This window comes from Macrotis lagotis, chromosome 3, assembly GCF_037893015.1.
Source record: "Macrotis lagotis isolate mMagLag1 chromosome 3, bilby.v1.9.chrom.fasta, whole genome shotgun sequence".
Classification (NCBI taxonomy): domain Eukaryota; kingdom Metazoa; phylum Chordata; class Mammalia; order Peramelemorphia; family Peramelidae; genus Macrotis; species Macrotis lagotis.
The window spans coordinates 303,795,514-303,867,602 of NC_133660.1; the positions used below are offsets into that span (position 1 = coordinate 303,795,514).

Consider the following 72,089-nt stretch of genomic DNA (forward strand, 5'->3'; position numbering starts at 1 on the left):
GATCTGCATCTTCCTAAGGTACAAAATAAACAATGAAGTTGTATCAATAGTAGATATTATATATATATATATATATATATATATGTATATATATATATATATAAATTATATCTTATAACTCACAATTTTGAAATTAAAGTTAAAAGAATTTTGGTGGTAAAGCATCTCAACTTTTGTCTCAGAGTTACATAAAAATAAATGACAAATAATTTTAATGAGATGAATGTAAACTTACCAGAATCACCTTTGAAACACTCCTTGCAGAAAATTTAATGGGGAGAGTAAGAAATCTACCTTTTTTTTTCAGCTCTGAATAGAATCTGCAAACAATTAGCAATATGGAACATCAGGGGTCATTCAGTGGCACAGTGGATACAGTACCAGTCCTGGAGTCAGGAGAACTTGAGTTCAAATATGACCTCAGATACTTAATAATTCCCTAGCTGTGTGAACTTGAGGATGTCACTTAACCCCATTGCCTTGCAAGAAACAAAAATAAAGAAAAACAAAGAAAGACTGTAGATGATATTAAAACCTGTCTGATGCAGAAATAAAAAGATGGATGTTATGTTCCACTAATTAAGCTGAGATTCAAGGAAATATTAGAAAATTTTTTACCCTTTTATATATATCCTCAAAACATGGACTCTAATGGAAATTTATGAAAATTTAAAAAATAAAAATGATTTCCAGATTAATAGAAAAAGAAATAATAAAATAACAAAATTCAGTAGTCTTCCTAGGGAAAAGTCTGAAAAATATTTAAGAAAAATTAATCCTAATACATATAATCTTTGAAAAAATGGGTAGAGTCTTATCAAATTACTTTTTATGAAAAATATGCTGGTGAAACATAAAAGTAAGGAAAGTTGGTTTGAATTCTGATTGGGGGGGCAATTATGGACTTAACTTAATGTCTGTGTGTTTGTGAGTTTCAATGCAAAAATATTACTGCAATCTTTTTCAAAGATGATACATTGACCAGGCAGATTTTATACAAATATAAAGAGCTGGCTAACAATTAAAAAAAAAAACTATTGGGGTGGCTAGGTGGCGTAGTGGATAAAGCACCGGCCCTGGAGTCAGGAGTATCTGGGTTCAAATCCGGTCTCAGACACTTAATAATTACCTAGCTGTGTGGCCTTGTCCAAGCCACTTAACCCCGTTTGCCTTGCAAAAACCAAAAAAAAAAAAAACTATTAGCATTATTTATCCTATCAATAGCAAACATTAAAATATAATATACTTATTTTAAAATATGCAGAAGGAAACTTTTGGCAAAGTACAATATTCATTTGTATTAAAAACACTAAAGTGCATAGGATTCATTGTAGTCATTCACAAAGAGTTAAGTGGCATCAACTTAAACGCAAGAGAAAAAACTATCTTTTAAAAGACATAAAACAGACACCTTCCCAGTAAGTTCAGAGGTGGAGGAAGGATGTCTGATATCACCAGTATAAGTCACCATTGCACCAGATAAGTGAATTCCAATAAGACAATAAAAAGTAATTCAAGAAATTAAAATAGGCAATAAAGAAACAAAACTATAACTTTTGAAAATTATATGATAGTATGCTAAGAACATCCTAGAAAATAATATAGAAAAATCAACTTTTGTGAGGATGAAAAATATAAACCAAACCCACGCAAATCATCAGTCATTCTTTATATTGTTATCACAACCAAGCAGGAAGAGATCAAAAGAAAAATTCTATTTCAAACAACTATGGACAACACTACATATTGATATCTATCTACCAAAATAAACCCAAACAGAATTTGATTACAATTACAAAATTTTTCTAAAGAAATGACAAAGAACTAGAGAAATATCAATAGGTTATAGGTAGAGTGAGTAAAAAAATAATAAAAATTACCATGTTATTTAACTTAACTTACATATTCAATGACATGTCAATTGAGTAGTAAGGAATCATTTTATACAGTTAAAAAGAAGAGCAAAATTCCACAGGAATAACATAAAGAAAAGAAAATCAATGGAATTGATAGAAAAAAGAGATGAAACATTGTCTAGCTATACTAGATTGCAAACTTTATTACTAAATGGTAATCATGAAATCAATCTGATATTTGCCCCAAAAGAAAATAGTAGATCAGATAAATATATAGGAATCTAATTTTTATAAACACAAACATCCAAATTTTGGATTAAGTACTCACTATATGGAAAAATTAAACAAATTACAAAACAATTGGAAAGAAACTAAGAATAGATTAATCTTACACTATTTATAAAAAATAAGTTCAAAATGGTTAAATAATTTAGATATAAAGAATTATATCATAACAATTCCTGTAGCAATGTACCTGTCAGATCTGTTGTTAAGGGCAAGGTTTATAATCAATGAAGAAAACTTTTTGCATGGCATAAGGTTAAATGAATAAATTTGTGTATGTGAAATCAGAAAAATTGTACAAACAAGACTAATATAGTCAGAAGAAAAACAGAAAAATTTCAAAAAGAGAGAAAAATTTTCTGTGACATCATTAAGTAAGGATTCAGGGAATTTGGCAAAATTTATTTAAAAACTCAAGTGATCAAAAGTACATAAAAGTATATAAATTTTCATACCTCACATGTGAAAGTTCATTTTCAAAAAAAGGACTCACAAATATCAATAGGAGCATGAACAAAAAGGTAGACATCACTATTGATTAGAAATATTCATAATAACACTACTCTGAGGTACTGACTTATGCTGTTCAGATAGGCTAACAAGACAAAAAAAAGAGAAAGAGCTATATTGTAAGGATAATTAACTGTGGAAGACTTAGCTACTCTGGTCATGTCAAGGCAGTTAAAAAGAACATATGAAAGTGCTGTTTGCCTACAGAGAGAGAAAAGTGAGAATCCTTTGAGTAGAGGCATATTTCCTTTTGTTGTTTTAATTTTACCGCAAGGGTAAATGGAAACATATTTTGTATGTCTTCACATGGTGGGGGGAGAGAAGAAGGGAGGAAGCATGATTTGAAATGATGGGAAAATATTTAATGTAGTTTTGTCAATCTTTTTTTTTTCTGGTATCTTAGGAAGGATAAGTAGTAAAGTAGGGGGATCTGTCCCTTGTTTCTTTCTGAAGAGGGTCCAGGTGAAAGAGCATTTTTGGGTGCAAAATATCAGAACAGAATAATAATGGCCAGCAGGTTTTTCTCTAGCAAGTTGAGATGATATATAGAATTTATAACGTGTTCAAAGAGATATTCAATCACTTATACCTTTTTGCCTCAGCAGTATCACTGTTTGATCTACTGCCAAGGATGATTTGAGAAAAAGGAAACAATTCTAAATGTTTGTAGAAACTCTCTGTGGTGACAAAGAACTGGAAATAGCAAATTCATTCTTGTGTCCCTTCATAATTTCAGTTGTCATTAAGATATGAAGACTCTTCCAAGAGATACTGTGTCAAATGATTTTGAATTACTCACAAGGATTAGTTTAGCAAATATTTTCAAGTTCAACAATTAACTAAAAGAATGTGATATTTCATTTTGTTTTGCTGATTATGATTATACACATACACATACATAAGTATCTCACATTTATATTGTGTTGTGTATATATGTATATCTGTTTATATATATATTTATAATGTTTAACATTATAAAGAAGGAGAAAAGGGAAGCTGAAGACTGAAATAATATGCTTTTTTTCTATCTACTCAACATATATCCTTGAAGAGTGATATTTATCAGCAGCAAAATCATTGGGATCAATTATCCTAATACTGGAAGATTGCTGAACTTGGATCAAGAAATCTATGTTACTATGCGATTAAAGATCCTTAATCTCTCAGTATATATGTTTCTTAATTTGTAAGATTAAAATGATGATGTCAGTGATGCTTTGCTCATGGATGTTTGGAAAAGAAAATGTAGGTACTCTGGTGCTTTGCCAAATATTTCAAGTCTGTATAGGACAATACATGGCAGACCTCTCATTTCCTTGGCAAAACATCTGGAAAACTTATTTTCACCAATGTCATCATTCAGGAAATATAGGAAGGTTGTTGTCAGGAAGCTGTGAATATAGATTTTTTCATATAAACAGTATAAGGAGATTTGCAAAGACACATACCTAGGGAATGCAGCTGACAAGACTTTCAAAGAAGAATTTTTTTAATATATGTGAAATCCATGTATAACTTGATGTTGTTGTGGGAAGGGCAGAATATGGAACATTCCTTGAAACAGCAATTTAATGTCAAAATAACTCAGAGAGTTAATTGGTTCCAAAATATTTTACTGAAATTAATTGCTCCTGGAACTGATATAGTTTTATTCATTTCATATCAGGAAGTGAGAAGGCAGATATATGGTCAAATCAGTTCTGTGCTATTAAATTGACTTTTGAAGAGACTCAGTTCCAGTTTCTAAAAATTTGGGTTAGTTGCTCTACTTGTGAAAATCATCATTATCCTCTTTATCAATAGCTATTTGTTAAATAAACCTTTAAAGTTTTCAAAAAACAATCTAGAAATATTTCAATTATTTGTATTGTTTCTGTATTTTTAAAATCTGAAATAAATAATTTCTATTGAATATGATAAATGCTGATTGAATTCAGCTGAATTGACATGCACTGGACTGAAATATATTGATAAATTAAAACAATTCATTTAAGTTTTTTGGAAATGGTTTACCTGAAACGAAGGACTAGGCAGGCCTGGCTTATTGATCAAATGCCTTGTAAATTAGAGATGACTAAAAGTTTAATTTCAATATACATGGATTTCAGGATTAATGTATAATGTGGGAAATGGAGATGCAGAACTAAGGCTAAGGTTGTGTCTGCCATTAGCGTTTCATCAATTCATAGCATTGAAATTGTGGTTTTGTCTATGAAGAAGTTTCTGTTTAGGTTTAGCTGGGACTAGACTTGAGAAATGAATACCTAGGTGCTGTCACAGTCATTCCTTAAAGCTGGAGTCATGGATGGAGTAGCCATATGAAAGGGGGGAGCAGCCAGGTTGTGCTGTAGAGAGAGTTCATTGCCTGGAATTAGGAGGAATTCAGATATGGTTTCTGAAACACACTAGCTGTGTCATCTAGGCAAATCACTTTGTACTGTTTGCCTCAGTTGCCTCTTCTGTAAAATGTACAGGGTAAAGAAATGACAAACTAGTTCAGTATCTTTACCCAGTAAACTTCAAATGAAAGTCACCAAAAATCTAACGCACCTAAAAATCAGCATATCAGTCATCAATTAGGGATAGAATATAAAACTTGAAGTGATTTAGGAGATTCATTCTCCATGTTTAAATGTTCATGCTCCATTTTGGAATTTTAAAATGCTAGGAGAACCATTTCAACTTTTGAAGTTATTTAGTCACTTGTAAGCATCACAAGGCACAGTCATTTTTCCTGGTCTAATAAACCAGGTTAACAGTAAAATACTTGACTTTTCCCCCTAGTAGTACTTTTGCATTTTATTTCTTTGATCATTCTAGGAGCATTTAGCATTTTATCATAATTCCTCAGACAATGGTTCTTGAATACATTTTAAATATAACTGTCCTAACATATAAGCTATGGGACCACTTGTTCAAAAGCTCACTCAGTCATAATACATCTTAACATAATTTTGCTATAGCACTTAACGTTCTTAATAATTCTCTGCTTATTGAGAATTTCTTCTCTCTTTTCTTCATGCCATCCATTCTCAGTCTCCTTTACTGAATCTTCATTCAGATTACATCTGGTAAAAATGGATGCCGCATGATGCTTGGTAATTGTGCTTTTCTCCTTCCATATTATTTTGCTTAGTCATCACATCAGTTCCAGTGGATCAAATCATCACCTTTATGGGAATAATTTTTCTATATTTATCCACTCATGAACTCTCTCCAGTATAATTTTGATAGACAAAATGGTTGGAATCTATCTTTTATTAAATATTTACACATCAAAAATTCATAGCATTTGAGCAAATGAATAACAGTATAAAATGTAAGACAACAGAATCAAATTTTGGGGAAATAGGATAATATATGTCAATTTTCTTGTTGTCTTTACATTTTTTTAAATTGTGATGAAGATTATTTCATTGAGATCAGTATTAGGATAGATTTATATTTACAAATATTTCTATATAATTCCAAATTACATGTTATTTAAAATTAGAGCTATCAGCTCAAAGGAAAAAAAAGTGGACTTTGGTTATTTTGACAATTGATGATAATAACAAAAATCATAAAGTTTGAGATAGGTTAAATGATTTATAATACCACAGAAGGGATTTTTCTCTAACGCTTTGATTCTATAGCTCCAAAACTCTATCTCCTATGCCAGGCTACATGTCTTTTGAAAAATAAAATTAAAAAATAACAATATGGAATTTCAATTTTGAAATTATGTTTAATATTTATATTTACAACAATTTGAATATGCTAGTTGATTTTATAAGATTAGGTAATTTTTTTAGATGTTTAATGGATATATGATGTGTAAATATATTCACATATATATTCATATACATATATACACACATGTACCTTGATAAATAGAGATAATTTTTGCTACAAAAGAAAAACTATCCCTATATGACTTCATTTTATATCACATAATTAGTCCTGTGATGCCATTTGAGGGTAATAAATATAAATATTATATGGGAGACTGGTTATTTATCTTAAGACTTACAGAAGTAATAACTTCAAGGTAATACAGAAATGGAATAGTTTTTTCCTATTCTCTAAAATAACCTTTTTCACACCAGAAAAGCAACAATTAAGTATGTATTTACACTACTAAATATAGCGGACCACTATTCTTCAAAATATCCTTGTATCCTTGTTAGAAAATTGTTCTTAGAAGTATCATTTTAAATGAATTGATAAATGCTGATACTATTTTTAAAAATTAATTTTAGATACCAATAAAATTTAAGAAATTTAGTACTCAGTACATTATGGAAATCAGGCTAAACATATTTTTCTGCATTAGACAGGTTGCAGAAAAAAGAAGCAAAGAAAATTATGAGAAAACTATGCTTCAATCTTTCATCAACATTATTATTTGTCCATCTGGCTGTGGATAGAATTTTTCATCAAATCGTGATGCTCTTTAAAAAAAATACTTCCAACAGCACCAAAATTGCGGCTTCTTATGCTATTGACAGAATGGTACTTAATTCTGCATTTCTGAGGATCCACGAACAAAGCCTCAAAGAACAAAGTTTTAGGAATTTTACAGTCTGTTATTTCTTTTGTGAAACATGATGGCTTAGTCACATCATTGCATTCAATACCTAAGCCTGGAAATTACTTTTCTATTCCAAAGCTTCCTCATGGCATTTTTCATCTCTTTGTTTCTTAGGGTGTAGATCAAAGGGTTCAACATAGGAGTGATGACAGTATAAAACACTTCTAGAGATTTATCAATGGGGAAGGTACAGACAGGTCTAACATACATGAAAATACAAGGGACAAAGAAGAAGACAACAACTATGATGTGGGAGACGCAAGTAGAAAGGGCTTTTTGTCGGCCTTCCAGACTTTGGGTCTTCAATGAGTATAAAATGACCCCATAGGACACAAGCAATAATGTAAAGACAGTTGTACGTATTGCCCCGCCTCCCATTGGCAACCACTATAATATCAATTATGTAACTATATGTACAGGAAAGTTTCAACAGAGGGAACATGTCACAAATGAAGTGATCAATTATGTTGGGTCCACAAAATGTGATCTTTACAATAAAAAAAGAGGTGAACTACTGAATGCATAAAACCTCCAATCCAGGACACCACCAGGAATAGGACACATACCCGCCATCTCATAATGACCACATAGTACAAGGGCTTACAGATGGCTACATAGCGATCATAGGCCATAAAAACGAGGAGGAAAATTTCTGCCCCACCAACTAGGTGTTCTAAAAAGAGCTGGACCATGCAACCTTGGAAAGAAATGGTCACCTTTAGACTGAGCAAATCTAAAATCATTTTAGGGACAATAACACTGGAATAGAGAGCATCTATTAAAGACAAGTAAGCCAGAAAGAAATGCATAGGAGAATTCAAACACTTATTTCTGATGATGGTTATGGTAATCAGAATATTACCCACCATTTTTACATTGTAGATAATTGAGAATATGGCAAATAGTATTTTTTGTACCTCAGGGTTCTGAGTAAGACCCAGGAGGATAAACTCAGTGACATATCCATTTTCCATCAGTGTTTCTTTTTTTCTGTTTGTTTGTGTGTGTGTGTGTGTGTGTGTGTGTGTGTGTGTGTGTGTTTGTGTGTGTGTGTGTGTGTGTGTGTGTGTTTATATTGGGGTGAGAGAGAGAGAGAGAGAGAGAGAGAGAGAGAGAGAGAGAGAGAGAATGGAAGGCAGACCAAATTACACTTGTGAGAACCTTGACTTCTGGCAGTTTAGATGGAGATACTGCTTTACTTTTATAGGCATCAATTGCTTCACCAGAATATTGGTCATAATAATGAATCCTTTTTTGCTTCACAGACTTTTGTGGAGATGAACAGATGACTGGTCTGATTTCAAATTTCAGTTTCTCATATGAAAGCTTGTAATTCTTCTAGTGATGCAGCTGTCAGAATTTTGTCTATTAAAATAATTATGGAGCAACATATTATTGATCCCCTTTTCATGTCACTTTCCTTCTCAGTACATCTCACACTACATCTGCCAGGACATGGAATATGCCTTACTCATACTTTCATTTCTTGGTACTATAGGGAAGAAGGCCCCAAATTATGTTTTGTTGAATATAGAGGTTTATAAATAATTGGTATTTTTTTAATGGAGTCCTCTATATGACTTGAATTAGCTTTTCCCATTTCCAATATCATGAGCACTTTATTTTCTTTTTTGGAAACATATCCTTTTAAACTGACCTTTGGGTGCTCTTCCAAAGTTTTTGAGGTACATCCTATTCAAGAATTAGTTTATCTCACAAAAAAGAACATAATTATTTCTGCTTCCAGTGGAAGTGAGGCTAACACACAGAAATGTAAGACTTTAAAAAAATTAATAACTTTCTTAAAAACTGAATATAATTTGCATGATCAATAAAGTATCAAATACTGCTAATATCTTTTTCATTCAATCAATAAAAATTTGTTCCATTGAAACAATGAGCATTTTAATGCTCTTGCTAAAATGAAATTCATCCATTGAAAGATATAATTTTAAATTATCATTTTTAAATTATTATTACTATTAAATCATTTAAAATTATTTCCAAAGGTAAACTTATTTAATTCTAATTTTTAAAGTGTGATAAATAAGTACATTTTAATTAGTATATAGTAAGCATGTTTTACATGGCATAAAATATTGCTGTAATCATCTTCCTCATCATCATACAACCATCTGCCAATTCCAAACATACATTTTATTGTAAAGGGAAGAAGTTAAGCAATCATGCAGTTTTTTGATGTATTCTTTGTGGAAGCCTATTCTATTTTATTAATAGCCAAAACAACCTGAGCAAAGAAATATTCTGAGTCAATAGTAAATGCCTTTCCTGAGTATTTTGTTAAACTTTATACTTTTCTTTTCTCTTTGCAAAGATGTTATTTCACAATGCATCATTTTGTAAAGTACTTAAAATAAAATAAAATAATCATAAAAACAAAAAATAATAGTAAAACAAATAAAAAGCATCTTAAAATAATGAACTGAATCACAAAATGTTCTTTGTCCTCAACTATTTCAATTTTTTAAAATGGTCATATGAGAAGTTGGCCACCAAGACTTTTTGTTGGTGGGATATTTTTCATTTTTATGACATGAATTTTTCCTATTTCTCATTTAATAAAATAATAAACATTCATTCTTGTTAGCATTTACTTTATAAACTTAAGACAAAACATAGTTGAATAAGAAATATGAATAACTTTTTAAAAATAAATATTACCTTTCTGAGGACTCAATTATTCCAGGTTCTGGGTTTTGAAACACTTTCCTTGCTGAAGAAAGATAGATGCTTAAAGTAATGAAATACTATTTAGTGTTCTTCATATTGTCAGGATCAGAGACGGGAAAGTTCATGTTAATCCATTTCAGGTTTTTTTCAAGTATTTTTAAATTGTTTTTCTTTATAATATTGTTCTTATTGTATAAATCATTCTCCTGGTTCTGCTTCCTTTACTCTTTACCATATTAATCTCCCCAGGTACTCTGAAACTGTTGTTCATTTATTCAATAAAAATTTTAAAGTATTTCCTTTGCGATTGTCATTGTGTTGCAAAAAAGAGACAAGCGATTGAGTTTAGTCTAATGGAAGAGACAGCATGCAAACAAATATGGACAAAACAAGCTATGTTACAGGATGAATAGGATTTAATTAAAATTAAATTTTATGTATGGTAATGTAGCAGTTGATGAATCCTGATACTCTGAAATGAAGAGACATTAGGAAATGCTTCCAGTGAATGCGATATTTCATATTCTATTTAAAGGAAGTCAGAAAGGTCAGTGGTCGAAGCAAAGAAAGGGAAGGGAACAGTCAGAACAAATGCCTGAATCTAAAATATGAGTGTCTAAGTTTAGGAACAGTCAAATATCCAGTGTCACTGGCTTAAAGAGTCCATCTTAGGGAGTGGTAAAAGACTTGAAACATTGATGTCTAAGCTACAAATAGCTTTAAATATCAAATAGAGAACTTTGCTTTTGGTCATGGAAGAACTAGGAAAGCAGCTGAGTTAAACCTAATATTAGAATGGTTGGGTTAAAGTGTGTACACATTTAACAATTTTTGTGTCATAATTTCAAATTACTTACCTGAATTACTTGACCAGCAGACAGTTTCGACAACAATATTAAAATACTTACAGCCCATTTTTACAGCCCAACAGCCCAAAATACAGCCCATTTTTCACTTTTGTTAACCTTTAGTATGATGAATATTAGTTGGAACTTACAAGTTATTTTAATATGAATTTCTATTATTATTAGTGATTTCAATGATTTTCTATAGCTAATAATAAATTTTTGAGACTTCTTATTTTTTAAAATACCTGTTTATATTCTTTGAACACTTAACTTTCGGGAATTCATATTTTGATTATGATTTGCCTCTTAATGTAAATGATTTTGTTAAAATTAATGGTGAAAATTTTACCAGAAGTAACCTGTGTTTCTGATTTGGGGATGTTCATGTTGAGTGAGTGAAATTGGAAGATCCATATCATTGCAGTAGTTACAATAAGTATTAACTAAAGATTAAAACCCAGGAAAACCAAACACAATAGCGAGAACCAAATAATGAGCCTAGCTGCTCACTCTTTTTTATCCAAGTTTGTGTTTATTGTTTAGCTTTATTTTAGTAAAGTTTGACTTTCTGATACCATATGGGATTTTCTCTGTAAAGACACTAGAAGTGTTTGTCCTTTGCTTCTCCAACCTTTTTTTAAAAGATGGTAAACTAAGTCAAACAACATTTAGTGACATATGCAGCATCATACAAGTTTTAAGTGTCTGAAGTTGGATTTGAACTTAAGAAGATGAGTCTTCTTGAAACCATGCCTTGAAACCATTCTATCCTCTGCACAATCCACCATTCTATGCCTTCCAGAGACCTGTTGAAAAGCATTCTTACTTAATGGATTTCTAATCCTTATCTTCTTTCACGTGTATTGTATTTTAATACAAGATGGCAAATGACAGATAATTTAATAAAGCAAGTGGTGTGTCATCTGAGGATCCACAGTAATCTATTTATCCTTAAGTTCATGTGACTTTCCTTGAAAGTCATTCACATGACATTCTCTGATTCTTCTCTTTCCACTGGACACTACATTCCTGGTGAACCAGGTCCTAAGATTCTAATGGGAAAAATTTCAATATTCTTCTTCTAGGGCAATGATTGATGTTTCCGCATTTGGAGAAGAATGTTGAGGACATATCTCCATTTTTCACAAACAAATTCACAAGATAATATATCTTTCAGGACAAATAATTTATGGACCTTCTTATAATTAATTCCTCTGAGAACTCAGTTCTGGGCATGAAACTAGGTTCCCTAACCCTGTAATGTGAAATTTAGTTCCATTTATCATGACAAGATATAAGGAGAAGTATAAACATAGATGGTCATTTAAAGTCATTTCTGCCTATTGTCATGAAGACGTTTATAGAATCAATGAGACTACCTTAATATCTCAATGTTTGGGGTGCTTTTTTATTTTTAGAGAACATAGTACTGAATAAGTTTGAATTTTCCTAGGTGCAAGTTGAGGGAGATTCAAGATGCATCTCATATCAATATCAATAACAAAAACTAACTGACTCTATGGTTTAGTCATTACCATCATCTTCCTATCCAATAAAAATATCATCATGGAAGTAAGAATTCTCTTAAATATATGAGAAACTATCCCTATCCATACATCAGACTAAGGTAAGTTTGATGACTCATCCCCTAAAATTCTAGTAGAGTTGATACTCTGATGAATGTATTTCATACTGATCCCTTACAATGATTTATTTTATGATTTTTAAATTGATTTCATCTGTGGTAAAAGATCTGATTCTTTTTTTAAAAAGGATTTTGCAAGGCAAATGGGGTTAAGTGGCTTGCCCAAGGCCACACAGCTAGGTAATTATTAAATGTCTGAGGATGCATTTGAACTCAGGTACTCCTGACTCCAGGGCTGGTGCTCTATCCACTGTACCACCTAGCCACCCCAAAGATCTGATTTTTAAAAAGAACTTGGAAATCAACTGAGAATATGTATTTTTAATTGTTTGAATTGCTGTCAGACAATTCAATTTTTATCCTGTTTCTTGCCCTTCATCTTTCTAAACCTCAGTTTCCTCCTCTATAAAATGAAAATAATTTCATTTGCAATGGCTAATATCTGGAGTTAGGTGGAAAGAAAGATCTTGGTGAAATATAAACTTTCATATAAATATAGTTTATTTACATTTAGCATACACAATAACTGAAGGTAACTGACACAAATGTAGAGATACTTATGTTAGACCTCCCTACCTTTAAGCAATTTTAAAATTGGAGTAATCCAAAATTTTATACTCCTGAAACATATTTCATATACATATACATATATATATATATGTATATGTATATGAGAAATATCATTAAAAAACTACAAACCGTTCAACAGTGGAGAATTATGTTATGACATTAATGACTTCTACATCTTCCCTCTCTTAAAAGCTACAGGGGATTCTTCAGGAATAATTTTCAATATAATCTCTCAGTTACTGCCTTTCATGTACCTCCATTATGAATGTCTTTCTGCAGCCATAGAATATACTATTAGGGTCATAACTCATGATTTCCTTTGAAAATGAGCACAGATACAATAAATACATAAATTAATTTCTCAGAAAAACAAATGAAGAATTTGGAATCAGAAAGGTTAGTGGCACAAGGATTAAAAATCATATCAGGTGGGTAAAATTCAAGTATTCTCATTTAAATATTATTATTTCAAATTTTCTTTCAATTTCATATATCTGATTTAGATGAATTCAGAAGGAAGATAGCAAAAGCAAAAAAAAAAAACCCAATCCTCTATTGATTTTTCATGGATAGTCCATAATCCTTGTGGGTTTGGGAATAAGAACAATGAGAAGGTGTGAATTATCATAATGGATATGATCCCCTAGCAACTGTTTGTATTATTAGTAGTTTGGGTAATGGTTAGGAACTATTGTAATCATCCAAATGAAATATATTAATAAGCAGTGAGAATCTTAGTGGAGAGAAGAGGAAAAAGTTTAGAGTTAATTTGTAGACAGAATTGATATAACCTGCCAAATGACAAGATGTAAGGGGTGTCAAACAGGGAAGATTCAAACGCATTTCTAAGATCACGAAGCAGTGACTACAAACAGAATGATGATTTTAAAGTATGTGTTGGAGAGAAAGGGCAGGATAAATGCATATTGAAATAATTTTATTTTAATATATATGATATTTTGTATACCTTCATATATAGAAGATGATGTGCCAAGCAGACAATTGAAGTGTAGTAGTGGCAAAGTAATAATTAGTTTGAGCATCTATTTTAGAAGTTTCTGTGTAGACATCATACTTGCAGCTATTAAACAAGAAGGATGAGATTGATGGTTCAGTAAAAGTGCCAAAGAAAAAGCAATTAGAGAGATCAGATGAGGAACAGGAAATTGTACCCTGCAAAGCAAAATGGAGAAAGAATATTTAGAAAGAAGGAAGAGTCAGAAAGATTCAAATCAATAAAAGTTACATGATTTTAAAAAGTCCAGAGAAATGAAGGAAGGTGAAGATGGGTTGAGAAGTGGCTCACTGGTGCAAAAGTGAACCATTTACTTTGATAATTTATTGATCCATCCTTATTGATTGATTTTAGTCAAATGGTCGAGTCAGATATCTTATATATCTGTTGATATGTTTAAAAAAAGTGTGGTGGCAACAATTTTCTATCTGATGTTTTTGCTAAAATGTCAAAGAATTCCAAAAGTGAAGGATTTCTTTTGATTTTTATTATATGAATTGGCCTGAATTATATTTTAGATAAAAAAAATATAAGGGGACACATTGGAGAGAGACCAATAGAGATAGAGACAGTCACCAAGAAAAAGAGAAACAGAGATAGAAAGAGGTCTTGGAGGAGAGAGGTCAGGAAAAATGAAGGGAGGGAAATCAGTATTGATTCTGTATCAGGAATTGTGATAGGTATTTTTGAAATAATAATTTAAAGTGTTAGAAAGCTCTGGAATGTTTTTGAGGGTTGCAAGAAGGACGACTTCTTCATTAAACCCTAGATTAAAAGAATGAAAGGATGAGAGAAGATAGTGGGAAAATTTGAATTTTGCAATCAGAGACATAATGATATAATCCAGGATGGCTAATTTATTTTCCCAGTAATTTTCAAAAGTAGTAAATCTCCTTGAGGTACAATTGGAAAAGTGAGTGTAAGATTCTTAGGAAAAGAAAAATAGATTTTGAAAACTAGTTTTGTGAATGATGAATGAAATAGTCATTGAAAAGTAAAAAGATTATGAAGCAAAATTAAGGGTTCTTTGAGAATAAATGACATGAAATTGTAGTAGATTCATTTATCACAGTGATGTTATATCCAGCAAAATCTAGTAATCCTGGAAATTTTTAGTGATGAAGACAGATTTTAAAAAGTAAACATTATCTGTATGTGGATGATAATGGTAAAAGTGATTCAAAGATAAAATATAGCAGAGGCTAATTGGTTAACAAAAAAGATCAAGGCTTTATTGCATGGGAAATTGTGAGCAGAACAGATATGATGGACTGGAAGGACAGAGAAAATTTTCTATATATGAAGGTATACAAAAACCATATATTTAAATAAATTTATTTAAATATGCATTTATCCTGCCCTTTCTCTCTGCCGCATATTTTAAAATCATCATTTTTAAATCAATTTTAAAATCATCATGTTCTAAGAATAGAATTAGGGAGGCTGAAAGAGTTTGAATGACTTCTAATAAGAGGAGAGAGGAAATGTAAATTCCAGTAACACTGAGGTGTCCTAGACTGGTGATGGTGAAATTTAAACGAAGACTATCTTTTAGGTTTTAGAAGAGGAACAATCTTATAGATTATAGAAGTTCTTGAGCACATTGGACAGTTTATTGCACACAGCAAGTGATTAATAAATTCTTTTTGAGTGTGTTGATAGACAAGGGAATTCAAAAGAATATAAATATGGGGTGGCTAGATTGCATAGTGGATAGAGCAATGGCTATGGAATCAGGAGGACCTGAGTTCAAATCTGCCCTCAGATACTTAATAATTACCTAGTTGTGTGACCGTGGGCAAGTCACGTAATCCCATTGCCTTGCAAAATAAAAAGAATACAAACATATAGAGGCCCCCAGCTATAAAGTGTAGCTTTGGGTTGGAGCAAAATGCTATGAAAGAAAAACTGGACTCCATCAGAAATAAAGGACTTAGTGGAGATACAAATATGGATGTGTCTGTGTGTGTGTGTGTGTGTGTGTGTGTGTGTGTGTGTGTGTGTGTGTATTAGATATAGATTATACAGGGAGAAAGAGAGAGAGAGCGAGAGCAAGAGCGAGAGAGAGAGAGAGAGAGAGAGAGAGAGTAGCAGTTTGCAGTAGAAGAAGGGAATGAGGGTGTGCTAGTATAGAAAATATGTCAACTCCCTTTACTGATCTATTGTGTTAGAAAAAAACACACGAGAAAGTGTTAACTAGTACTGTAAATGGCTGAGAAATGGTTGAGATCATTAATGAAATTTCTTCTCACAAGAGAATTGTTCTGTGAGTGAAAGACAGAGTATGGAAGAAGAGAATGAGAAAGAAAGTACATTTGCCAAAGATCAAACTGTTAAAAAAATGGAATATAGTAAAAGAGAAATTTCTAGAGAAGAAAAACACTTCTGAGCTGCTGGAAGGTATGAATAAAGGTATGAAAGGTATGAATAAAATTCAGGTTTTTCATTCATTAAAGGCAAGAATGTTGCTATAAAAACACAGTTTTCCCTTCTTTCATCCATTGACTTCATCCTTACTACTATGGCAATTTGGAAAGTAAACGGGGCACCATATTATGAAAGTAAAAGTTTTAAATTTATCTAAAATAAAATGCACAAGACTACAAAGAAATCTAATCCAAGTAAAAGAGTTATCATATTTTATGGACATCAGGTTATTATCTCCCACTCTAGACTGTCATCTTTCCTATTTGTTACGAACATGTTTAAGATTGATTTCTTATTGTTTTAAGGATGGGATCCTGAATTCTTCATTTGTGGCAAACATGTTAACAACTTGCCATTAGATGATTATCTCTAAAATTTTTACTATATGGGCAAGCTACTTCAGTCAAACAGGTCTTTTCACTTTCTAAAAAGATGTCTGAACTCTCCTACATCCTACATATCAATGAAATAATTTCTTATCAATTGTCTTTTTTTTAAACCTTCACGATTCTTTTTGACATTAGAACCTGTGCCCATGAACCACACCATGTCTCTCTACCTAACCCACTTTATAGATATTACCATAGACATTCAGAGTGTATTAACTAATTACTTCAAATTCATTCAGGAACAGGGGTGTATGGAATATAAATAGAGTCTTAAGACCAGTTACTTTCCACAAGATCTTTCTAGAGCAGAGTCCAATAGATAACAAGTCCCCTTTAATGAAAGCATTTACTTTCATTACAGATAAGCAGACTCTTTCCTGAATTAAACATAATAAATGGATTCACTTTCTTTACAGAACTATTCTGTTTCCGTTTCCGGAATTCAATATAAAAATGGATAACGGAAATAATGTGACTGAATTTATCCTATTGGGACTAACTGAGAATCCAAAGCTGCAGAAAATCATCTTTGTTGTGTTTTTCTTTATGTATTCTATAACAATGGTGGGTAACATACTCATTGTCATCACCATTATCAACAACTCCAGCCTGGATTCCCCCATGTACTTTTTTCTTGCCTATCTTTCCTTTATAGATGCCTGCTATTCTTCTGTTAATGCACCAAAACTCATTATAGACTCATTCTATGAAAAGAAAACCATTTTATTTAATGAATGCATGATGCAAATCTTTGTTGAACACTTCTTTGGAGGTGCAGAGGTCATCCTGCTCACAGTAATGGCCTATGACCGTTATGTGGCAATTTGCAAGCCCCTACACTACATGACCATCATGAATTGGCGTTTGCGTGGCATCTTGATGGTTGTGGTCTGGATAGGAGGTTTGCTTCATGCAACAATACAGATGCTCTTCATAGTCAATTTACCATTTTGTGGTCCCAATGTTATAGATCACTTTATGTGTGACTTAAACCCTTTATTGAACCTTGCTTGCACTGACACTCACATCCTTGGCCTATTTGTTGCAGCCAACAGTGGATTCATCTGTTTGTTAAACTTTCTGCTCTTAATGATCTCTTATGTTGTCATTTTGAGTTCTCTGAAGACTCACAGCGCAGAGGGGAGACGCAAAGCCCTCTCTACCTGTGTTTCCCACATCACCGTTGTTGTTTTATTCTTTGTTCCATGTATATTTATCTACATGAGGCCTGTAACAATGTTTCCCATTGATAAAGCTGTTGCAGTCTTCTACACTATGATTACCCCCATGTTAAACCCTTTAATCTACACACTGAGAAATGCTCAGATGAAAAATGCCATCAAGAAATTATGCAGCCAGAAGGAGATTTTGATTAGCCAGTAAAAGGCACCTATTTAAACCACCAGATTCAAAGTCAAGTGTGTGTGGGGGGTGGGCAGGAGAAAGGGAAAATGTCTAAAGAAAGATTCTGTTGATCCGCGAAGGGAAAATTCAAGAAAATATTAAAAAGTAAATGTTCTGTATTACTGACTGAGTATACATTGTGATCTCTTCTTATTTGATTTCCCTTTTTGTCTGCTTATTGTGGGGACAGTAGTTAATTACTATTTTCAGGTCATTTTTACAATAAATAAATAACAAGGGGAGAATACTTATAGCTCCTACCAAAAACCACAAATCACCATTTCTGTTGTCTATACAATTTAAAATAACCATCAAATTTTGGGGGGAGTTGAAATGTAAATATAGAATTTTTTATTTTAAAAATTAATTAAAATTCACAAATATTTTGTATGTGCCTACTGTATCAGGCATTGTACACAGTGCTTAGAGTATAGTTAATACTTAATAAATGCATGTTGACTGGACAAATGCTTGGTATGGGGCAATGTACTGGTAAAAATAAAATCATCTCTATGTGAAGCTTGCACTAAATTTGGGTGGGGGAAATCATTAACCATTTGAAAGGAAGCCCTACAAATTCCCATAAATATAGGAAATTAGGGCGTGTCTCATGTAAGGTTATATAAAGCTTAAAGGTTGCTAGAAATCCTGTTAAGTAGACAAAAAAGCCAAAAACTGGTCTACCAACTAAGGAGATCTGGAATTGCCACCGAGATGCAATGATGCACTTGTTAGCAAGGAGCCTTATTATGGAATGCAGAATATGGGAAAAGCAACAATATTAAAAATCAAAGGGTGACAAACTTTTGTGAGCCACATCTTTAAAGCCCTCCTACCACAATGTAAAGATTATTCTTTGCATCTGGCTCAATTGGGTTCCAAATCCATCCAACTGTGTTATAATTTAACATGCATTTGTTCATCTTGGGCATATCTTTTACAGTAATAAAACTTAAGTTTGTCAGATATACTGATTTTTTTACTGGTGAAATCATGCACTCATTATCCTAATCTATCAAGTAATATTGTAGATCTATATCCACATCTATCTAAATCTATATGTTAATTTTATTTTTATAATTTATATAATAGTAAGATTTATTTGGCATGATTTTTTTATGTAAAGAAAGACTGGTTGTTTGTGACTAATATTTTCCTGCTCGTTCATCTATTTACCAGTTTTCAAAAAGTGACCTCCAGATCCCAGGAGATTATGACAAAGACCTTTTCCAGAGGATTTTGAAGGTCAAAATTATTTCATAACAGTAATGGCATGTTTATTTCCTTAAAGAGAAAATTTCAATAGTTTTAATTCATTCAAGAAGCATCTGACAACAGGTAGTTGCAAATGTGTGTTTCCTACTGATACTCCACTTCCTAAATGAATAAATTATGTCAGTCTTTCAAAGCCCAAGTATATGGTTAAACAATTTAATGTGATTAGTAAAAGTGGGATAAAATCAAGAGGAACTAGAAACATGTATTAAAGGACGCAACACTTATGTTCCAGTCTTCCTTTCTAGCCATAGTTCATTTCTACTTCTTAACTCTCTGGAACTGAGACAATATGGAAACTGAGTTTTTTAATAATACTTCTCATGTTCCATTAAGATATGAAGGGAACAATATCAACCAGTCTATAAAGGAATTATGAAATATTGTTGTGGTTTTGATTGTTTATTTTGACTGCATCATCTTGAATGGCTAGTTCAATTTCCTATTAAAATGTTCCAGTGTATCTGTCTGACTTGTCATCTATGTATTCATGTAATTAGATTCTGAACAAAAGCATTGCTCATATGTTTAAGATTAATGACCTCGGAGTGTTGGCATAGGGATGGCATAAATTTAACATGACCAGAAAGGGTGAGCATTATTTTGTGGGAGCCATGATATTAAGGAGCCATGATATTAAGTTGTTCCTACTACTCCTCAAAGCTTGAAATAGTTAAACACAAAGTCAAGACTCTGAAGCAGAAGAAAAAAAAATCCAGAATGTGATTAATGAATTATAAGAATTTGGCTATTTAAAAATTAGAAAATAATATGTTTTATTTGAATTCTGTGACATTGTTCAGTATTTTAATAAAAAACATAAGTTCAATATAATTGGTCTCCATAATCATCTGACATAAAATAAACATTTTATGCCTTTGACAAATTATTCTGAGGATGGAAGTACACACAATTCACTGATCACCCTATGTGAACCATCAAATACATACAAAGACATACATATGTATGCATACACACGTACACAAAAACAATTAACAAATTCTAATAAAGGAAAACCTGCAAGCCCAAGACATTATTAGAAGAAAGGAGATTTTCAGAATATAAAATGATAAAATTAGAAAAGTAATGTAGCAAGTCTGGTTTCCATGTATATTGTAGATAGCATAGTAAACATATGAAATGAGAGGAGAGTTTCTTATTTGAGACATGAGATCTTTAACACAGAAACTTGATTTAAATATTTTTTCACAGTTGCCATTGCTAATTGTAGTTCCCTCCATCCCATTTCCTTTCTTTTTATTCCATTGTCTCTTTCCTTTCACCCTGTCGCTCCTCAAAATTATTTTACTTTTGAGTACTGCCTCCTCCTATCTCCTCTCCATTCTATGTGCAACTTCCCATTCCTTTATTCCCTTCCCCTCCTACTTTCTTGTAGGAAAAGGTATATTTCTGGACTCAGTTGACTGTATATATATTATTTCCTTTTTGAATCAATTCTGATGAGAATAGGGTTGAAGAATTCACAATCACTTACCTCATCTCCTCCACTGTAAAAATTCTTTTTTGCCTTTTTTAAGTTCTATTACACCTCCACCTTTCTCTTTCTCCAAGTATATTCCTCCCTTACACAATTTCTTATTTCTTTCATATTCTACTCACTTTATAAACTTTTTCTACATATATATATATATTCCTTTTAATTTCTCTAATAATGAGAATTAGAAGTTCCAAAAACAACAATGAGGTATTATCTCACACCTATTAGATTAGCCAAGATGAGAAAAAAGGGAAGATGATCAATGTTGGAGAGGTTGGGGGAGGATTGGGACATTGATACATTGCTGATGGAGTTGTGAACAGATCCAACTTTTCTGGAGAGCAATATAGAGAACTATGCCCAAAGAGCAATACAAGTTTTCATACACTTTGAAATTGTAAAAAGTGGGAAAACTCCTACATGTTTTAAAATATTCATAGCAGCTCTTTTGGTAGTGGCAAGGAACTTGAAATTGAGGGGATGCCCATCAATTGGGGAATGGCTAAACAAGTTATAGTACATGAATACCATGGAATATTATTGTTCTATAGGAAACCATAACTCTTCAGACTCTAGCGAAGCATGCAATGACTTATGGGTTCTAATGCTGAGTGAAGGGAATAGAGCCACGAGAGCAATTTACACATCAGCATTATGAGATGCAAAACCTTGACAGTCCAGAGAATGAAGACAACTGTATTTGACTGATTATCAACTATATTATCCCCAATCAGAGGAAGAAATACAAAACAAAACAAAACACAGGGAAAAAACCCTTCAGAATCTGATGAACACTTTATAAAAATTGTTTCAAGTATTCCTTTCCTGTAATCCTAATTCCTCATACCAAATATTACTAATTTATTAATATGCTTAACTATATATATTTGTGTGTATGTATGATATATATGAATGTAAAATACTATCCTGACTGTTCCCTGCTGAGGAGAGTGGGGTGGGAAGGGAGGGTGGAGGGTAATTTTGGAACTATACATGTACAAATGGATGAAAGTAAACAAATAAATTTTAAAATAAAAAAGAAGTTACAAGAACTATTCCTGCATAGGAATGTAAACAGTTTAACCATTTTAAGTCCTTATGATTTTTCTTTCCTACTTGTCTTTTCATGATTTTATTAAGTCTTGTTTTTGAAAGTCAAATTTTCTATTCAACTCTGGTCTTTTCATCAGGAATGCTTGAAAGTCCCCTGTTGCACTGATTTCTTTTTATTGCAGAAGACTAATACTCCAATAGCTTTGATCACTTTGATCCTTTAATGTTGAGGCAGCTAAATCTGTTCTAAACCTGGCAATGACTCCATGTTGGTTCAACTGCTTCTTTCAGGTTGTAATATTTTTTCATTTAAATGGGAGCATTAGAATTTATAATATTTCTGGGAGTTTTTATTTTGGAATCTCTATCAGGAGGTCACCACTGGTTTATCTCAATTTTTATTTTTACTTTCTAATTCTATAGTATCAGGACCATTTTCTTTGATAACTTATTGAAAAATGATATCTAGGTTTTTTATCTTAGTTTTCATGATAAATTCTTATAATTCTTTAATTATTAATGGGGTGGCTAGGTGGCGCAGTGGATAAAGCACCGGCCCTGGAGTCAGGAGTACCTGGGTTCAAATCCAATCTCAAACACTTAATAATTACCTAGCTGTGTGGTCTTGGGCAAGCCACTTAACCCCATTGCCTAGCAAAAACCTGAATAAAAAATAATTCTTTAATTATTTTCCAGGTCACTTATTTTTCCAATGAGATATTTCACAATGTCTTCTATTATTTTTTTCATTGTTTTCTATTATTGTTTTCATTGTTTTTTCATATTTTTCTTGATATCTCAGGGAATCATATTCTTCCACTTGTTCAATTCTAATATTTAAGAAATTATTCTCTAAAATGAACTTTTGTACTTCCCTCTCCATGGGCATGATTCTAATATTTATGAGTTCTTTTCTTTAATGATTTTGTATGTATCCTTCTGCCAATTGTCTTTTCAAGACATTTTTCCTTAATGAATTTGCATTTCTCCAAGCAATAGTGATTTAGAACATTTTTCACATGAGTATAGAAAGCTTCACTTATTTAATCTGAAAACTTACTGGTCATAAATTTTTGATCATTGATCAATTGGAAAATGACCCTTATTTTTTTAATTTTTCATAAATTTGAATTGGTAGTCTATATTTGAGAGATAGGGCCTTTATCAACTGATTCCTGATTTCTATTGTGACTGACAGCTTCCTTCTGGCCTTCCTTCACCAGTCTGAAGGTTGCCCTCCACTTCAGTGAAACAGAACTTTTCTGAAGTCCTAAGATATACTCAACTTAAAAATTGCTCCACTATGTCTTTTTGTAGGTTCTGTCACTCCAGCATCAGTTTATTAACTTGTGTTAATGTTGTTTCTGATGAAAGCTGGGGAGGCCACCAGGCTGACTTTCTCTCTTTCCCCATTGCCATTTTTGTGCTTATATTAAGTTTTATATTTGAAAGTAAATTTTTCTATTCAGATCTGGATTTTTCATCATGAACACTTGAAAAATCCCATATTTCACTGGATGTAAATTTTCTTCACTGAAGTATTATGCTCAGATTTACTGATTCTTGGTTGTAATTTTAGCACTTTTGACTTCTGGAATACCAATTTCCAAGCCCTCTGATCCATTAATTCATATATTTTTCTGACCCTAGCTCTGTGATAGCTGAAATTTTCTTTTAGATTGCTTATAATATTTTCTTATTTACCTGAGAGTTCTGGAATGGGCCTAAATTATTACTGGTAGTTTGGGATTGCTATCAGGAAGCTGTCAGTGGATTCTTTCAATTTCTATTTTAACTATTGTTTCTAGAATATCAAGGACATTTTCCTTGATAATTTCTTGATGTATGAAGCCTAGACAGTTTTTAAATTGTAGTTTTCAGTTAATCTAATAAATCTTAAATTACTTCTCCCAGATCTATTTTTCAGGTCAAATGATTATTCAATGAAATGTTTCTCATGGTTTTTTATTCATTTTCATTTGTTTCATAGAATCCCATAGATGTATTAGTTTTCATTTCTTCAATTCTCATTTTTTAGGGAATTATTATTTACATTGAGCCTTAGCACTTTCCTCTCCATTTGATCAATTCTATTTTAAATGAGCTCTTTTCTTTAATGGTCTTTTGTGCCTCTCTTTTCATTTAGTCAATTCTGTTTTTCAAGGGATTATTATCCTCATTAGATTTTTGTACCTTGTTTACCATTTGGTCTATTCTGGTTTTTAAACTGTTATTTGCTTCAGTATTATTTGTGTTTTCTTTACAAAGGAATTGAATATTTTTCCAAAATTTTCTCTTGTCAATTGCCTCTTTTCTAAAGTATTTTTGAGTTCTTCCATTGTCTTAGACCCATATTTTTCTTTGAGGCTTTGAGTGCAATAATTTTTACTTTGTTGTCTTTTGAGTGCATGTTTTGGTCTTCCTTGTTACCAAATTAACTATCTATTGTCAGATTTTTTCTGTTGTTTGCTCATTTTCCAGCCTATTTTGAATTTTTATTTTTATTTCAAGGTATAGGGGACATTGTACCAAGTTTCAGAGGTATATGTAACTTTTCAGTTTTTTGAAGTGGTATGATTTAACAATTTTGTCTTTAATATTCTCTTCATCTGTTCTCTGATCTAAGTGCCCACAAACACACTGAAGATTCCTATTCTAAACAGCCTCAAGCTCTTACTGCTCCTCCTCACCCTGAGTCTGCTGTCCAAAACTGCAACCCAGAACTGAGTATGAGTGCTGTCCCCTAGCACTAGAACTGAATTCTCTTTAATAGCTATTTGTTCAACCCCAACCATCTGCTGACTGAGAGCTCTGGAAACAACCACTACGGCTTATTGATTCAGTCACTTCCAAGGTCTGCACCGGCTTTGCTCTGTCTTGATATCTTTTTGTGCATCTGCATTGGATTGTGTTCCATTATCACCCTGAGACAACAGCTATTTCCTGCTAATTGTTAGATAATTGTTTTACTTTGTCTTTTTGTGGGCTCTGCCTCTCCATAATTATTTTAGGGTATTTTTTAAAAGTGTTCAGAAGAGTTTTGGAAAGAGATCAGGAAAGTCCTGGCCTTCTGCCATCTTGATTCTGCCCACATACAAAGTTATTTGGTATCAGAAAGATCCCTTAGCTTTGAACAATAATGATAAGACCAATTATAGTAAAGATATCTGAAATAAGTGGATTAACATGTAGAAGTATGCAAATTAAATACTCTCACAGAAACCGTTGATGGTATGCCAAGTACAGGAAATCTATATAAAGAGATTTTCCCATATTATATTCTTGCATATTATACCATTTGACTGGCATTTCTAATGAAGACTACTTCTTAATGAAAATAGCTATTTACTTGACCATTTTTCATTTTTTTTCATATTTGATAAGTCTTAAGCATTCTTTCCAATCCTACATGAGAACATTCATCAGGAAAAGCAGATGCTAGTGCTTTTCTCCAAAACTATTTTATATTTTCTTTTTGTATTATTTGCAAGATAAAGAAATAAAGCATAATGCATAGTGAGCTCACCCTAGCCATAGGTTGAAAAGTCCTGTCTTACACATTTTATCTACATCAAGTCTATTAACAAAGAAATATTTTAGATAATTTTCACAATCTGAGAAGTTGTTGGTTTAATGAAAAATTTTCTTTGCCATTTTTGCTTTTGTTTTTATTTATTTTTTAACTGAATTTATTGTGATGGGGAAAAGACAAAAATTAAGACATTCTTCCCCTCAAGGAATTAACATTGAATTGATTAAAATAGCATTCATACAGATGAGTGTATACACATGCACACATACATTCATACACACACATATACATACATAATGTAATTACATGCATATATTTAAAAACTTGAATGCAGTCTTGAACAATCTGCTGCAGTATCTACTCTCAGTGAATTAAGATTTCATTTATTTAGAAGCAAATATGGTGGGACAATTATTTCATACCAACTAGTTTAAATTTGAACACATTTTCCCAGGGACTTAATTCTTATAGGAGAGGGAATGCATTCATTTTGTTGCTATATTTTCTCAAATATCTTTTTTCTAAGAGCTAAATTGATTGTTTAAATTATAGTAAGGTATCAATAAATTATAGAATGGTATTCAGGTTGTGTTAGTGATTGATATACGAGGCAAAATATATGAAAGGGGATTAAAGATGGTAGCATTAAAAAGGCATCCCAACACCTCAACAGTTCATCTAGACACTGGCCCTGGAGTCAGGAGGACATGAGTTCAAATCCAGCTTAAGACACTTAATAATTACCTATCTGTGTGACCTTGGACAAGTCAGTTAACCCCATTGACTTGCAAGAACTTAAACAAAGTGTTAATCTAGAATTACCAATAAAGATGGTAATCTTCATAAGGGGCACAAAAATATACAATCTATTGAAAGCAGAAGAGAAAATCACAACTATGACTGAAATTAATTTCTTCATATCATCTCCAATTGACTTAATTATTAAAGCATTTAAAAAAATGAATAATTTTCCTATTCTCTGTCTCTCTCTGTCTTTGTCTCTCTCTCACTGTCTCTGTTTCTGTCTCTGGGTCTCTCACACACAAACACAATTTTTTTCATATGTCTAAAATCATCTCAAGTAAAATATTGTCTCATGTTCATACCTTTTTATAGACCAATTAAACAGCCTAGAAAAAATCATTTTAGGAAGATGTAACTATTCTCATCACTTCAGAAAAAAAAAAACAACTACCCGTATTTTTTCATTAAACATTTTATTTATTTTTCCAAATACATGCAAAGATAGTTTTCAACAATCATTTTTATCTAAGAAGTTGAGTTTTATATTTTTCTCCCTCCCTCTTTCCTTTTCCCTTCTCCCTCCCCCTGAGAGAAAGCAATCAAATATAGATTATACATGTATGTCTATGCTGAAAATAAATCCATATTAATCGTATTGTAAAAGAAGAATCAAATAAAAAGAGGGAAAATTCATTAGAGGGACAAAATATAATGCATAATTTTAAAAATTGAAGACAGTAAACTTTGGTCTGCAATTAAACTCCATAGTTCCTTCTCTGGATATGGATGGTAATTTTGCTCACAATTCTTTTAGAATATTATTGTGCTACTGAAATGAGAAAGTCCATAATAGTTGATTATCAATGTTAGTTTTACCATGTGCAATGTTCTTCTGGTTCTTCTCATTTAATTTAGCATAAATTCATGCAATTTTCTAGGCTTTTCTGAATTCTGTACTTCATGATTTCTTATACAATAATGTGCTCCATCACATTCATATATTACAACTATTTCCCTGTTGATGGCCTCCACTCATTTTCCAATTCCTCCCCTCTCCTAAAAGATCTGCTATAAATATATTTATACATATGGGATTTTTTACATATAGGTTTTTAACCCTTTTTTGTGATCTCTTTGGGAAATAGACCTATTTTTGCAGGATCGAAGAGTATATACAACTTTATTACTCATAGGATGTAATTCCAAATTACTCTTCAGAAATGTTGGGATAGTTTGTAACTCCACTAACAGTGAATTAGTGTTCGAGTTTTCTCACATTCCTTCTAACAATGATCATTTTCATTTTTAGTCATATCGACCAGTCTGATAGATATGAGGTAGTATATTAGAGTTGTTTTAATTTAAGTTTCTATATTAAAGCACTTTTATATGACTAAAGAGAGTTTTAATTTCTTCATCTGAGCATTGCCTTTTCATATCCTTTGTCCATTTAATAATTGGTGAATGGCTTGCATTCTTATGAATTTAACTCAGTCCTTTATTATAAATACTAGTTGTTTCTATGTCCAACTAACCTGCAGCATTCCTTTTAATCTTGGTTGTATAATCAAAAGTATTTACTTTCTTTTTTATAATCTTTTTTTTACCTTTTTTGATCATAAGCTTCTCCCATTTCCATAGATCTGAAAATAAACTATTCTTTATTCTCCTAATTGAGTTATGTTATAACCTTTAATGTCTAAATCCTGTCCCCGCTTTGATCTTATCTTGGCATAAGGTATGACCTAGTTGGTCTATACCTAGTTTCTGCCAAACTATCCTTCAGTTTTCCCAGCAACAACTATCAATATCATTGGGTAGACAAAGTATTGCAGTCTCCTTAATACTGAAAAAAAAAAGAAAAGAAAAAGAGGAAGAGGAAGAGGGAAATCTGCGTAGTAAATTTGTCTCTTTGTGAGTGTGTATGTGTGTGTGTGTGTGTGTATGTGTGTGTGTGTGTTTGTGTGTGTGTGTGTGTGTATGTGTAAGAGAAGATTGTCTTTGTTTAGGGAATAAGGATTAGAAGAGTCTCTAACTAAATCCTTTTTAGGTCATTATTGCATGTGTGCCATTTACTACGGAGAGGAAAAGGTCAGGGGAAATATTTGAACTTAATTTTCATCTAAATTGGTTCCTAGAAGGAAACATAGTGATACAAAATCAATTGGGTATAGAAATCTATTTTTCCCAAAAGGAAAGTTGAAGGAAAGGTCAAGAAAAAAAATAGAATAATGAGAAAAGAGAGACCAGTTAGATGAAGACAATTGTCAGAAGCTAGACAGATTTTAGGAGAATAGGAGAGAGAGAGAGAGAGAGAGAGAGAGAGAGAGAGAGCAGCATAAACAGAATTATGTAGAATAGAAGAAAATACAATTACTTTATCATAGTTGTAAATGTGAACATATGAAAATTATCCATAAACCAGCAACTGATAGAATAGATTAGAAACCAGAATCCAATTATATGTCGTTTACAAAAAAAATACTTGATGTAGAACGACATACACAGAGTTAAAATAATTAGTAGAACAAAACCTATTATGTTTGAGCTGAAGAAAGAAAAGGAGGCGGTAGCAATCATGACCTCAAATGAAAGTAAAGTGGCAGTAGATCTAATTAAAAGAGATAAGGAAATGTTTATGTCTTCCTAAAAGGCAAAATAAATAATGAAGCAGTATCAATAGTATATATATATATATATATATATATATATATATATATATATATATATATATATATGTATGCTTAAATCATATATATCATGGAATTCTTAAATTGAAAGTTAAATGAATTTTGGCGGTAAAGTATCTCAACTTTTGTCTCAGAGCTAGATAAAAATAAATGACAATTTTAATGAGATGAAAGTAATCTTATAAGAATTAGCTATGAAAAACTTCTGCAGAAAATTAAATGGGGAGAGAAAGCAATCTATATTTTTTTCTCTGCTGTGAATAGCATCTGCCATCAATTAGCAATGTAGAAGATCAGAGGCAGTTGGGTGACACAATGGCTAGAGCACCAGCCCTGGAGTCAGGATCTGAGTTCAAACTTGACTCCAAACACTTAACAATTACATAACTGTGAACTTGGGCATGTCACTTAACCCCATTGCCTTACAAGAACCAAAAACAAGCCAAAAACAAACAAAAATAGATCTTTAGACCTCTCGATCATATATAAAAAGTAGAAATATTGAATGTACTCTTTCTGTAATATCCAATTACAAAAAACAAATTCAATGTAAGATTATAGAAGCTTCATCTAAAAAGTAATTGAATATAAATTATCTAATGCTAATCAATGAGTGACTCAGAACAAATCACAGGAAAAACATCAGTTCCTTAATTTTGAAAAATAGAGAAAATGAGACTGTCTAATGCAGAAAGAAGCAGCACAGGGGAAAATATTTCTCTAAATGCATATAACAAGAAAAGGAAGGAAAAAATCTGATAAATGAAGAGGACTTATAACTAAAAAATAAATAAACCCAGGAAAAGAACTAATTAACAAAACCAGTTGAACACCAATTTGAAATCCTGGTAATCATAGGAGAGATTAAACAACTTTAAAGTTAAAAGAAAATTGAACTACTAAATAAAAAAGGAGGAACATATTTTTTTTAATTTAAAAAAATTTTTTTTTTACCATGGATAGAGTGTTAGGCCTGTTGTCAGAATGACCTGAATTCAAATCCAACCTCCAACACTTACTAGCTCTATTACCCTACACAAGTTTATTTGCCTCTGTTTTCTCAACTGTAAAATGGGGACTATGGAGAAAGAAACAACAAAGCTGAACAGTATATTTGCCAACATAAAGCATTAAAAATGGAATCACAAAAAAGTCAGACATGAAGAATAAGAATAATAATAGCTAATTTTTGACACAATATAATACCTAAACCAATGAATAATTTGATTGAAATTGAGAAAAAGAAAAACAAATAGATGTTACATTCCACTAATTCAGCTGAGATTAAAGTAACTACTAGAACTTTTTTGCCCTATTATATATCATTGGGAAATGGAATGTAGTTGAAATAGTTGGAAATTTAAAAGAATAAAAATGATTCCTAGATTAACAGAAAAAGAAACAGAAAACTAACATAGCTCTATATTATACAAAAAAGTCATCAATAAGCTTCCTTAGGGGAAAAAAATTATTTAAGGAACAATTAGCCCCAATATAATATAATATCTTTGAAAAAATTAGAGTCCTATCAAATTACTTTATATAAAAACTATGCTTTTGAAACCTAAAAGCAAGAAAAGTTGGTTTTCCTTCTGTATTAGAGCGGGGAAAAGCAATTTATAGCTTATTGTGTGTGTGCTTATGTATATGTATGCAAAAATATTACTTGCAATCTTTTACAAAGATGACAAATTGACCAGGCAGGTGTTATGCAAGGAATACAGAGTTAGTTAAATAGTAAAAAAAAGAAAAACTTATAAACATTATTGTTCCTATCAAAATGTCACAGTTATTTTTAAAAGATGCAGAAGCAAACTTTTGGCAAAATACAATATTCATTTTTATTAAAAACACTAAAATGCATAGAAATCAATGTAGTATTCACAAAATAAGTGACATCCACTTAAAAGCAAGAGAAAAAACAATCTGTCAAGAGACATAAAACAGACACCTTTCCAGTAAGTTCAGGGGTGGAGGAAGGATGTCTATTATTACTTCTTTAAGTCAATATTGCACCAGATGAGTGAACTACAATAAGACAAGAAAAAACAACTGATGAAATTAAAATAGGCAATGAAGAAACAGAACTATACCTTTTGCAAATTATATGATGGTATGCTTAGAACATACCATAACATAACATAAACATAACTTTTTCAAAGTTAAAAAATATAAATCAAACCCACATAAATCATCAGTCTTTATATTACCATAACAAACTAACAGGAAGAAGTAAAAAGAAAGTTTTTATTTAAAATATCTACGGACAACACTAGGTACGTATCTATCTACCAAGACAAACCCAAACAGAATTTGATGACAATTACAAAACACTTTTCATATAGAAATAATAATTAAATAACTGGATAAATATTAATGGGTCATAGGCAAGGTGAGTCAAAATAATAAAAATTACAATACCGTTTAAGTTAATTTACATATTCCATGACATATCAATTGACTTTTAAGGAATTATTTTATAAACTAAAATAATAGCAAAATTCAACTGGAATAACATAAAGACAAGAACAGCAAAGGAATTAATAGAAAAAATAGAAAATAGAAAATATCTAGCTATACTAGATTATAAGTTATAGTACTAATTGGTAATCATGAAAACAATCTGATGTTTCCTAATAAAGAAAATAGTAGATTGATTAAATTTATATATATATATATATATAAATATATAAATCTAAATATATATATATATATATATATATATATATATATATATATAACATATGAATCTTATATTTGATAAACCCAAAGATCTAAATTTTGGATTAAGTACTCAAAATTTGGCAAAAAAATTTAAGAAAATTAAAAAGGAATTTGAAAAAAGCCAGGAATAGATTAATCTCTTACACTTTTTACAAAAATAAGTTCAAAATGGTTAAATTATTTAGATATAAAGAATAATATCATGACACATTATAAAATCATATAACAATGTACCTGTCAGATCTATTGTTAAGGCAAGGTTTATGACTATTGAAGAAAATTATTGCATGGCATAAAGTAAAATGAACAATTTTGTTTACATGAAATAAAAAAAATTACACAAGCAAGACTAATAAAATCAAAAGTAGAAGAAAAAGAGGAAATTTTAAAAATAGAGCAATTTTTCTATGACATTACTAATGAAAGATTGAGGGAATTTGGCAAAATTTATAAAAGAAATTGAGTGATAAAAAAAATATATGGGGGCAGCTAGGTGGTACAGTGGATAGAGCACCTGCCCTGGTGTCAGGAGTACCTGAGTTCAATCAGGTCTCAGACACTTAATAATTGCCTAGTTGTATGGCCTTGGGCAAGCCACTTAACTCCATTTGCCTTGCAAAAAAATCTAAAAAAATATATGAAGTTTTCATAATTCAGATATGAAAGATAATTTTCAGAAGAATTCACACATGAAAATGAAAGAAATCACTGTTGATTAGAAATAGTCATATTAATACTACTCTGTACTGTTCAGATAGACTAACATGGCAAAGAAGAAAAATGAGAAATAATGAATATTATACAGAAAAAAATGGGAACACTAATGTACTCTTGGTGGAATTGTGAGCTGTTCTTCCATTCTAAAGAACAGTTTAGTACAACACTCAAAGTACTATCAAACTGTGCATACTCCTTGACACAGTAAAAGTATTAATTGGTATTTGTACTGAAGAGATCAAAGAAAAAGATGTAAATACTTCTCTGTTCAGAAATATTTAAAGCAGTTTTTTGTCTTAATAAAGTTTTAGAATTTGAAAGCATGTCTACCTGATTGTGATACAAGGCTATCATGTTATAAGAAATGATGAACAACATATTAGAAACACGAGAAGATATGAACTGAAGGATAATGCAAACTATTGTACAGAGTAAGAGTAAGATTGTGAGGATTGTTAACTGGAAGATTTAACTACTCTGATCATGTCAAGACAGTTAAAAAGAATGTGTGAAAAATGTTGTTTGCCAACAGAGAGAGAAAAGTGATAAACCTTTGATAGAGACTGAAATACATTTATTTATTTCCTATTTTTTGTTTTTATTTTGCCACATGGCTAATAGAGAAACATATCTTGCATGTCTTCACATGAATATTCAAAGTCAATTTGCTTACTTTCTCAATGTTTGAGGGGAGAGCAGAAGGGAGGAAGCAATATTTGAAGTCAAAATATTGAAAAATATGTCAAAAGTTTAATATACTATTGGAAAATATTTAATGAAATATATATGTATGTGTGTGAATAAATATAGCTTTGTCAATCTTTTTTTCTTGCTATCATAGGAAGAATAAGTAGTAAAGTAGGGGGGAGTAGGGGGGATGTGTGCCATGATTCTTTCTGAAGAGGGTCTGGGTGAAAGAGGTTTTTGGGTGGAAAATATCAGAGCACAACAATAATGTCAAGCAGTATTTTTTTCTAACAACTTGAAATAATAATATATAGAAATTATAACTAGTGCTCAAAGAGATATTCAATTAATTACACCTTTTGTCCAAGCAATACTACTGCTTGTTCTGTTGCCAAAGGTGATTTGAGTAAAAGGAAAAGATTCTATATTTTCTAAAATGTTTATAGAAACTCTCTTTATGGTTGCAAAGAATTGGAAATTTTAGGAATGTCCATCAATTTCATAATTGGGGCAGCTAGTTAGTGCAGTGAATAAGAGTATTTGCCCTGAAGTCATGAGGACCTGAGTTCAAATTTCATCTCAGACACTTAATAATTGCCAAGCTGTGTGTCCTTGAGCAAGTCATTTAGCCCAATTATCTCAAATTAATTAATTTTAAAAATTTCAGAATGACTAAACAAGCTGTGGTAAATGATTGTGATGGAACACTACTGTACTCTAAGAATGGATGAGCTCAATGATTTTGAGAAACATGATAAAACTTTACATGAACAATGAAGAGTGAAAGTAGAAGCAAAAGAATATTATATACAACAATAGCAATATTGCTTTAAGAACAACTTTAGGTGAATAGATTATTTTGCTATTACAAAAAACCCAAATTAAGTAAAAATGACTTTTTCTTGCAAGGCAAACAGAGTTAAGTGGCTTGCCCAAGGCCACACAGCTAGGTAATAATTAAATGTCTGAGACTGGATTTGAACCCAGGTACTCCTGACTCCAGGGCTGGTGCTTTATCCACTGCACCACCTAGCTGCCCCATAGAAAGGACTTATGAAGGAAGGTGCTACCTAAATCCAGAGAAAGACCTGATAAATAGGAATAAGTATAGAATACTTTTACATATACATATGAATGTATGTCTAATGATAGTTATCTCCAGACTCAGGGCGGGGAGGTAAGAAAAATAAAAATAAATTTTCACAATAATTTTGTTGCATATTTGAAAGGAATTACAATTGTCATATTGAAAGGAATATGAAATTTTGCAGTTTCATGTAAAATAAAAAATTATTCTATGCTATTGAAATGCTCATTTCACTATATTAACTAAAATAAAATTTAAACAAGGTGTCTATAGCTAAAATTAATTCCTAGAAAAATGTCAGATACATGGAAATTTTGGAAATGTAGTTTTTTGGATGATCATGGATAGATTATTTAACTAAACTTATCTATTGATTAATCATATTTAAATTCATTCTTGTGCCCCTTCATATTTTATCAGGTGTTATTAAAATATAAAGAATCTTCCAAGAGATTTTGTGTCAAATCATTGTGAAGCACCCAAAAGGATAACTTTAGAAAATATTTTCAAAGTATGACAGTGAACTAAAATAATGTGGGGTTTTTTTGTTTTGTTTTAATGATTAGGGTTACACACATAAACACACATTTATATTGTGTGTTGTATAAATATGTATTTATATATATATATATATATATATAATGTCTAACATATAAAGAAGGAGAAAAGGGAAGATAAAGACATAAATAATGTGCTCTTTTCTGTCTACTCTACATATTTCCTTGGAACAGTGCTATTTATCCGTAACAATATCAATGTGATCAATTATCCTAATGTAGTAAGACTGTTGACCTCGGATCAAGAAATCTATATTGTAATGTATTGCTATGTGATTAAAGATCCTTAATATATATGTTTCTTAGTTTATAAGATTGAAATGATGAAATCAGTGTTCATAGATTTTGGGGAAGTAAGATATAGATACTTTCTCAAACATTTCAAGGCTTTCTTTTAGGACATTACATGACAGACCTCTCATTTCCTTAGCAAAACCTCTAAACCAGTGTTTAAAGCAAAGAAAGGGAAAGGGAACACTCAGAGTGGATCTAAAAGATGAGTGTCTTATTTGATTAGTAGCCTGTAGGCCAGTGTCACTGGATCAAAAAAGACATTCTAGGGAAAAGAAGACTTGAAACATAGATGTCTAATTTATGAATGATTTTAAATGTCAGATAAAGAATTTTTGTTTGGACGTGGAAGGAATAAGAAACCAGTGGAATTAATAAAAGTCAAGGGGTGAATGATATGACCATCCCCATATTATAGGAAAATCAGTTTAGTAGTTGAATGGAGAATGGATTGGAATATGGAGAAATTATAGGCAGGGAGATCCACCAGCAGATTTTTGCAAAATCTGATGCAATGAGGTCTGGCAGCAGAGTGAAGAAAGTGATAGAAAAGAAAAGAGGGCACTTACGATAAATGCTGCAAAAGTGATCTCAATCAATACCAGATTGAAGATAGAAGGAGATGTGGTAGGGGATGAGAGATAGGTTGACTTATAAAGAATAAGCTTGAGGGGATGGAAGGATGGTTTTGCTCTCTAGTATTAAAGAATGTAGGAGTGGGGAGAGATTAAGGGAAGAAAGATAATAAATTATAATTTGGAAGTATTGTATTTAAATTATCTATTATATTCTAGTTTGAGATGTCTAAAAGGCACATGAAGTTGTGAGATTTTTAGAATAGCAGAGAAATTTGAGCACAAAATGATAATTATCAGCATAGAGGTTTAAGATTTATTGGACTGAAGCAGGTAGGTGGTGCAATGGATAGAGCACCAGTCCTGCAGTCAGGAGGATCTGAGTTCAAATTTGACCTCAGATGTTTAATAATTACCGAGCTAGGGCACTTGATGGAAGTCATTTAATCTCATTGCCTTGGAAAAAATATATATATTTAAAAAGGATTTATTGAATTACCTGAAAGCCATGATTTACAAAAAATGAGACTAAAACAATGTTTCAAGAAATTCTTGGTGCCTCATGCTAGGTGAAGTACCCATATCCTGTAAGATTCGTGAATAAAATCTACAATTTTATCTCTAGCAGATTTTTCTTTCATTTATAACAATTGGTGACTTGTGTCCTGGTATCCACAGAACACCCTTCAGGAAGCCCCAGATGAGATCGCAGGAAGCCCCAGAAGAGATTGCAGGAAAGAAGACTCACAACTTGATTTCAAGCCAGATCCCCATTTCTTTTCTGGGGTTCCCTCAGGTGGATCTCTGAATGTTCCTGAAACCCTGGCATTGACAGGGAAAGTGACAGAAAATTGTGGAAAACTAGAAATGTAGGGAAATTTTGGTTTTTACTTTTCAAGGATTAGAAGTCCTCATTCTAGATAATGCCAGAGAAGGAAGAGCCTAGATAGGTGGCTAAAGGTCTAAAAAGGCACCTGGGGTGGGAGGAGTGAGGAAGCAACCCCTCCCTATAAAGAAGACATTAAACATTTTTGAGAACAATGAGGTACCTTTAAACAAAGAGGAGGTGGAATATGCAGCATGCTGGATAATTGGGGATTCTAAATTATTTCTAAGTTAGAAAGAGATAGGAAAAATAGGTGGGATCCTCTGGCAATCTTGCCTCCACCCTTCACCCCACCCCCTTATTCTCAGTCTACTCCAAGGTCTTCCACTGCTCCTAGAGAGGAGGAGGCTAACAGTAGAGTCCAAGAGGAAAGGGGAAGTTAGGAGAAAGGAGAAAAAGAAATGTTTTCTAAATTGAGGAAGAATCTGGAGAAATACAAAAGGAATATAGAGAATCTCCCTTTATTAACTGATCCTTGTTTCCATTCCTAGAGGAGCCAATAGGAGGACAGGGAGGGGGAATATGTTATGTGAACCATGCCTTTAAGTACATCAGAAGTCAGGGCATTCAAAAAGGAGATGAAATCATTAGTAGAGGATCCAGTGGGACAATCTGACCAAATGGAACAATTCTTAGAGTCCAACCTCTTCACACAGGGAGAATTAATGACAATCTTAAATGTCCTTTTCACAAGGGAAAGAAAGAGAGGAGTGGACAGAATGAATGTTTTAAATGTGGTAGAGCAGGACATTTTAAAAGAGAATGCCCTGAGTTGGAGAGGAGACACAGATTGTGTCCCTCATGACCTTTGACTATGAAACTCAGGGGCTTTTGTTACTCAAGCCCAACCAAGAGCTCCTGTGAAACCTGGGGGATGGGGACTCCAGAGTAATGTGTATATTTGTTCTATGTCCTGTCTTGTATAAATGTCTGTTGAGTATTTCTGAGTCTGGGGACTTAGATTGTTTTAACCTGGGGGAGCCCAATGGCTGAGGGGTTTCAGAAGGTGGGGGAGAAGGAGGTAGGTGTGCAGTGGCCTCCACATGGAAATCAGTCCCTCCCACACTGAGCAGGTGGTAGCTATACTGGTATGTAGTTAAAGAGAAAAGGGAGGAGGATTCTTTTTTTTGTTACTAATTGTTTTTAATATCATTAATTATAATTACTTTTTATGTGTGAATGAGTGCTGCATTGGGTTTATAAGTTCTTCTACCATCAATGGCAGATCTTGGAGAAATCATTTAACCTTGCCTTAGTTAACATTTTTCAGAATTCCCTAATTCTGCTATGAGAAAAAAATGTTTTAGTTTCCCAAGAATGAACTACTTTAAAAGCCCAGTCTTTCCACATTTCCCAAGACTACTATATAGCAGGAGAAAGCTTGTAGAGGATAGTATTTACATGGTTACATGCTCTTGAATTAAATCCACGAAAGTTCACATCCTTTAGTCCAAATGAATATTTTCCTACCAAATATCTTAAAATCCCTAAATCAGAGCTAGCATTGTATTGAAGCATAACAGATCAGGGAGTAAGACAATGACCTAGTACAAACCCTAAAACAAACAAAAAAATTAATTTATGAAGTAAATGCTCCAAAGTAGGTAGAAAGCTATTTTTCCCTAGATAACATTACCTCATCTCTCAAATCTGTAAGCATCCTGAATAAGAGATTATTGCAGTTTGATCCACATATATTTTAATAAATAAAGCATATTCATAGCTTGGATTTTTGAATCACACACAACTGAGGAAAGTCTCTAAGTCCAAATAGTTAACAAGGGGTAATACTATTAATGCTGGAGTGAATGCATACTCCATATATATATATATATATATACATATATATATATATATATATGTATATATATATATATATATAATATATGTAATATACAGAAATCAATACAAAGAGGCTAATGTACCACACATACAGAGCTCACTCCAATCTAAGGCAGATCACAGAAGGAGGATTCTCTGTGAACACCATGCAACTGATATGTATTCCCCCTGCTCCTAGGATATAGGAGATAAGAACTTAAGTTACTTCTGATTAACAGTTTTAAGTCCATGCTCTGGACCCAGCTCTGGACCTTGGCCACCTATGGGCTAGGAGACACCTGGGTGTGTGAACCCACCCACATGGGTGCTGGGAACGCCCCAGTAACAGGAGTGGCTCTGCCCATGAGGGAGGAACAGGGAAGGAGCTTGGGGGAGGAGCAGAGGACTATAAAAGGGATGGGACTGGGAAAGAGGGGAGCCATTTTTCACTACTATGTAAGCAATAAAGACCTGCTTGTTAGACTGCAACCGGGTGTTCTGTCCAGTTATTGCCCTCCTTCCCCAAAGGAGGGTCCGTGCTTCCGAAGACCGGGGAAAGGTATGTATCCAGGCGAAGGCTCGGGATAGGTCCCCGATCAGCTGGCGCCCAACGTGGGGCAAAGGGAATTTCTGCCTGGCCTCCCTTAATAGGGAGAAGAGCTGGACAGCCTCACATTAATTTGAGATTAATCTGGGACGAAGTTATGGGGAAGGGAATGGATTTTCCCCTGATTAGACCTGAAAAAAGGGCAGTTCTAGCTTGTCAGTTATATAAATTAGGTAAGCGGCATCAATTTAAGCCACATATTATGCAGTGCCGCGAATTTGTAGATAAGGTGTGGGGGGTCTCCCCTTGGTTAGAACATTCAGGGATTACCAAAGAGAACTGGGAGACAGTTGGGCGACAGTTGGCTTCTTTTGATGAGTCGTGCCCTGGAATCCTAACTGACCAGGACTTCTTTTATTCTCTCATAAATACAATGCTACAGGGGGGTTCTCGTCCCTGTGGGCGAGAAACAATTGCCACACAAGTGGGAGAATCATTAGGAGAATCTTCTGAGGAGGAGGATTGTAATAATCCTCCTCCGATTTATCCGTGGGCAGAACTTAGAGAAACTTATAAGAAACATAATAAATATGGAGTTGGGGAAGAAGAAGGAGGAAGTAGCTATTTGTAGGACGGAGCAAGAGCTAGGAAGAATAGGGAAGAAGTTAGAATCAGGGTTGTGGAGCAGCAGAAATTAAGACCCAGGGCTGTGATGCAGCAAACATTGAGAAAGGAGGAAGTGTTTAGGCCACACCCACAGGCAGAGACAGATGAGGAAGAAGTCTCCACCTCTCTGTCTGCCATGACTCTGAAACACCAAGCCAGTTTCACTTTTGGCTCTTCTAGGGGCCCTGCTCCAGAAAGTCTCATAGCACGCAGTCTTAAAGCGGCTGCTGAAGAAGGGGAAATTGTAGATTGGGAAGATTGGGGTATTACTCCAACTCTTTGTCCTGTTTTTGATGATGAGCAGGGTGGCAATTGCCGTCATGAGCCAGTTCCTTTTAAAGTAGTGAAAGAACTCAAGGAAGCTGTTGCCAAGTATGGCCCCTCTTCGCCATATGTGAAACATTTATTAACTAATGCCACTGCTGCATGGCCCTGGATCCCTTATGATTGGCAAGAGGTTGCTGGTGCAGTGCTCACCCCAGGACAAGCAGTCACTTTTACTGCCCTTGTAAAGAGAGAAGCAGAACAGTATATAGAAGAGAGAGGTATCACCAACCCTGATGAGGCTTATGAGATGATTCCTGGGACAAGAAGATGGAAAAGACCTAGAGACCAAATACATTTACAGCCTATGGTATTCGCAGCTATTCAACTTTGCCATGTCAGAGCCTTTGGGAAGCTAGAAGCCCAAGGGGCAGAAAGGGAGAAACTTATTGGTCTTGAACAATGAGCCAATGAAACCCCTACAGATTTTATCAGCAGGGTACAAGAAGCAGTCGTACGTATTTTAGGACACGCAACTGGTTCCAAACTGCTTATTCCGCAGTTGGTGAAAGAGGGTCTTTGCCCTGAATATCAACAGCTCTTGGCTGGTTTGGGCGCTAATCCCTCAATAAGTGATATAATCAAGCACCTCTTAGAGGCCCCCCCCCAAAAGTAGAGAACACCAAGCCATGGTGATAGCAATAGCTCAGGGGATTAGTGAAGGCCTTAAACAACAAAAGGGTGTTTGTTTTAACTGTGGAAAAGAAGGGCATTTTAAGGTACAGTGTCGTGCAGGTCAAAAGAGAGGCAGTAAACAGCCCACCTACTATTCCTTTGGAAAAAGTCGGACATATGGCAAGATTCTGTAGATCTAAGAAAACAGTGGTTCCGGGAAACGGGAGGAGGGGCCCTCCCCATGGGGGCCCCGACACCAGAGCCTATCCGATTACAGTAGCTTTGGAGATGCCCATGGGGCCAGACCCGGAACCAAAAGGGTTGCAGGAGCAATATCAGAGGGAACTACAGAACGAAAGGATCTAGGTCAAACTATTCTAACAGTTGCCGAGCAGGGAAAGGAAGAGGATTCATTAATAATCACCCGCTGGAGTACTGCCTCTATAGAAATGGTCCCAGCCACATTTCCCCGACTAGTAGTGGGTACTACAGGATATTCTCCTGTACTTGTCCACACCAAACTACTGCCATCTGGTGACACTACTGTGTACCTTACCAACCCATACTGCTACCCAGTAACCCTTCCCCCGGCATGGCTATTGGCCGAGGAATATCTTTGCCATGGATTGAGAGTGAGAGTGTCCCACAAGTAAATTGGTGCACTGAAGTCAGATTACAACGGCCCACTATACAGATAGATATAGAAGGCAAATTAGTGTCAGGAATGATTGACACTGGAGCTGATGTGTCTGTTATTGATTCAGTACAGTGGGACCCCTCTTGGCCGCTTATGTCATCTACCAGCCCTATTTTGGGGGTGGGAGGCCATCAAGGGGCTAGAAAAGCAGAGCGTCATTTGAGATGGAGTTATGAAGGACAAAGTGGTTTTATTCATCCCTTAAAGATTACGGGACTAGGCTCTGCCCTGTGGGGTAGAGATTTGTTACATCAGTTACGAGGGCACCTAGAATACCCCCAAAGGTGAATTTAGAGAAATGTAGGACCCGTAATGATTTCCAGAAACTTATTGGTTCCATACAATGGATACATTCTACATTTCCTATTCCTGATGATTTGATGTATCCTCTTTATGATATCCTGAAAGGAGATTCCACATTGACCTCTCCCCGGTATTGGACCTCACAAGCAAAAGAGGCCATGACACAGATTTTGTCCAGGTGTCATGAGTCTATAGTTCAATTTGATCCTGAGCAACCTATATTTGCTACCATTTTAAATCAAAGGTCACATATTGGTTGTCTCTATCAAAAGCAAGGTTTCATAGAATGGCAATATTTCTAGAGAAGTAAAAGAAGCATCACTTGTAAATTTATGATGCTGGCAAATTTATTCCTAGCTATGTCTGATCGTTGTCTTTGTATGTTTGGAAAATATCCTGTTTTAAATATTTGTGCTTCTGAAGGTGCTCTTCGTTATTTTATTGACTCTATCTGCCCTACTCACTTCATGTGATGTCATTAATCTTCCATTACCCCCAATGCTGTGTGGATGGGACAGACTTCCATTACAACCCCCACCACGAATTATTTTCCCTACCCCTGTTGATGGACCAAATTTGTTCACAGACGCCACCAAAAATAAATGAGTGGCCTTTTACATCCCACAAAAGCAAATATTGCAAGTTTTTACCACTGAGTACACCTCAGCCCAGAAAAATGAACTCCTTACTGTTAGACGTGTTCTTGCTTATCTTGCCAACGTGCCTGTTAATCTTATCACTGACAGTCTATATTGTGCTACAGCACTTTGAGAACTCCCTACAGATTTTATCAATCCTCGTGTTATTACTATTGCTTCTTTGTTAGCAGACCTTCAAAATCTTCTCCTCTCTCGTCACTGTCCTGTGTTTGTGCTGCACGTCCGTTCCCATGTCTCTGCTATTGGGCCCATCTACAGTGGTAATGATATGGTAGACCAAGCATTGCTATGCCCTTTACTTTCAGAAGCCCATCAGGCACATGATAAGTACCATCTCTCAGCTTGTTCTCTTCGTCATCTGTATGGCATCACTAAAGATCAAGCCAGGGACATAGTGAAACGGTGCCTTGGCTGTGCTCCATTTCGTCCCCCACCTATTGATTGTGCTATTAATCCCCGCAGAGACTGTCCTAACGCTTTATGGCAGATGGATGTTACCCACTATGGGAAAACCCTTATTCCTGTCTCCATAGACACCTTTTCCAATTTTGTCATGGCATCAATTCAACCTGGTGAGGCAGCCCGCCATGTTATAGCACATCTTTTGACCTGTTTTTCCACTTGTGGAGTTCCTACAGCCATAAAAACAGATAATGGCCCTGCATATTCTTCCAAGGCGTTTGCAAACTTTGGTCAAGAATTTTCCATTTTACACAATACTGGAATTCCATACAATTCCACTGGTCAGGCCATAGTTGAACATGCTAACCACACCCTTAAAACCTTCCTCATTAAACAAAAAGGGGGAGTCAGCGGTCGTGGCCGCCTTATATATACACAATTAGCACAGGCCATATACAGCATGAATTTTCTTCAATTGAGAGATGATGGTACCTCCCCAGCTTTGCGTTTTTTCACAGGAACTTCACGAACACTCCACACGCACGCAACTAGCCATCCCTCTCCATGCCCAATAGGCAACCGAGTACTGTGGAAAAGCCCAGATGGCCAATGGTATGGCCCAGGCTCGGTAATTATGAATGGACAAGGGTATCTTTGTATTCAACCAGATCTGAGTCCGGATGGCAAGGAGAAGGAGAAACCAGTCTGGGCTCCAACCAAGTGGGTCAGAGATCTCGGAGAAGATGAAAATAAGGAAAAGAAGACAAAGATGGAGAGGACGGTGATACCCAATGAAAGAAAAGAGAATGAAGACCTTAACTCTTGCCCTCCTTGCCTTGAGTCTGCTACCCGGGACACAAGCTCTCAACAGTAAATGGTATAACCTTAATGAGTCACATAGAGTGCAGGAAGATCAACAAGGTGCATGGTTCTAGGGGCTGGTGGTGGACCCGCCAGCTCTTAAAGCTTTAGGATGGCATGACACGACACCTCCATTTAAGATAAAAGGAATCCACCAAGCTAGTAGGGGACACTGAACACCGAGATATACAGAACGTACAGGAAACTGAGATAACTAAGTACAATTTTACAGTATATGCTTCTAATCCACTGATATGTCTTTATACAGACACCACACTCTCGGATGATACAAGCTTGGATAAGACATGTATCAAATTAGAAAATAAACTTTTTTCATCCTTTTTTCATCATACACAAGAACTAAAGAATCATACCACCCGTCTAAACATAACCATGTTATCCATCCCACATTCCCTTAATTGCACCCAAGAAACATCACAAACATAAACGCAGCTTGCCTCTTATTACAATGGTACAGTGTCTTTCGCTGCCTGCCCTGAAGGAGATGGAGATACCTGGGTTCCGATACATGCTTGCTCTACTGGGGTTCCAACATGTGGCCCTACAATATACGATTCTTCTGCACACCTACGATTTTGGGATATATCTCCTCTACGAAGAAATACAAGCAAATAGCAGCTCCTGCACCAGTTGCCTTTCCCCTGGGAACTGCCCATCCACATTTGTGGTGATTGGGTCTACCATGTACACCAATAAATGCTTCCATCCACATATTCCCCTGTAAACAAGGTACATCCTGCTCGGATTTTACATTTGGGACATGGCGCGCTATTTTTAGCAATTTGAATTCAACCTGCCATGATACTCAAGGACATACTGACAAGTTGTGTTATTGATTCGTAGCTGAGACTCGTGCACCTCCCGACTATGCTTTCCTCCTTTGTCATACCGAAAAGGCATCTATTGAAAAACATGATCAACAACATGCGGGCCTTCAACCTTACAGCATTTCTTGTCCTAATGCCATACTCACTGACACTTTAACTTCTCAGCATCATGGTCGTGCAATATTTATCCTGAAACGCCAAAAATACCAACTTGTACCGGTAAAAGCTAAGCAACCATGGGCACAACATCCTATAGATGAGTTGTAGAATGAACTTCGTGGGAATCTTCCTTCAATTCCAGTGCAAAAGCGTGAGGTGGTTGATCTTGCTTTCAATATCATAAACTTTGCTTTCTCAATTTATGAGGAATTCCAAATTCAGGACCTTTACCAGTGACAAGGATATCTGGCATCTGTAATGCAGAACTTCTTGGCCCAGCAATCATCCATGTGGACCACCCAAAATCTTATAAATTGGGCACTTCAAAAGGAAATAGATGCTTTGGCCCCTGTGGTAGTTTACATTGGGGATGAGCTTGCTTACCATGAATTAATAACCCAAATTCCTTGTCATTATAGATATAAGCCATTATGTGTCACTCCATTACAGGTAAATCTTACCAACTCTTCCTTTGTTGGTTCATGGCTTCGGATACAGGCTGCATTACAGGGTGCACTATTATCTCATAATGCTTCATCAGACATTCATCAGTTAGCTTTATTGCTTCAAGAACTGAGAAATATTTCGACCGATTTTTCGAATCATCAAACTGCTACGTTTAATATTGCTAATTATCTCAAGCATTTACAATTTTTACAATGGTTATTCAGCTGGATAGGTCCTGTTGCCATATTATTTTTTTTTTGTATTTTTGGCCCCTGCTTGATACAGTTTTTGATATCCCTAATGAAGACTGCCTTAATCAACATCAAGGCAGATACCATGTCTCTTATTCATTGCACTCCTCGTTCAGTACCAATATAAATATCTACCGTTCTGCATTTCATCTTTCCTGGTGAAAGCGGCTGCAGGCAGCACTTTCTCTGAGGATTGAGGCCCTTCTGCCAGAACTGCCCAATGTGCTTGCAAAATAGGAAGAAGAACGCACATCACCAGTGCTTGTGCTTATGACTACAGTTTTGTGCTAGAATAGTTAAAATTATATTTTATTGAGTTATTTAAGAATGCATTCAATTTTTTTATATTAATTGGTTATTTAAAAATTCTTAATAAATGTATATAAGATGTTCCTCAAGACATTCTAATTGATTCTAAAAAGTTATTTTTTCTTGACCGGTCTTAATTGGTTCATTAAAAAACATAATAATATGTGTAGTTAAACTTCAATGAGACATTTTCACATCTCTCTACTGGCCTGGAGGGATAGGAAAATGTTCCCATATTCTGGGATTTGATGCCGGCCAGGGCATCAATCGCAACTTGGTTAACAAAATGATTGTTTTCTGTGTGTTCGTACATATGTCTGTGTGTGTGTGTGCGCTTAATTCAGATCTGAAATAATTTTATTGCTATAGGATATTAAGACTATGACTATTTCTATCTTGCCTCTTTTGCTACATATGCTTGCTGCAAAAACCTGCTATCAAAGGCTGACCCTCGTGCTCTTCTCCAGAATCCCAAAGAATGACCAAAGATGGACACTACCCTGTCTAAACAAAAAGGGGGAATTGCTCTGGACCCAGCTCTGGACTTTGGCCACCTATGGGCTAGGAGACGCCTGGGGGTGTGAACCCGCCCACATGGGTGCTGGGAATGCCCCAGTAACAGGAGTGGCTCCACCCATGAGGAAGGAACAGGGGAGGAGCTTGGGGGAGGAGCAGAGGACTATAAAAGGGATGGGACTGGGGAAGAGGGGAGCCATTTTTTGCTGCTATGTAAGCAATAAAGACCTGCTTGTTAGAATGCAACCAGGTGTTCTGTCCAGTTATTGCCCTCCTTCCCTAAAGGAGGGTCCATGCGACCGAAGACCGACGGGTCCGTGACATCCGAAGACCGGGGAAAGGTATGTATCCAGGCGAAGGCTTGGGATAGGTCCCCGAGCAAGTCCATAAATCCTCTCCCAAAGTTAACAATTAGGCTGGTAGCATTCTACACAAAGGCTATTCCACTGAAGAACATAGGACAGTGTTAAAGCATCAAAAAGGAGTCACATTGATAGTTGTTTCTTCAATTTTAGATACTTTTATAACTTATCAATCCAGCAGATGGAATGGATTCCACCTCATCAGATGCTTAGTCCAAAAATTTCCTGTTGACATTAGCACCAAACAAAGCCCCACGGACTTCTGGCATCATCTGTTGGGCTATAAGGTCCAGTCTACGTTCTAGGGTATTAGAAACTTTTATTTTACGATCCCCATTATAGATCTCAACACCTCCAGCTATTTCGTCTGGCAGGTAAGTCTCCTGATCAACTTGAACATCAACATCTCTTTTGGTTGCAATCTTGCACATAGGAATTACTTTTTGCACCGCGGCCTTGACCAGAGGAAGATCTTCTTTCTTGCAACGAACAATCATTTGTGGCTCGAGTAAATGGTATAAACCCTGAAGGACCAGACCATCCAAAAGCACCTGATACCTGGTTTTCTCTTTCACTATCTTGGAGAGTCTCTGCTTTGCTTCATTTAATAAGTCTGAGATAAGGTCATCTCTGGTTCTGAGGACTTTCAATCTTGCCTGATTCATCAAGTTGGACATCTGAATTTTTTTTTTCTGCTGCTCAATTTGTTTCTCCTTCTTTTCATAATATTCCATTATCTTCCATCTCTGTGTTTGCACAAGCCGACCTTTCTCAATGTTGAACTCTTCTTCTGCCTTTGCATCTATTTCTTCGGCCTTCTCATTTGCTTCCTGTTCAATGAAAGCCATCATGTGTTTGATCTGCTTTTGGACGTTGGCATCGCTGAGAGCCATGGTGCCAGCGGCTGGGGAGCGGTCGGCCTCGGAGCATAGCCGAGATGAAGCAGCTGAGCAGGCCGAGCATTCCGGCTTTTCTTCACTTCACAGGCTCAGCTGGGGTGGAGGATTCTTAAAGAGAAAAAGTTGTAGTTTGGGAAAAGTTTAGAAAAGTTTGAGAGAAAGAACTTTTAAGGGAAACAGTGAAAAGTTATAGGAGGGAACATTTCCTGCCCTTATGCATGTCTGGGAAAGATCCCATGCTTTCTTCCTGGGCTGGGGGAACAGGATGCTGGGTTGGACACATGGTAGTCTTGATCCAATCCTCCATCTTTTAACACTTGAACTCTAGACTAAGTCCACCTGAGAGTCCCACCCACCCATGCAAAGAGGAAGGGAGGGAGACAGGAGATTTCAAGTGCTTAATTCTAAGAGGGAAAGGCATGCCTCCACTGGAGATTGGGGAAAAAATAAGATCCAGTGGTTAGGAGATGTGTTAATTGAAAGCAAATCATATTTAATGAATATCTGCTCTGGCTGTATGGCTTGAGTAATGATTCTCACTGTTTTTAATGTTTTTGACCTAGAGTTTTTGGGAAGCACGCTGAAGATTTTAAAAGAGGGATATTAGTGTTGTAACATTCTGACATTTTTTCAGAAGAGAGGAATTAAACATAGATTGTTTTGTCTCAAATTAGTTTGGCATTATAAACACTATTTTAACAATTTTTAACTATTGCAAGGAGTTAAGTGGCTTGGGATTTTAAACTTTATTGTAACACCTTTGGGTTAAAGAAAAATGGTATTGTGTTACTAAGAAGAGAAATTCCTATCTTATCAGGGATGTTTACTGATTTCTAAGGGAAAGATGTTTAAATAAGAATCTTATGATTAATGTATATTAGCAATGTATGTTTAATTTTAAAGAAGTCAAGATTGTGGACTTCTCTCTCGGTACCTGCAGACAGCTGATGGCAGAGGGGGGAAGGGGCTCTGTACAAATAACAATTGTGTGGGCCCCACTGTAAGGTAACTTATTGATGGATAATTGTATTTATCAGTTATGTGATACTCTTTTGTAACTGCAAAGAGGTTATATTTGCAATATTTGGTTGTCTGTTCTTAATATGTTATTTAAATACTGTATTGTTAATGTCTGGGATTAATGTGTGATTGCTTTGAAGGGCAATAAGGAAGATATCAAAAAGTATAATCCTTCTTTGGAATACATCTGTGGATTCATGAATAATGTAATAGTGGAAGGACTGTTTTGTTCAATCTACTAATTTGTGCTTTAGGTGGCAGCTAGGTGGTGCAGTAGATAGAGCACCAGTCCTGGAGTCAGGAGGACCTGACACTTAATAATTGCCTAGCTATGTGACCTTGGGCAAAGCCCTTAACCCCAATAGCATTGCCAAAACAAAAATGACAATTTGTATGTTGAGGATGGATAGTACATAAACAAGTTTATGTATAGAAGTTTCTAGCTGTATATATGTGAATTGGGAATATTTTGGATGTATATAAATTCCAAAGCTGTGGTTGTTTGCTTTTAAGAAAAAGCACTATGGGATATGAGAAAGATAAAGACAAGGTAATTTGGGATTCTTCTGTGCAATCTCCTGGACAAAGGATGTGTTTATTTGTTGTAAAATATAACAGGCTAGAAGGAGGTTACTCTAGCCAAGGGGAATCTGACATACCATCTTTATTCAGAAAAAGGAATGTCTCTAATAAGAGGTCAGAGATGAGGCCTATAGGGCCAGTCAAAGTTAGAATATCTGGTTTTAAACAAAGACCCAGGAAAGATACTTAAAGCTTTAGGGGTTTCATTAATTGGGACTCCATTAATGTTGGGAGCCAGGGTCTCTAAGCTGTTTGACACAGTCGCGGCAAGAAGACTCAGGGCAGTCACACTGCCTGATGGAACAACATTTCCTTCTTCAATATATATATATATATATATGTATATATATATATATATACATATATATGGATTCCATGTATACCCATATTTATAGGTCTATTATTGATTGCAAAACTTACTCATCCTAATAGTGGAATGACTATAAAGGAAGGATTTCAGAGAACTTCCTTGAATAAAACAGATTGTGAACTCTGGCCAAATTTAACAGGACTGCCTGTCCCTGAGACATACAAAAGGCTTCATTATTATGAAGTCTTTGGAAGATACAGCACTGGGAGTTCCATGGAGATGTCAGAATATATACAGGGAAACCAGATAAAAAAGACGCGTCATATAGAATTCCAGGGAAACTAACAGTTTTGCCCCCCTTATCATACACAGGAATATATGATAAAGATGGTGAGAGAATAGTTAGTATAGGTAACCAATATGTGAACTCTAACAGCCTTAGTTTATTGACAAAGAATAAAAAATCATAGAAACCGTAGCATCTACCAACAAGGGCTGAAAGGAAAATTAGTTATTGAAGGAGTCAATGGACAGGTGGACAAACATAACTACTCTCACTATAGGTTGTCAAGGGAGCATATCGAAAACATTCCATATGCGGTACAAAAACATAGAAGAATTCCATTAAACAAATTATAGCAAGGATTATTGTAAGGAAAGTTCTGTTTAATCAATAACTTTACTATGCAGCAACAAACTAGGCAACAGGAAGGTTGAGGTCATCACGGTCTGAGCAGGGCCAAGAAAATTAACTACATGATTGATAATCACACTTGTAACCACTATATGATCAAACTTGTAACCATATGAACTATGTGATTAATGATGAAAATTGTATACTTTTGTAACCAAGGAAATGATTTTAGTTTGCTTGTTTCATATGATTTTGAGACTATAAAAATAAATCTAAGCAGCTGACAGTCAGTCAACCTGCTCCTGCCTTTACCCACTTGTTGACTCAACTCATTTCCCCGACTCTATCCTTCCTGTCAAGTTCCAAGGACCCCGCGGAGGCTGGACCCCCGCACATTAAGACTATAATTGGAATTTAGTGAATTGTATTCACTGAAATTCTAACTAGATAAAGCAATTATTTTAGGTCTTGGGACTTTTAATCAATTTTCTCTTATGTCAAATACCAGGATATCCAAAAAAAGGAAATGCTAATGGGTCAATGTCATGTTCTAGGATCCAAGAAATCCAAGGTTAAAAATGTCAGGTGACAGGTATGTGCAGTCCCAGGGGCAGCTTCTCAGTATGGCTTAGGTTGAACCCCTTTGACTTGATTTCCCCAAAATGTCATTTGGATAATGTCTCACCTAGAAGAACAAATCTGGCCTAAGACATTTGACTTACCCACATGACCTCTGCCTGGACATTGACATTCAATACTTATATCTGTAAAAGAATTTTCCTTTAATGCCCTGGATCTTTATAATTAGTTACTGAGCAAACCAGAAAAATAAGTTTTAGGTGAATTGGATCTAATAACCAGAGATAGGTTAGGTGTCTGGCTCTGAAACCTGCTATCAGCTACATTCAAAGATAGGAATTAAGTTTCCTTAATATTTTAGAGGGGATATTTAGGTAAGAAGAAGGGGAAATTCTTAGGATAATTACAGTTTCAAGTTCTAGTTTTTTAAAAAAAGTAATGTGAGTTAGATAACACTAGGAAAAAGGGAAATATGGGAATATTTTGGGAAAATAATCATTTTTATTAAGGATATTTGAGTCATTGTTGTAATGAGAGCAAGGTTAAGATTGTTTTATTTTAAGCCAGATGTTGGGCACTCTTAGAACAAATATGATTGTTGAATGTATGTGTTACAAGCTTGAGTCAATGTGTTAATTCTCTTTGGGAGTTTGCTCATGTAGCAAAACACTAATGGAAGTTTATTGTGTTAAAAGTGAAGTACGTGTGTCAATATGGCAATAAGGCAAATTGATAAATTGTAATAAGCTCCAGAATCTCATTGTTTTGTGATAGAAACATGTGTTTTGATCTGAGTAAAATGTTAAGCAGTTTCTTTACTAGAAGACAAGGTCTCAACTAGTGACTAGAGATGGAGAAGACTCTTTGAGAACATATGCAAAAGGACGTTGGATGGAGCGGCTAGGTGGCATAGTGGATAAAGCACTGGCCCTGGAGTCAAGAGTACCTGGGTTCAAATCTGGTCTCAGACACTTAATAATTACCTAGCTGTGTGGCCTTGGGCAAGCCACTTAACCCCATTTGCCTTGAAAAAAAAACTTTAAAAAAAGGACATTGGATATCTCCAGGGGAGAAGAGGAGAAAAGAGAAGAGAGGAGACACACTGGACCAGTTCATCTCCACCATCTCTCGCTATGTGTACATTGTTTATAACTTCTCCCTTGATTCTGTAAGTGTGACACACCTACTTATGCCCTTCTTATTAGGGTGAAGATGTTCTCCACTGAGAGAGAATGAAAGAGAGTATTGAATGGCATGATTATATCCTACATGTATCTGTATATCCTAATCCTATCTAGGGAGAGTCCTATCTCAGATTTAGACAATGGGATATTAGTAAAAGTGGGAGGAGAATCTAGCTGACAAAAGCCAATGCCCAGTCTTTTAGTGTGGCTAACTGTTGGACTTGCAGTAGTCCACAGCAGTTTGAGAATTGGTCTTGGGAGGCAGTACCCTTGGGTCCAGCCTAGATTCTCATTCCATGATCAAAGGTGCACTGTGGCACAGGATTCTGATCCAGAGGAGAGAAACACCAGTGGTATATGACTGAGTCAGTTCAGGGTGACTATTGTTTATAACTGACTGTCCAGAATATTTTCCTGGGGAATAGAAAATGTTTAGACATGTCCACAAACAGGGTACACATATTCTGGACCATACAACTTAAAGAAATATGTGGACTAAGACTCATATGAGATGTAATATTATATTAAAAAGAAAATGGAGGAGTTTTGAGAAATGTAGGGTATTGTTGGTCTTTACAGAGTGGCAAGGTGCCCCTTTGTAATCCATTACAAAGGGGGAATGGCCTCAGCCCAATCACAAAACTGGGACAGTTCTTCTAAACCCATTCCAAAGATGACAAATCGAAGATTAGAAGAAACTAATCCTTAACTGGTCACGAGTGACCTAAAGATCCTGATGTTATGCATGTTTGCCCAATTACATAAATGAATATTACCCACCACACCCCCTGTGATGATTGGGGTTCATCAACATAACATGCACCTTCTGATGTGGGGGGAATCATATTAGGGTCCTGTCATGGGATGGGTGGACCTCTTAGCCTACAACTCAAATTCAGAGAGTCTAGGAAAATCCAGGTTGGGGGGAAAGAGTTTCTGAAGACCATGCAATACCTGGTGTAATAACCTCACCTTGTGCCTCACACTAGGTGAAGTACCCAAATCCTGCCGGATTTGTGAATAAAATCAACCATTTTCACTTAAAAAAATAAATTCCCCAGGAAAACTACCTTGTTAACCTAAAACCATAGGATAAAACAATCATGGTAAGAATTCAGTGGTTGCCTACTGAAAAGGATCCCACAATGAAAATGCCAAAAAAATATTGTAGCAAAATTTCAAATTATGGAGAAAATGCTTCAGGTAGTCATGAAGCAATAATCCAAATGCCAATTGGTCACTGTCAATATTATGCAGAGCATGGAATATAATATTCTAGAGGGCAAGGTAGTTTGGTTTGCAAAGAAGAAGAAAAAAATAAGCAGCAAAACTGAGTGTACTTTGTTTAGGGGGAAAATGTATATTTAGCAATTAGGTGACATTTCAAATTTTCCTAATGAAAAACCTGAGCTGAACTGTAACTTTGAAATTCAACATGAGACTCAGTGACACATAAAAAAGGAAAATGGGAAAATAAAGAGGATGTTATTCATTAAGATTTAACAAATTATATTTCTACATGGGTGGAGGATACTTCTAAGTCTTGAGAAATATATCTCTATTAGAGGGAGCATACTTTGACAGAAGGTGATTTTAAGAAGATGTTTAAAAAAGATAATTAAAAAAAGGATTGAATTGTGACAGGATGAAGGGGGAGGGGGAAAGGGCTTAATTAAATCCCATGAAATAGGTGTAAAGGACCAATTACAGTAGAAGGGGGAAAAGGGAAGAGCTAAGAATTGTTTCTGTACTACTTTCACTCTATTGATTTGACTCAAGGAGGGAATAACATAGATATTACTTGGGTTTACCAACATACTTTGCCATAGAATAAATTAGAAGGGGAAAGGGTAGGGGAAAGGGAAGGAGGGAAGTGATAGAAGGGAGGGAAAAAGAGAGGGAAAAGATAAAAGAGCAATGGAGTTATTTGGTTTTTGTCCTTCACTGAAGAAGACCAAAATGACTTCACTATGTTTCAGATAAATTGCAGTATGCTGACTGTGACTGTTCATACCAGTATGTACTCAGTATACTCTACCTCAGACCAGTCACCTTGTGAACATCTGGGATGTTTAGTCTAAACTTATATATCTCAGATTTTCTTTAACTTGCTTCAGTTCTGCCTTGCTCAAAATGCACTGTGCACCCTCACTGATGAGGACATGGCATGCAGGGCAGTCCTGTGCCAGTTACTTTCACGCTGTAAAATTGATTCAAAAGTTCTTAGAGAGATTTTCAGGGTGTACCAGTATTGCTTCTGCTGACCCACTTGTGAGCACTTGCCTTGAGTGAGCTGTCTATAAAAGTCTTTTTGGCAAGTGTACATTTGACATTCTAACAACCTGGCCAGTCTATTATAGTTGTATTTTCTGTAGTAACATTTTAATGCTTAGCAGTTTAGTTTGACAAAGGACCTCAATCTTCCTAAGACAATTTAAATGGAAGGGATTCAGTTTCTTAGCTTGACACTGGTAGACTGTCAAAGTTTCACAAGCATACAGTGAGGTCAGTACAGTGATTCTGTAGACCTTCAATTTGGTAGTCAGTTTAATACCTCCTCTCTCATTCTGTATTATTGAGCCCCACCCCAAATACTGAGCTAGCTCTGGCTGTGGTGTATCAAACTCATTAACAACGTATACCTCTCTGGAAAGGACACTATCATGGTAAGTGAACTTATCTACAGTGTTCAAAACTCTGTAATTGATGGTTCCACATATGAATGGTCCTGGCTAATGGTGCACCTGTGTTTTTTTTTTTGTCTTAATTATTAAGCCAAAATTAGCACAAGCAGCAGAGTATCGTTGGATCCCTATTTTGTTACATCTCAACTCCAAGGGTTGCATTGGACACAAAGTCATCTGCTAACAGATCGGGGACCAACATTCCTTTTTGGTCTTGACTTGTACCCTTTTTAAGTTGAAAAAGTTACCATCAGTGTGGTACCTGATTGAGGACTCTGTGTTCATTCTCAGTGAAGGATTTATATAATATGGCTGCAACGACTAAAAGAGAGACACACCTATGATTGTCACAGGACATTCCTGTCCGTTTACTTTTATAAATATGGAAAATGGGGCATCCTTGAATTCCTGGGAAATAATGTCTTCATGCCACATAAATTGGAAAATTTCAGTCTGATTTTGAATTAGTGATGGATCTGTCACCTTGTAAATATCACCCGGAATAGAATAAGCATCAGCTGCTTTGTGACAGCAAAGAGTCTAATGGCATTCAAAACTTCTTTATTTGAAACTTCAGTTAGGGACAGATTGATGTTAAGTTGAGGTATAAAGTCAATACCTTTTCCATTGATTGATGTTATTCTGTTAAGAATACTTTGGAAATGTTCAGTTCATCTCTCTAGGATCATGCCCACTCAATGTAACTTCATTATTAGCACTGCATAATTGAAATACAGCATATGTCTTTGGCCCATAAATAGCCTTCAGGGCATCAAAAATCACTTTGACCTGTTACTATACTCATAAAACTGAGTTTCATCATCCTTCTTACTAAGTCAAGAATCCCACATCTCTCTAAGTTCACTTGTACTTTAATTTTGGTGGAATTAAATGCTGCCTTCTTTAGAAATGGATGAACTATACTACTGCTAAAGAAGCCCTGGAGACCCTGATCATCAGTGTACCTGAGAGAAGTTTATAATTCTGAGTGACTTTAATGTTAACATAGGTTCAGACTACTCCAACATGGTAGGGAGTCCGTGGGATTAGTGGAGTTGGAAACAGCAACAGAAATATTACCAATTATTGAAGACTTGTACATCCCAAAACCTTCTCATCAAATATAATATTTCATTTACCTAAACTCAATAAAACTACCTGGTGGTACTTTCACAGCAATTACTGCCATCCAATCAACTACATGACTGTGGGGAGAAGAGACAGACAAGATATGAGATTGACAAAAGCAATGAGTGGTACAGAGTGCTGGACTGAATATAGACTCATCCATTCCAAGCTAAGTATTCACATTCAATCCAAGTGGCAGCCCCAAGGCAAAATGCTATCAGAAAATTTAATGACAAGAAGTTTGACTGTTTCTCTGAATGGGAAGAGTTTGTTGCTAACTTGTAGGTAAAGTTGAGTCAACACACAGTTGACAATAGTGGAGCAGAAAAAGTTAGCAACTTTCAGAGAAAGCAACTTTCATAAAAAGCACTGCTTTTTCCTCATCTGGAACAGAACACTCACAACCATCAATACTGTTTGAGAAATATGATGGGGAAATACAGAAGGGTAAAGAAATAGTAGGGGAGCTGATAGAAGGTAGGACAGACTAAGGGAGGTAACAATAAGAAGTAAAACACTGGTGAGGAATTGTAGACTGAAAGGAGGAAAAAGTACGAACTAAGGGAGTATAGAATGGAGGGTACTACAGAGTTTGTAATCAGACCTATGAATATAAATATTTTGAATTCCCCCCCAATGGAAGCAGAGAGTAAAGTGGAATAAAAACCAGAATTCCTACAATAAATTGTTTACAGGAAACACATTTGAAGCAATGAACTACCCATAGGATAAAAGTAGAAGACTGGAATATCTTATGCTTCAGCAAAAGTGAAAAACGTAGGAGTTGCAAATCTCATCTCAGAGAAAACAAAAGCAAAAATAGGTCTCATTAAAAGGGATAAGGAAGGAAACTGTATCTTCCTAAAGGTACCAAAGACAAAGAAGTAATATCAGTATTAAACATACTCCCAGGTGGTATAGCATTCAATTCTTAGAAGAAAAGCTAAATAAATTACAAGAAGAAATAGACAGCAAAACTATTTTAGTGGGAAACCTCAAACTCTCTCTCAAAATTAGATGAATCTAACCACAAAATAAATAATAAGGAATTTAAGGAGTTGAACAGAATTTTAAGAAAGTTATATTTGATAGACCTCTGGAGATAATTGAATGGCGTTAGAATGGCACCCCCAAAAATAGATTATGTGTTATGGCTTGAAAACTTCACTGTCAAAGTAGAACGTCTGGAATATTAACTGCATCTTTTTCCAATCATGTTGCAATAGAAACAAATGTGCAAAAGGACCAGACAAAGATAGATAAAAAAATTAATTGGAATCTAAGTAATCTTCTTTTATTTTATTTATTTTTATATTTCTCATTATCTATTATGAAAATTTATCATCATTCATCACATGCATATTTATGTTACATTTTTTCCTTCCTTCCTTCCTCCCTTTCCATCTGCCTCTATTCATTGATAAACAGTCTAAGAAACATTGTGGTTAGTTCTTTTCTGTATGAAGAATTAAGACTAAGAGAACAAAAGGAAAACCATGCAATATGAAGGAAAATCATAATAGGGGTGGCTAAGTGGTGTAGTGGATGGAGCACTGGCCCTGGAGTCAGGAGTACCTGAATTCAAATTGGCCTCAGACGCTTAATATACCTAACTGTGTGGCCTTGGGCAAGCCATTAAACCCCATTTGCCTTGCAAAAATACTATAAAAAAAAGTGAACATAGTGTTCATTCAGATTTTGTAGGTTTCTTTTGTTTTTGTCATTTTTCCTTCCTCTGGCTGTGGTTAGTATTGTCCTAGGGTTGTCCTAGTTCTCTGAACTATTGAGAGTTTCTTCATCTATCAAAGTTGATCAACTCAAAAAGTTGTTGTTAATGTTTACATTTTTTTTTATTCTGCTTCCTTGGCTCACCATCAGTTCTTATCATTCTTTTGATGCTTCTCTAGAGTCTGATCATTCAATATTTCTTATAGAATAATAGGAATCCTTACATTTAACCAGTGTGTAACTTTCTACTTACAATGTGTTTCTTGTAAGCAGCATCATGTAGGATTATAGTCTTTGATGCATTCTCTTATCTGTTTCCATTTTATGGGTGAGTTCATCCCATTCAGATTTCTAGTTAAGATTTCTGAATCTTTATTTCTCTCTATGTCATCTTTCCCTGTCTGGTCATTTCTCTTTCCTTTCTTCTTATTCTTTTTTTTTTAGGTTTTTGAAAGGCAAATGGGTTTAAGTGACTTGCCCAAAGCCACACAGCTAGATAATTATTAAGTGTCTGAGGTCATATTTGAACCCAGGTACTCCTGACTCCAAGGCCAGTGCTTTATCCACTACCCCACCTAGCCACCCCTTTCTTCTTATTCTTTCACACCAAAGTTTTGTTCCCTGAAGTTTTTCTTTTATATTTTAACTTTAAGGTTACTTAAACTTAAAAAATTTGCCTTTCCTTTTACAAATCCCTTCTTCCCTATTCTTTCCTTTCCCCCACTCCAGTTCTTTATAGAGTTGAATAGATTTTTAAACCCAATTGAAACCTGGTGACATGAAAGGATCGATCTCCACTAATTCAATGAGAGGAAATAGGAGGCAGATAAACAACTGAAACAGGAGGGGGCTGAGTGATTGGAAACTGTAGCAGAGAGAGTGGTAATGTTCACTGTCTTTTCTCCTGACTGCATGGGGGAAGGGTAGAGACCAAGGCAAGAAAAGTATCAGAAACAGACTCACATAAGAAGCTTTTGGCATCCTCTGTCTGATCAGCAGAAAGGGATATTGCAGGAAAAATTTTCTTTGGAATCCTAAAGAAGGTCTCCTCAGACTTTCATTCCCTTTCAAACATTTCATTGAACCAATGATAGAAGCATTCACATACTCTTTTAGAAGTTTTGCTGGTTTTTAAAATTCGTTTTTTCTTAAGACAATTAATTTAGTTCTGCCAAATGATCCCCATCTAAACCAGCTCAAGTGAGGATTGTCACTAGTTAATTTTTGCCATCTCTGGGACAAAATATGTATTGCTAGAACTGCAAATTTTGGTCATTGTAAAAAGAAGGAATTTGCTCTACTGATCCCTGATTTTAGAATTGGGTTATCCAGTATTTTCAAGGCAATCAACAATAGCTATACTCAAAAACAATACATCAAAAAGACACTAAACTCATAAAATATAACAGACATTAGGCTTGAGACAAAAGATGCCAAGCAAATATTCCTTTATGTTTTTATGAAACAAAAAAATGCCAGGGATCTACCACCTCAGCTATCTTACCAAACAGCTTCCCTCCCTTACACCTGGATTTAAACCCTGACACCCAAACTGCTGGAAAACAAACAAACCAAAAAAACCCCAAAGTTTCACCAAACACTGAAATTGTCCAAACCACAGTAACAATCCTAGAGAACTTCAATTCATAAATAAACACAGTTCACAATGAGGGCAATTTGTTTGAAAATTAACAATCTCACCTTTAGACAAGTCACTAGTGTCAGGCTTAAAATATTCCCCTCTTTCGCTAGGGATACCTTTCCTGTAAGGGCTTAATTATCCAAAAATATATGATTTCAACTCTATTTTAATGGCAACGTACCAAGATAAGGATCTATAAAAGATATTTTTGATAAGAGGTAATCCTTTGTCAAATTCAGGCCTCGAGGTGATGTCACATGCATCATTTACTGTTAATCATAATTTCCTTAGGCTAAAAATGAAATAACAAAAATTCATTTTATCAATGAAGTTTAATTCTCTAGGATCTTACCAAACCCACGGATGGATGTGTGTGGGATAAAAATCTATTAAAAAAATATAGAGACTCCTCTGAACAAAAAACGAAAGTTTATTTTGGCTTTTCTGGAGAAAAGTGCACACTTCAAGTCTCACAAAGGTAGTGAAGATCAAGAAGCCGCCCAGAATTGACAGTCTAGCAAGATTATATGGCCTAATTCCATCCTCTCCTCCTCCCTATCGTTCCCTCTCTGTCAATTCATTGGCTAGTTTTCAGAGTTACATTCTACTTGTGAAAATCTACCCTAGCAACAAAGAAAAGAATGAAAGGTTTACATAAAATATGACCTCACCATCCAGATGTGGAGAATAACCTTCAGGATTATAATTATCTTATTGAAGTAACAGTCTACTTATCATCAAACAAGAGGAGTCTTATGAATTTCCTTGGAATACAGTCTACTGTTCTCTCAGTTAAGATATTTTTGTCATCAAATATGTGACTAACTAAAAATGCAAGGTCTCTCTGAAATAGTTCACTACCCGCCCCCCCCCCCCAGAATTGGGAAGGAGCCTGGTGTGGAATGCAAGGTCTCTCTCTCTCTCCCTCTTTCTTCTAAGAATACTCTAAGAGTAATAGCCTGTCTTTGTTTTAATTGCTTTTAATCCTGAGAGGACTTCACCAGGCATATTAACTCTTAAGAGGGAATATCCCACTCAGAAGATATCCTTGAAAATGCCAACATTGATACAATATTTTAGGCTCATTTTATACAAAATAAACAAAAAATCACAAAACTTTAAGTGACGAAGCAATGAGATATCATAGATGACATGGTTTTACAATATGATTCTCTCAAATCTTATAATATTTACTTAAAATTCCAATTGACAAGAATTCCACTTAGGCTGAAGAGTAAATATGTATAAATAACAATAGGATTTTCTCTCTACTCATCCAGGATATATCTTATCTTGATGTTTTTTTTGATCAGGTAAGGCTAACATTGAGAGGATCAGATGTACTGACACAGGTGAAGTCAACATTGTAGTAAGACAGGCCTTACATAGAAGATTGACATTTTATAACTATTAGTTAAATAGTATGAGACTAACTTATGATGAGAAATATATAGAATTTCATTTTAAAGAATATCAGGTTAGATAATATTATAAAGGATCAACCTACAAAACTATTGGGATCTGTTAAACATAGAGATGGATCAGTGAAACAGATTCAGTGCAAAAGGAATAGTTGTAAGTGACTACAGTAATCTAATGTTGATCAGCTCAAAGATTTCAGTTTCTGGGATAACAGCTCACCCTTTGATATAATGTCCTAGGAAAAATGAGAAGATATTAGGGGCAGCTAGGTGGTGTAGTGGATAAAGCACTGGCCCTGGAGTCAGGAGTACCTGGGTTCAAATCCAGTCTCAAACACTTAATAATTACCTAGCTGTGTGGCCTTGGGCAAGCCACTTAACCTCATTGCCTAGCAAAAAACCTAAAAATAAACAAAAAAAATTAGAAGATATTTTGAAAGAACCTAGGCATAGACCACCATCTCAAACCCTGTACCAAGATAAGTTTGAAATGGGTACAGAATTTAGACATAAAAGGTGAAATCATAAGCCAAACAGAATAACAAATAAAAATATATCTCTTAGATCGATGGAAAGGAAAGTACTTTATGACAAAAGATGGGATAGAGAAAATTACAGAATGCAAAAGGGACAATGTTGATTCCAATAAATTGAAAAGGTTTTATACAAATAAAACCAAGGTTGCCAAGATTAAAATGAGGGCAGTCAGCTGGGAAGCAATTTTATAGCCAGTGTTTCTGCCACAGGACTCCTTTCTAAAATATATAGTCAAATTTATCAGAATACAAATCATTCCCCAACAATTCTGAAATGAAGAAATTAAAGTTCTTTATATTCATATGAGGAAGGTTCTAAATCATTATTGATTTAGTTTTTTCAAATCAAATTAAGAAAATCTTTCTGTATTTATAATGCATTTTTATACAACGAATTCATGTATTTATTTATTAGTTCAATATATATCTTGCTCTCAATTTTACTAATTTTTGCTATGATAGTGAAAAACTGCTTTGATTACATCCAACAAGTTTTGTCCTGTCATTGAATTATTGTCATTGTCCTGAATGAATTTATTAATTATTTCTATGCTTTCTTGAATGATTAACTTCTTTAAAGTAAGGTTATTGGGAGCTTTTCTCAATACAAGGCTAAATGAAACCTCTACACAGACATTAAACCTACAGATTTCCCCCCCCCCCAAAAAAAAACAATGTAGCCTGTTTTCAATTGTAGACATCATGGAGGATCTTTAGGGATGGTCTCTCATTTAGGTAAAGGGGGAAATAAATCCCAGCTAAATGGGAGGGCTGGAAATTTTGTCATAGTACAGCCAGGTCCTGGTGGCTAGATAGTATACAGGTCTTGGCAGCTAGGGAGCAAGTTAGCATGGAGGATCCCTGATACAAAATGTTAGTATATGAATGAGATGGAGTACTTTGTCCTGTAAGAAATCTTGAGAGGTAGGACTTCAGAAAAGCCTAGAAAGACTTGCATAAACTGATGCTGAGTGACGTGAAAAGAACCAAAATATTGTATATATTAACAACAATATAGTTTCAATGAATTTGCTCATTTCAGAGTACAATGATCAAAGACAATTATAAAGGACTTGTGATGGAAGGTACCTCCTTACTCAGGTGATGGAATATGGAGTTTAAATGATGACCAAGTATAACTATTTTCAATTTTTTTATAAATATTTTGAGAATTTCTCTTTCATATTTAATTGGTGGTTTTTAATTTGTTCTTTCTCTAATTTTTTAGTTGCATGCTTAGTTCATTGATTTTCTTTCTTTATTCATGTAATTATTTATTTCTTTTAGTTTTTTTTTTTTTTGCAAGGCAATGGGGTTAAGTGGCTTGCGCAAAGCCACACAGCTAGGTAATTATTAAATGTCTGAGCCCAGATTTGAACTCAGGTACTCCTGACTCCAGGGACAATGCTCTATCCATGCACCACCTAACTGCCCCATTTCATGTAATTATTTAAAAATATAATATGTCCCCTAATATCTACCTTGATTGTATCCCTTAAGTTTTTGTTTCATTATTGTCATTGTCTAAGATGAAATCATTAATTCTATCGACAATTTATTGTTTGATCCACTCATTTCTTAAAAAGGAGGTTATTTAGTTTCCAAGCAGTTTTAGGTCTATCTCTCCATGGTCTCTTATTGCACTTGATTTATATTGCATTATGGTGTGAGAAGGAAATATTCACTATTTCTGCTTTTCTGTATTTTATTATGAAGTTTTTATGGCCCAGTACATCATCAATTTTTGTTCTGCTGCCATTTATTTCAGGAAAAAACCTGTAATCCTTTTTATTCCTATTCAATTTTCTCCAAAGCTCTATTTTATTTAGATTTTTCTAACATTTTTTTACCTCCTTAACTTCCTTATTGTTTATTTTATGGTTAGGTTTATCTAATTCTGAGAGAGGGAGGCTGAGGTCGCTTAACAATAGTTTTACTCTCTGTGTCTTCCTGTAACTCATTCATTTTCTCCTCTATGAATTGGGATGCTATGCCATTTGGTGTATGCATATTTACTATTGAAATTACTTCATTGCCTATGGTACCTTTTAAGGAGTATATGATTTCCTTCATTATCTTTTTTAATGAGATCTATTTTTGCAATTACTTTGTCTGAGATAAGAATTGCTACTCCTGCCTTTTTCACTTCAGCTGAAGCATAATATTTTCTGCTGTAAACTTTTACTTTAATTCTATGTGTGTCTCTCTGCTTCAAATGAGTTTCTTATTAAGTAGCATGTTGTAGGATTCTGACTTTTAATCCACTCTGCTATTCACTTACAATTTATGAGATAGTTCATCCCATTCACATTCAAAGTTGTAATTATCATTTCTTTATTGCCCTGCATGCTTTCTTGCCTCTGTTTGTATTTCCCCTCATTTTTTCAGCTTATCCATATTCCACTGTATTTTGTTTCTGAATACCACCTCTTTCCTTGTGTTTGCCCCCTTCTATCTAACACCTTCCCCTTTCCTTCCCCTTTCCCTTTGCCCCTTTCTTCTATTTGTTCCTCTCTTCCTCCCCTCCCCCTTTCCCCCTCTTAATATTTGAAAGGTAAGACAAGATTTTTAACTAAGTCTATATATGTTAATCCTTCTTTGAGCCAAATCTAATGACAGAAAGATTCAGGAGGTTCTCACCTCCTCCCCTCTTCCCCTCTATTGCAATAGGTCCTTTGTCCCTCTTCATGTAATTTACCCTCTCAGTCTTCTCCATCCTTCTGTCTCTTTACTATCCCCCCCTTTTTAAGGAGATATTGTTTTTAAATCATTCTGACAGATTCACAGACAAGTCAGGGGTGTCCCTTATTTCTAGCTAAGTATAATCTCTCTAATAGAGTTACACATCTCAAGAGTTATGAGACTTTCTCCCAGGTTGGGATGTAGCCAGTTACTTCTTATTGGATAACAGGTGTTTTTTTCTTTTCCCTTTTTTACCTTCTCAAATATTTCTTGAGTCTTCTGTTTGAAATCCAAATTTTCTATTTAGCTCTGATCTTTTCATCAGGAAAAGTTGGAAGTTTCCTATTTTATTAAATGTCCATCTTATCCCTGGAAGAGAAAGTTCACTTTTGCCAGATAGTGAATTCTTAGCTGCATTCCCAGATCCTTTTCTCTTCAAAATATCATATTCCAGGCCCTTTTGTTCCTTAATATTGATGCAGCCAGGTCCTGTGTAATACTTACTGTGGCTCCATGGTGTAGGATTCTCTCTTTTATCTGATAGTTCTGGAATTTGGCCACAATATTCCTTGTTATTTTCATTTTGGGATCCCTTTCAATAGCTATTTTGCAGTGGGTGGAGCCAAGATGATGGCAGGAATACAGCCTCTCTTAGGTGTTTTCTCCAAAATATTTCAAAAGCTTTAAAATTATGATTCTAACTAAATTTTCAAGAGACAAAACCCACAGAAAGATGCAATGAGGCAATTCTTCAGTACAACATAACCTGGAAAATAGTGGGAAAGCTCTGTTCCATGGGGTGGTAGAAGTGGCAGGGCACAGGAGAGAAGGAGCATCAGCCTCCTGGAAACAGCCCCAGGGTACTTGCTCCTCACAGCAGAAGCAGTTTCCTGACCTGCACCCCAAAGGTCACTAAGCACAACTTGGAAGATCAGCAGGGAGACCTCTGCAAGTGTGAGTGCAAAGCCCACACCAAGTCTTGCCCCCCTCAGCACACTCATGACACTCAATGCAGCTCAGATCCCAGGAAATGGAAGCAGGCCCATGTAGCCACCCAGTAGGAGCCTCCTAGGAGCTGAGTGCCCAGCTCACAGAAGGTCTGTCTTCTGTCCCTGAGACAGGTCTCTGGAGATTTAACTATATTCAGACTCTGGTCACAGTCTGTGCCTCTCATAGAGCAGGGACACCCCCTCACAGCGCTGGAGTAGAGGGTTGCACTAGAGGTCATTCAACAGACCTGGAGAGTAGTCAGAATCCCACATAATGAGATCTTTGTGGGGTGTTCCAATAACACTCAAAAGCTCAGGAAACTCCCCAAATCAGGCACAGGCTGGGGAAATAACTAAACAGAAAAAAATAGAACCTGAGCATGGACACTTACTTTGGTCCCATGGAGGATCAAAATACTCAATCTAAAAATGAGAAAGTCCAAATTTCTGCAGGTAAAGACACCAAGAAATTTAAAAGGTGGTCTCAATCTATGACACAGCTCAAAAAAGATTTTGAAAATCAAGTAAGGGCGATAGAAGAAAAATTGGGAAAAGAAATGAGAGAGATGCAGGAAAAACATGAAAACCAAGTCAGTAGCTTAGTTAAGTAAATCCAAAAAAAATGCTGAAGAAAATAACATATTAAAAACCAGCTTAGGTCAAATGGATAAAACAGTTCAAGAAGTTATTGAAGATAAGAATGCTTTAAAAAGCAAAATTGAGGGGCAGCTAGATGGCACAATGGATAGAGCACTGGCCCTGGAGTCAGGAATACCTGAGTTCAAATTCAGCCTCAGATACTTAATAATTACCTAGCTGTGTGGCCTTGGGCAATTTACTTAACCCCATTGCCTTGCAAAAACTTTTTTAAAAAAAGCAAAATTGACCAGATGGAAAAGGAGATAAGAAAACTCTGATGAAAAGAAATCCTTTAGATGTAGAATGCAGTTAAAGGAATTTTATGAATTTGCAAGAACTCAAGACACACTAATTCAACACCAAAAGGTTGAAAAACTAGAAGAAAATGAGAAATATCTCATTCTGGTCTGGAAAACAGATCAAGAAAAATAATTTAAAAATTATTGGACTACATGAAAGGCATTATCAGGAAAAGAGCCTTGACCTCATTTTTAAAGAATTTTTATAGGAAAATTGTCCTGATATCCCAGAAGCAGAGGGTAAAATAGAAATTGAGAGAATCCACTGATCTCCCCCAGAAAGAGATCCAAAAAAATAGCCAACCCCCATGAATATTATACCCAAATTCCAGAACTCCCAAGTCCAAGAGAAATTATTGCAAGAAGCCAGAATGACACAATTCAAATATTGTGGAGCTGCAGTCAGGATTACTCAGGACTTTGCAGCATCTACATTAAGGAATTATAGGAATTGGAATACAATATTCCAAAATGGAAAAGAGCTTGGAATGCAAACAAGAGTCAACTACCCAGCAAAATTGAACATCCTCCTCCAGGGAAAAGATGGGCTTTTAATTAATAAGGGGAATTTCAAATGTTCCTGTTGAAATGATGAACAGAAAATTGGATCTTCAAGTACAGGACTCATATGAAGCATAGAGAGGGTGGATGAGAAGTGTAAATTATGAGGGACTTAATGATGATGAACTGTGTTTTCCTGAATGGAAAGATGATACTGATAATATTCATATAAACCCTCTCATTTAATAGAGCACATACAAGAAGCTTTTATAGATGAGACAGGAGAGAGCTGAATTTGAAGATATAATGAAGTCAATGGGTGAAAGGGAAATGTACTGGGAGTAAAAGAAAGGAGAGGCAGAATAGGTTAAGATATTTCATACAAAAGATATTTTATGTAATTTTTGCAGAGTTATGGAAGGGGAGAAGGTGAAGGGGAATGAGGGAGCCTTCATTCTCATCAGAAATGAGAGGAAATGGGGTGGCTAGGTGGTGTAGTGGATAAAGCACCGGCCCTGGAGTCAGGAGTACCTGGGTTCAAATCCAGTCTCAGACACTTAATAATTACCTAGCTGTGTGGCCTTGGGCAAGCCACTTAACCCTGTTTGCCTTGCAAAAACCTAAAAAGAAATGAGAGGAAACAACACACACTCAATAAATAGGGTAAGGACATCTAGAAGAAAAAGGAGAGAAAGGAAATGGGGGAGGGGAGGGGGGTTGTGGATAATAGAGGAGAGGGTAGATCATAGGAGAGGATAGTCAGATATAACACATTTTCTTTTTTGCTTATTGCAAGGTGCTAGGATTGGGTGGCCATGGGGCTGGGTGGTTGCTGGGTCACTGGATTTGGATGTGGGCTTCAGACCTCTTGGCCCCAGGGCCAGTGCTTTGTCCACTGCACCACTCGGGTACCCCATAGAACCTTTTTGAAGAGGGACATAGTGAAAGGAAAGAGAAAATATAATAGATGGCAATGAGGAGGAATGGATGGAGGAAATTACAATCAGCAACAGCAACTATGGAAAAATATGGAAGTAACTTCTATGATGGACTTATGATAAAGAATGTGATCCACCTAAGACAGAGCTGATGGTATCAGAACACAGACTGAAACACATTTTTTCTTTTATTTCTCATGAGGTTTTATATTTTTGTGGGGGATGGGTATTATGTTTACTCTTAAACAAGAATATTTTAGTAATATGTAAATAAATTGAAGAAAATTTAAAAATAAAATAAAAATAATTAAAAAATAACTATTTCGCCATCTGGTTCCATGATATAAGGTCAATTCTCCTTCACTTTACCCTGAAGTATTCACCAGGCTTTTTTATTATCATCAGTGTATTCAGGAAGCCCGATGATTCTTAAATTGTCTCTCCTGAATCTTTTCTTTAGGTCTGTTGTTTTGCCAATGAGGCATTTTACATTTTCTTCTATTTTTTCCTTTTTTTGGTGGGGGGGTTGTTTAACACATTCTTGTTGTCTCATGAAGTCATTAGTTTCTACAGATTCCAATCTTTTTTTTAACAAAAGAATTTTCTTCGTTTACCTTTTGCAACTACTTTTCCAATTGGCCAATTCTATCTTTACAGTAGGTTTCCATTTGCCCTATTGTTCTTTTGAATGAATTATTTTGTTTTTGCATTTGTCCAATTGTATTTTTGAAGGATTTGTTTTCTTGTTGCATTATGTCAATTTCCTCTTGCATTTCTTTTCCCAGTTTTTCTATTTGATTTTTAAACTCTTTCCTGATATCTTCTAAGAACTCTTTCTGTGCTGGAGATCAATTCATATTCTCCTCAGAAATTTTAGATATCGCTGACTTGGGGTCTTTGTCTTCAAGGCAGCTTTTGATGGATCACCCTTTCTGCTGGCTTTTCTTCATTTTCCTAATTTCTTGTGTTATGGGAGGGGCTGGTTCACAGACCTTTGGTACTAAAATCTGTAGAAGCTTTGCTCACTGACCTTAGTAACTCCAAGTGGGAGGGCTAGTAGGGTATTCTAGACACTTTCTCTGGAGTATCTGTGGCCCACTTCCTAGGCCCTGGCCAGTGGGAGAGCAGTAGGATCGGATTATCCTCCAACAATGTATGTTGTACCCTCAGGCTATATGGTTAATCTCTTTAATCTTCACTCAACACTGAGGAAGATCTGTTACCCACACCTGATTGTGGGGGTGAGGTTGTTCCTGTGTTTGTTCTGGGAAGAGTCACTTTATTCCACAGGTATGGGGGGACTCAAATGGAAAGAAGGGGACTCTGATGAACATGGAGGAGGAGGGGGTTCATGACCCTGCTCTTCCAGAACAACTCAACTGAGTGGATCAATGCCTAACCACTGTGATGGAACTCTCTCCACCTCTGTTCACACAATTAAAGCTTCCACTGTTCACAGTTTAGTCCCTGGGCCTCACCCCACTGCCCCTGCCCTGGCTCTCTGTTCTCTGCCCCCGGCTCACCTATGATCCCCTAAGACATACTTTGTTGATAGGTGTTCCTCTTTGTTCTTCTCTGGGTTTTGTGGATCTAAATTCTGTTAAAAGGCTTGATTCATATCAGTTCTGTGGGAAAGTGGAGATAGTTTAGGAGAATATCTGGTTTCTCTCCTCCATCTTGGCTGGAAGTTATCTGATGTTATTTTAAATGGGATTTCTATTTCTAGCTCTTTTTTTCTATATCTTGTTGGTAATATATAGAAATGTTGAGGATTTATATGGGTTTGTTTTATATCCTGTTTATGTCTGATAAAGTTGCTGATTGTTTCCAGTAGTTTGGGTTATACCATTTGGTTATACCATTTAGACATACTATCATGTCATCTGCAAAGAATGAATTTTGTTTCTTTCTTCCCAATTCTAATTCTTTAATTTTTTCTTCTTTTATTGCTGAAGCTAACATTTCTAAAACATTATTGAATAGTAGTGATAAAAACAGGAATCCAAGACTTCCGGACAAGATGGCAGAGAGAAGACAGGCACAGTTCTAAAGTCTCCTGATCTCTTTCCCATCTATCACATGAAACAAACCTCTTAAAAGAAATACACTAAGAGCTACAAAAAAACTTATGGTAATAGAGGGGAAGAAGGGAGCGGAGCAGATGAGAAACACCCGAATCTTCTTCTCATCAAAATTGGCTTAAAGTCAACCTACACATACTCAGTTAACTTATAAAACATCTAACATTTCAAGTTTGAAAAGAGGAAAAGGGGAGGGGGGACAGAGAAAGGGAAGTGGAGTGGGAGAATTAAGGGGAAATAACAAAAGGCAGGGAAGGGAAAAGGGAAAACGGGAAAGAGGAAAGGGGTGGTATTCATAAACAAAATACTGGGGATTATTGATAAAGGGGGAAGAAAGGGGGAAAATACAAACAGATGGAAGATAGCACGGAGGGCAATAAAGAATTAGTGATCATAACCTTGAATGTGAATAGGATGAACTCTCCCTTAAAACATAAGCAAATAGCAGAGTGGATTAAAAAGCAGAATCCTATGATATACTGCTTACAAGAAACTCATTTGAAGCGGAGAGATAGATATAGAGTAAAGGTAAAAGTTAGGAGCAAAATATATTTTGCTTCAGCTGAAATTAAAAAAGCAGGGGTAGCAATCCTTATCTCAGACAAAGCAGCAGCAAAAATAGATAGCATTAAAAGAAATAAGGAAGGAAACTTTATCCTCCTAAAAGGTACAATAGACAATAAAGTCATTTCAATATTGAATATATATTCACCCAGTGGGACAGCACCCAAATTCTTAGAGGAGAAGCTGAAAGAACTACAGGAAGACATAGACAGCAAAACTCTAATAGTGGGAGAAATCAACCTCTTGCTATCAGATCTAGATAAATCAAATCATAAAATAAACAAGAAAGAAGTTAAGGAGGTAAATAGATAGTTAGAAAAATTACGTATGGTAGACTTATGGAGGAACCTGAATGGGAATAGAAAGGAATATACCTTTTTCTCTGCAGTACATGGAACTTATACAAAAATTGACCATGTACTAGGACATAAAAACCTAACGATCAACCGCAGAAAGGCAGAAATAGTGAATACATCTTTCTCAGATCACAATGCAATAAAAGTCATATGCAATACTGGGCCAAGGAGATATAGACCCAGAACAAATTGGAAACTGAATAACCTCATTTTAAAAAATGAGTGGACCAAAAAAAATTATAGAAAGAATTAACCATTTTATCCTAGATAATGATAATAATGAAACAATATACCAAAACCTACAGGATTCATTCAAAGTAACTCTCAGGGCATATATTATAGCTCTAAATGCTTACATGAATAAATTGGAGAAAGAGGAAATCAATGAACTAAACATGCAACTAAAAAAAATTAGAGAAAGAACAAATCAAAAATCCCCAATTAAATACTAATTCAAAATTCTAAAAATTAAAGGAGAAATTAATAAAATCAAAAGAAAAAACTATTGAATTAATAAATAAAACCAAAAGTTGGTATTATGAAAAACCAATAAAATTGATAAACCTCTGGTCAATTTGATTAAAAAAAGAAAGAAGAAAACCAAATTGCTAGTATCATAAATGAAAAAGGTGAACTCACCACCAATGAGGAAGAAATTAAAGTAATAATTCAAAATTATTTTGCCCAACTCTATGCCAATAAATTTGAGAATCTAAGTGCAATGGATGAATATTTACAAAAATATAAGTTTCCCAGGTTAAATGAAGAAGAGATTAAATACCTAAACAACCCTATCTCAGAAAAAGAAATTCAACAAGCCATTATTGAACTCCCTAAAAAAAATCTCCAGGGCCTGATGGATTCACAAGTGAATTCTACCAAACATTTAAGGAACAATTGGTTCCAATTCTATATAAACTCTTTGGAAAAATAAGGAAAGATGGAACTCTTCCTAACTCTTTCTATGAAACCAATATGGTGCTGTTACCTAAACCAGGAAGACTTAGAGAAAGAAAATTATAGACCTATTTCCCTCATGAATATAGATGCAAAAATCCTAAATAAAATCTTAGCAAAATGATTACAACAAGTCATCACTAGGATAATACATTATGATCAAGTAGGATTTATTCCAGGAATGCAGGGTTGGTTCAATATTAGGAAAACTGTTAGTATACTCAATTATATCAACAACAAACCTATCAGAAATCATATGATCATATCAATAGATGCTGAAAAAGCTTTTGACAAAATACAGCATCCATTCCTATTAAAAACACTAGAGAGTGTAGGAATAAATGAACTGTTCCTTAAAATAATTAGCAGTATCTATCTGAAACCATCAACAAGCATTATATTCAATGGGGAGAGGCTAGAGGCATTCCCAATAAGATCAGGGGTGAAACAAGGGTGCCCATTTTCACCACTATGATTCAATATTGTATTAGAAATGTTAGCATCAGCAATTAGAAAAGAAAAATAAATTGAAGGATTTAGAATTGGGAAGGAAGAGACAAAACTCTCACTCTTCGCAGATGACATGATGCTCTACCTAGAGAATCCCAAGAAATCATCCAAAAAACTACTGGAAATAATTAGCAATTTTAGCAAAGTTGCAGGTTATAAAATAAACCCTCATAAATCCTCAACTTTTCTTTATATTTCTAGCAAGATACAGCAGGAAGAGCTAGAAAGAGAAATCCCATTCAAAGTAACCTCAGACAATATAAAATGCTTGGGAGTCTATTTGCCAAGACAGACTCAGAATCTTTTTGAAAACAATTATAAAACACTTCTCACACAAATTAAATCAGATTTAAATAACTGGGCAAATATCAACTGCTCATGGATAGGGAGAGCTAATATAATAAAAATGACAATTCTACCAAAACTAAACTATCTGTTTAGTGCCCTCCCAATCAAAATTCCAAAAAATTACTTTAATGAGTTAGAAAAAATTGTAAGTAAATTCATATGGAGAAATAAAAAGTCAAGAATTGCCAGGAGCTTAATGGAAAAAAGTGCAAAAGAAGGTGGCTTAGCCATACCTGACCTAAAATTATATTATAAAGCATCAGTCATCAAAACTATTTGGTATTGGCTAAGAAATAGAGTGGTGGACCAGTGGAATAGACTAGGTGTAAAAGCAGGAGATGATTACAGTAATCTGCTGTTTGATAAACCCAAAGAGTCCATCCATTGGGATAAAAACTCCCTCTTTGATAAAAACTGCTGGGATAATTGTAAGTTAGTATGGAAGAAACTTAGATTTGACCAACACCTCACACCCTTTACCAAGATAAGATCTAAATGGTTACAGGACTTAGACATAAAAAACAATACTATAAGCAAATTAGAAAATCAAGGATTAGTTTAC

At 34.9% G+C, this 72,089-nt stretch overlaps 1 protein-coding gene and 2 pseudogenes across 1 annotated transcript; 1 reads left to right on the forward strand and 2 right to left on the reverse strand.

Annotated features, from left to right (window-relative positions):
• Window positions 1-7,263: 7,263 nt before the first annotated feature.
• LOC141517079 (olfactory receptor 4A15-like) lies at window positions 7,264-8,198 on the reverse strand (annotated as a pseudogene).
• A 9,064-nt stretch (window positions 8,199-17,262) lies between these two features.
• LOC141517080 (olfactory receptor 4C46-like) lies at window positions 17,263-18,192 on the forward strand. Its single transcript, XM_074228004.1, has one exon. It carries the CDS (start codon window positions 17,263-17,265, stop codon window positions 18,190-18,192), a length of 930 nt encoding a protein of 309 aa, XP_074084105.1.
• Window positions 18,193-46,459: 28,267 nt separating this feature from the next.
• On the reverse strand, window positions 46,460-47,235 carry LOC141517081 (V-type proton ATPase subunit E 1 pseudogene; annotated as a pseudogene).
• Window positions 47,236-72,089: the final 24,854 nt, after the last annotated feature.

Excerpts from the sequence above, each read along its gene's own strand:
- LOC141517080 (XM_074228004.1), top strand. The coding sequence starts at position 17,263 with ATGGATAACGGAAATAATGTGACTGAATTTATCCTATTGGGACTAACT.